Source organism: Diadema setosum, chromosome 7, assembly GCF_964275005.1.
Source record: "Diadema setosum chromosome 7, eeDiaSeto1, whole genome shotgun sequence".
Classification (NCBI taxonomy): domain Eukaryota; kingdom Metazoa; phylum Echinodermata; class Echinoidea; order Diadematoida; family Diadematidae; genus Diadema; species Diadema setosum.
The window spans coordinates 12,756,174-12,828,262 of NC_092691.1; the positions used below are offsets into that span (position 1 = coordinate 12,756,174).

Here is a 72,089-nt window from a genome sequence, read left to right on the forward strand (position 1 = left end):
GTTCGTGCCACACAATCCACAATCAATCAATGGATTGTTTGATTGTTTACTTTTTAGATTTTATTGATAGTCAAGATATTTGCTTTGATCTGGGAGCCATGTGAAATGAGAATGGGGATGGGTAAACATGTTATGGGATAAAGGTTCCTAAGAGAGGGGACATGGACAGTGAAGATGTAGAGGAAGATGGGGGAAAGTGAGGGTTTTGTTTTCGTTGTTTTTATGATACATTTAATTCGATGTTTCGCCTGTTTTCTTTTTTTTTGGGGGGGGGGGGCATTTCCTTCATTCAAGCTTATTACTTGATGTCTGCGTAACCAGGGAAATGAAAAGGCTTGTTATTTAAAAATTTGCTTCAATGAAAAGGGTTATTTACTTTTGTATGATTGTAATGTATTGTAAAATCGATGAATAAAACAAAAATTGACTGAAAAAGCGTATGTATGCATGTGATATCCTTTCCATCCTAAAACAACCGCAGAATTTTTTACCTCCTATCTTAACTATCCATCCCTGGCTCAACTTCATAAGTTGCTTGTTTGTTTTGGATCAAGATTCGTGTGAGTGATTTGAAACAGAATTTGCCATTATCACCAAACTAGCAGACTTGTTGAATGCCAATTGCTCTCCAATTGACGCGATTCATTTTGAACATGCACCTCACTTCCGGCTCATTAAGCCAATCGTGTTCTTTCACTGCCATGCATTTCCCATATAACCACGAAATTGTCGTCACACTTTTATGGGCCCCTTGAGATCTTGCAGATTTTTGGCAAGGCGAAAATGGCTCCATTATTGAGTGCTGTCATTCTATTTTGAAAATACATTATCCTGGATTTACACATGCTTCTAAAAGAGGATATTGCATTCTCATTTTATTTCCTATAGCACCCGACATGTTACTATTGGAAAAGGACTGACACGTCATATTATTCAAATTTTCGAAGTTGTGCATTTTGAAAATCGACTACAGTATTATGTTATGCAGGCCTAAATCTCTCTCTTTTAGCTTGGCTCTATACACTGGAGAGTTTTACTGATATTAATGACGTATATGCCACTGGGTAATTGATAGAAAAGTTATAATATTCTGGGCCACGTTGATATAGTATTAACAGAAATCACTGACAATAACGAAGACGATCAAATGATGTTTTATTACCCAATAATAATATCAAAGGTTAATGGCCTATTTTACATATTGATTCAAATGTTCTCCTTTGACCTCTTTATCCTCCGGTAATTGCCTGCGATAGAACACGAGACAAAAAGGAAAAAGTGGATAAAAAGCAACATTAACTAATAAACGCAATAACTTATATATATATATATATATATATATATATATATATATATATATATAGGCATATACACACGAACTCTATACTGTGTGTATAGTAAAATAACCACGCAAATGTAATATAATCATGATTTATTTATTGTATAGAGCCGCCGGATCTGCCTTTAATGTCTGTAGAAAAAGAAAGTTTCTTAGAGACTGATTTAAACGGACAAGACTTAAATTTCCTCACTAAAGATACTCATAACTGATAGAGGACTTAATCCAAAATGGATTTAAGTCATACTTGTGTACAGCGGTCAATATGCACACGGCATCTAGTCGGTGGTCAGTTTTACGCTAGTTTGGATGTTTCTTTCTTTCGTGTATCCATCACATTCCCTATACACAAAATGACAATTACAGTAACAAACGATGTTTGTGTCGTTAATGTAGTTTGCTCTAATTTTGCAATCCAGTACGTAGCCAGTAACAATAAGCGTGCTCGCGTTTCAGACGCTTGAAAGTAAATAAAATTGGTCGTTATATCACCTCCAGATTGGAATTGCCGAATGGATGTCACACATGCAGTCATTTGTGTTCTTCCTCTCATACTCACAAAACCTTGGCGTAAGTTGTTAGTGTAGCTTCCATTGTTGCCGAATCAAGACACTGCTGCAGTAAAACATTCAAGAAGCACCAAGAAGCACCGCATTTGTTTTCGGAATAGTAAATTATTATGAACTTTGCAACAACCTTGACAACAGTGTTAAAGAAACATGAAAGCTTACTATGTTTGAATATAAATTAAGAAAATATTCGCTTTCAGCATATAATAATGAATAGTTTTTTTATGTAATAATATTCGTGCTTTCGCCTGCCGCGGCAATGGAATTGCGTGTTCTAAAATATGCAAACTGTTCTACATTCTTCTATGCTCCTTTTCCTTCTTCTGTCCTCTACGTTGTTTTGTAATGTTACTGTGTTGTCTTCCTTCTACCATGTCGCGTCCCTTGTCAATGTATTCATCTGTTGTTGTTGTTTTTTTTTTGTTTTTTTTTTACGAGTGTGGGCAACACACATGCATGTGTGTATATGTATTCATCTATTATTGTGAGTTTCTCATTGGGCCGAATGCATAAAACAAGCAATTGCTTGTAAGCAATTGCTTCAAGCAAAAGCACAAGCTCGTCTAGCAAAAGGTCTAGATAAAGCAATATTGTTTAAATCCATATACATAACCTTTTGCTTGTGACAATACCTTTTGCTTGTCCCGCACAAGCAATTGCTTGCGTTTTCAACAAAAGGAACGTCACGCCTGTGCGAACACAAGAACAAAGGTGAGTGTGACAGTATACTGTACTAGTATTTGAAAGGGCGTGTGTGTGCGAAACATTTCCTGACATAGCAATAGAGCTATGAAATGGCACTCATAAATGCGCCCACAGACGCACACACACAGCTATATACACATACGTACTGGTTGATTCCCATCAGAGATAGCCCGGATCTGCCAGATCTCACGTGGAGAGAGGTCTCCTATTGCTCTCCACCGAAGTCAGACATCTACCTGTTTTTCATCATGTTTTGTTTGCTGACCACTCGACATTCCCGTTGTTGAAATGAAAAAGTTTCTAACACTGCCAAAGAGTAATTTCTTGTAGGTTTATACCACTCCTGCACAAGTGTGGTCTTTCTTGTATGAACGTGAAAATGATACTTAAAAGGGAACGTCCAAGTTAAGCAAAAGCTCAAGTTCATTTTACAGAGCTTGGAAAACTCGTAAGCAATTGCTAGCAAGAACAAGCAAAAGGTATGTTTTATGCATACGTTTTTAAGCAAACGCTTGGTCTCTAAGCAATTGCTTGCTGGCAGCAAGCAATTGCTTGTGCTTGCTAGCAAAAGCTTCTGCTCGCAAGCAATTGCTTGTTTTTATGCGTACGGATTCGAGTAAAAGGCCAGCACAAGCAATTGCTAGCGTTTATGCATCCGGCCCATTGTATTTTCTACATTTTAAAATAATTAAGGTTTAAATAACGATTTAATTATCATGTTTTGAGTGATCCATGTTCTACAAGCTGATTTTTTTTTTTTTTTAGTGGACCACTCTTTTTTCCATACCTACTTTATTGTTATCCTCCAAAGCATGCCTATAGGTGTTCTCATTTATACTACATGAATTATGTTATCATATACTATGCCATTCACTTTTCGATTTGTATTTCTGTTTTCCTTGATTCAAATTAACCAACTATGTGATTGTTTTACGCATGCTTTAAATCATTTCATAGCTTGTTTCAAGTTCTTGTTTGATGGAAAAAATGAACTGAACTGAACCAACTATGACATGTTAGTGCGTAAGAACCTGCTGAGATGGTGTGTTCTGTTTTTTTTTTCTTTATTGATAAATAAATAGGACAAAATTACTGTTGAATACGAAAATAATGGCTGACAAGACATCGTCAAACAATATTAAAGATTGTTATTTTCATTTGTTATTGAATGTGTTCACTCAAGCGAATCGGACCCAGCATGTATTTCAATGATTTGAAAGTTCATTTAACAAAACTCCTTGTTGAATACTCCATCTTGTCTGGTATGAGTTTCTGTTTTTGTTTTAATATTAACCTAGTAGATTTGGTTTTGAGTATTACATGGAATGAAGGTGTAATTCGAGTAACGTTTGGTAAGTAAAAACATTTGATAATTTGGAGTTATTGGTCTGTTTTGATAATGTGTTGATTTTTATTTTTGCGATGTATGTGTAAATAGTACGTGAATGCATCGCATGAGGCTCGCATGCTTGAGGATAACTATAAAATCATTACTTTTGTGAGCCCCAGCAGATGTGTTGCTTCCCTATTCAAATCTCAACTGTCAATGTGGTGTTTCCATGTGACTGGATATCACTGTAACTGTGATGTTTTGTTTGGCTGAATAAAGGTAGCAATGATGATAATAATAGTAATGATAATAAAGGTAATATTAACGATCATTGAAAAAAAAGAGAAAAATAATCTAAAATATATATGCTTGAATACTTGTATGTATACTTGCAGCCTGAGGCGCTTTGAGCGCTGACGGGTGCGTGTGTGTTCATATGTGTGTGTGTGTGTGTGTGTGTGTGTGTGTGTGTGTGTGTGTGTGTGTGTGTAAAATGACAAGTCAGCCATTTGGAGTGATTAAAACTTGAGAGTATTTGAAGATTTTCTTCAACAATTGCACACTTGATCTTCCATTCCATTCTTCTTCTTTTTTTACGAATGAAGTTCGTGGCAGACAATTATCAGCATGCATAATGATTGTACTGATAAAACATTTCATGTTCCAGCACATGTATGTATATGTATATGTCTCTTTCTCAAAATAAGATAGATATAGATAGATAGATAGATAGATAGATAGATAGATAGATAGATAGATAGATAACTATACAATATACTGTTGGAGCTTAAGTATTGCAATATTTTATAAGCTGGAAAGTGTTTAGACATACTGTACAGCTAAGTCGCAATGCGACACATACCAGCCTATCATATTGTGTTGTAGGGCCTATGTATACGTATATGTATTTGTATGTATATGTATGTGTATATATATATATATATATATATATATATATATATATATATATATAGGAGGAAACAGAAAAAGCTTTGTAATCATTATTCCTCTTAATGTCCTTCTTTTCTTTTCTTTTCTTTTTTTTTTCTTTCGGGGGGGGGGGGGGGGGTGCACGGGGTGCAAAACTGGCCGGGAATCAAACCCGGATCCTTTGACATGGAACGCCAATGCCTTAACCGCTCGGCCACGGAGACTTAATGCGCGGTTAAGGTAGACCCAAGCTGGATTACCCATGTACGGACCATGTCTTCAACCCTTTTGATTATATCCTTTAGATAAAACCCTATAAATGTATATAGACAAAATCTTGTGATTGTCCGAATGTGTGTGTGTGTGTGTGTGTGTGTGTGTGTGTATGAAGGGTACGTACATATTTATTCCAATGGATATGTTCTATCTTCTTCACATTTTTCCATAGCAAATCGCTCTGTCAATACATTTGAATATTATATCTACCTTGATGACACGATTTTCCATTACATCAATCATGGAACTCATATGGTTGGAACTGCTCTTATTATCACAATTGTTTACTCCTATTCTCCTGGATTAGGTACATTTGTTCAACACTATCAAATATTAAATCATACTGTCAGCGGTTTCCCGGATTTATCGTTTTATATCATGAATCGCTTTCCTGAAAAATAAACGAAGTGGAAACAGGCAAATATTACAACTTATAACCTTATACTATTTTACAGATTATCTTGGCAACAATAGGTCTAAACCTGTCGATGATTAATGGCAGTATGTAATCCCATTGTTCTAAGAATATACCATGGGACCTTGTGCAAAACAGCGAGGAGCAGGGGAAATTGTTAGAAGTAAAAATAGAAATAGGCTAGGTAATGTGTGATTTATTTTCTTCCGCGTGCAACACAGTGGACGGGTTGAAAAAAAAAAATTGTTTCAGGATAAAAAGCACCAGAACCTTAAAAAAACACACTATTCATTTATGATGTTCAAGACACCATCTACTTGGGAGATAAAATTATAAAGTGAGAGAGAAGAATGTTATCAAGCAAACAATAAACAATTTATTCCTGAAAAACAAAACTTTTTTTCACAGGGTATTATGTTGTGATTTAGTTGATTTCTTCAGTGCGGGCTCGGTATGATTAGCTCCGTGAATTGATGAGTTGTGTGTCTGAGAAAGTGGCGGAAATTGATAATCCATCTCCAATGCACCTTCCTCCATGATCCGAAGCCGATCAGCCACTCGTGACGATGAGCAGGCCTATTTTTAATCATTTTTCACCCCTTTGGCACGAGTCATCAATTCGAGTCCTGCTACAGGGTAAAGGAACTGCTAAAGTATCTGAAAGTTTGACTCTAATGTTGCCCTTTTGATCACTACAGCTTCAATGTTGCAAATAGTAACAGCAAAGCATCGTTGTATATCCATGTTACAGAGACCGAAATATATCAGCCGTCCTTGAAATAGTGTATGATAATGTGTGTAACGACAATGCCCACGCAAAATGCTATACAATCGGGATGAATATGTAAAGACGCAATTAGAAAGGAATCACCAATTTGAAAAGACCGAACGTTTATGAAATATGAATTTATTTCTGTACAAATCTTATGAACCTGTTCATATTTTCATCCTATTTATATATATAGTTATATGTACACACACGTCATCATATGCACAACCTGTTCTTCCAAAATAAAACATGCTGTGTTTTTGTATCATCCTCAAGGAAGAAAATAAAAAATACAGCCTTAAATGAGGAACGCTGGTGTGGTAATTTATGTTTTGGCATCTGTTTATTGTATTCTTTACAGTATTCTCATCAATAAAAAGAAAAACTCATTCAAAATACAAAAAGGCAAAATATAAGGGCCAAAAAAAAAAAACAAATGCCTTTCCAATTTAATAGGCCTATATCATGATAAAGGCATCAAAAATAAAAAAGCCTGTTGTTCAAATCCACAAATGTCCGGACAGTAATTGGCTTCCAATAGAGCAAATGGCCATTTTGGAAATCTGTACCACATTATGTTCTTATTCGAAAAAGATTTATTTTTTTTCTCAATATTACAGACATTTCACCTGGAAATAATTGTATGTAATATCTATGCATACATATCATGTTTATACATTCATACATGCGTGTGCGCGTAGTTTAAGTATGTATGCAGGGATACACATGAAAAGTTTTCTTGCAAAACGATCTAACTACATTTTTGTTAAGTTGAAATATTTGTGATTAAAGCTGCTAAAAAAAACAAAGAAATGATTTTAAAAACCCACACAACATTTTAATCATAACTTCGAGAATATTCCTTGAGGTATTATTGAAAAGCTTTGATTTTGCTCTATCTGATGATGGACTTACTTTGAAGTGTTTAAAAAATGGCGCTTCGCTCATTTTGCAATAAAACTCTTCTCATGTATCTATTAATTTCATTTGCAACAGATCCAAACTATGTGGACAGGGTATTTCTTGCTAAAGATCTTATGCACACTATAGACCTGACTCTCCTGATCACTATCATGAACCTATAGCAAAGTAACTTTCTGTGTTTTCGATATCAATTGTAAAATATAGTGGGACGGAGGGCATTTTCAATCTGTCATCACATCAGAATGGGTTGAGTTTGACGGCGAGGTGGAATACGTACATATCATGACCGTTTTTATAATAGGTAGTGAGCTTATAGTTTCCAGTCATCAGTCCCATCACGTACAGATACCTCAAAGAGATGCTTATTGCTATCTTTAGGCTACTAGTCCTCAAAAATTTATATTTCAGCGACAATCAGTAGGTTATCAATAAAACCTGTTTGCTTATTTAACAGTCATAGTCATTGGCTCTGTTCACATACAAGAGCTAATGATAAAGTGTCCAATTAATACTCAGTCTTTGTGACTTGAAGACAATCTAAAACTGCTTGCGCAACTTTATGATTATGTCGAATCTACGCAATATTACACTGGCAACCAAAGACAGTAGGGCTGGCTGATGCGAATAAACACAAAATGTCTAGTTTCTAGGAGGTCGTAAGCTTTAAAGGAACGGTACAAGTCCCCTCGGGGCTATCATTAAAAGTATTCGTCTCAATTTGACAATTCGTATCGTTATCCACACTTTGATTTGGGTGTCAAATGTCAAATTACAGATTGGAACTCGGGTTGACAAGTGCGTCAGTTGAAATCTCATGTCTAAATTTCGTTCCAATATCAGGGATAAGAGTAAAAAAACATAGATGTCCTTGTTATTGCAAAAGTAATTCATCATGTTTGTTTGTCTAACTCCGCCTCCTCCTACGGGCGCACGCCACTAATATGAGTATCAAAGATCCCAAGACAATTATCGCGCCTATTACAACAATAGTCATGAGGGCGCCGAAAGACATTCCAATTCTCTTGCCAAAATTGCGACCCTTAACCTCAGCGATATTATTTCCGATATTTCTACCGTGATATCCAGGACGACCAGCCGCAGGATAAGAGCCATGTCCGCCAGTCCCTCCGTATCCGACTCCAGGCACAATGCCTGGTCCGGTTCGGCCTGGGTAGCGCTTTGGATTGGTCATACTTGGATTTCTAAAGCCCGGACCGCCAGATGGTAAGCCATTGTGAGGATATCCAGGTCGTGATCCTGGGTAGTGACTGTTAGGATAATGGGAGCCAGGTACTCCGCTTCCAGGATATGGTGTTCCTCGTCCGGTCGGATAGCGTCCATTTCCTCCTACAGGGAAGTTGTGTCCGGGGACAGTGTGGCCGGGGATGTTATGTGAACCTGTGTTTGGGTATTGGTGACCAGGAACTCCTACGCCTGGATAATGGCCTGCACCTCCTGCGACAGGAAAATGTTGTCCTGGTTGGCCTCCAGTTGGATAGCGGTGTCCAGGTATTCCAGATCCTGGAAAAGTTTGTCCAGGATATCTGGAGCCTGGGTTGTAACCGGGGTAACGGGAACCGGACCCACCACCTTTGGCTGGATTGACCGGATCAACAACTTGAATGTCCGGAAGGATTCCTACACCAGTTCCAGTTCCTCTACCGCGAGCTCCTACACTAGGACCACCGCTTCCTCCAAAACCACTTCCGGATCTAGGGTTAGCGCCACCTGTCCCAGATCCGCCAAAGCTACCACCTGCTCCTCCACCAACTCCTCCACCGACACCGACACCAAAGCTCCTTCCTGTACCTGCACCTCCGCTTCCGGATCCAGACCCCCCGCTACCTCCTGGTCTTGAGTCGGCCGCTACTGGTTTCTTGCCTCTCAGCGATTCATCTGAGTCAACGTCCGCAGCACAGATATGGTTTGTGAGACTCCCACAGACTGTAGGCAAAAACAAAATGGAAAAGAAAATGAATTATAACTTGGTCATAAATCTAGGTGAAATAAAGTTTGTTTTGCTTTACAGACGTAATAGATCATCTAAGCCAGAGATATTATGCTATATTGACACAATAATTGGCAATTAAGAGTAATATGTTACACTGAAAGAGCTTACCACGTTGATACGCGTTAAGAACGCGTTTCATGAAGGCAACATTAAGTGTAAACTATCAGGTAGGGATATCTGTAATTTTCTGCCAAATCAAAAAAAAAACGAAAACAAAAACAAAAACAAAACACTGAGAGTAATGGCAGTGCAAAGATTACTGTTAAACAATTCTGCTAAACCTTTTAAAAATAGAATCATTTGAGTCGAGACTTGTTTGTCCAGGAAATGAGTTTGACCGCAAATATTGTATCATGGTTGAGCTATACACCATGAGACACAGGAAGCGCTCTAATGCTGTCTCAGCCAGTTTGCGCCCCCTCCTTAGCTCGCGTATAAGAGGAAATAAACTGGGTTAGTGATCTTCCGCCATAAATAAGGGTGAAGGAGACGACACGCCCTACGACTGTTCAAACCAACCACCCTAGTACACGATACTTCTTATACTACTCGAGCGGGTTAAAAAAGAAAGGTTGCTTCGTTTCGATTGCATTTCATTTTGTTCTTACATCAATGTACACAGGATAACTCTCCAAACACTTCAATTATTCTTGGTCTACCCACAATTGATCATGAGGAATCATCTTCTGCTTTTACATTACTTTCTTTTTAATGATGTTTTAGGACATTCCTTGAATGACATTTATGGAGGTAAAGGCAAAAGAGTTCATTCTCATATTCCTTTAATGCCTTGTAAAAAAAAAAAAATGGGTTATAGAGCAAATTTGAAATGTGTAAATGTTCAATCTGTAAAACACGTATTATGTCATTAGAAGGTATGTAAATATGTTCGACTTTTCTCAAGTAAATAAGATAATTGTATCAGTTTATCTCTACCCAGACAAAGATTAATTTCATTTACCGGTCTATCTCTTCATATACTTGAGAATGTAGTTTGAGACACATTTCAGTTTCTTTTTTTCTTTGAGTGTCATTGATATCATGTTTCAATCCCTTCTTATACTGATGTGAACTTTTCGCAACGATCAAAATGCTCAAAGCATTCAGTACTAACTCTGAGCAAACATCGATGAACATGAATGAGAAATTTGAAGTTATATCACTTTTTAGAACAGACGTAGAAATACTAAAGCTACTTTCATCTACATAAAGATATAAGAACTTTTCGGAATTAGACAAAAAAAACAAGGGCAATGCAGTAGACTACAGTTTGTGATAAACGTACTTGGTCCCACGCGGTGATCAGTGATTATTAGTTTTGGCACTTCAGGGTTCTTAGCCGATCAAAAATGACATTATACATGGCAGTTTTGCTTCCTATAGATATCAGGTGCAAGCTTAGGGGGACACCATTTGTTGCAGCTTAACAGGTGTACGTTGGATTCCGCAGTCAGCGTCATCATTCTTGTCTTTTAGATGAACACAAGTATTCTTTAGGATAGGTCGTATTTCACCTATTTGACTTTTCATCTTCTGTACAAGTGGCATTATGTCTTTAACAGCATGGCCAAACATCTGTAGTGTCTGAAGAAAAATATTAGCTATTGGGACTTCAAACATTTGCCAATATTATTGACTTTGACCGCAGGATCAGTGAGTCTGAGGTGTACTTTCAGACTGGGCTGTCCTAGGTTCATGGGTCAAACAAAAATGTGCAGGTCTGTCGTTGGCAATGAGGCAAATGACCTTTCACCCGCTCCGTCCAGTCTGGACCGAACTTTTTCGAGCCAATGATGTCACTCCGATGTCATCAGCAGCTGATAACCAGGAGTACGGGGCGGGTAGGGCTCACAGATTACAGGCGTTCAAACGCCGGTGATGATTCATTCATAGGACAAACCCTTTCAATCCCATTTCCGCGTCTAGCGGAATTTTACGGGGGCGAACCCCCTTCGTTCCGTTTTCTCTTTATAGGCATCTGTCGCATTAAATCGGCATTATGTGAGCTGGGCCCCAACAGCAGTCCTAATCCTTTCCGTATCCTCTGCAATTGCTTGGTCGTCTTATCGAGGGGCCCAGCAAATGTGGCAGTCCCTTTTAAAATCCTCTGGTGAAAGCAACGCAAAAGTACTGAGCAGATGACGACTGTCTCAGAGCGAGAAAAACGCTTTTACGTGCGAATGTGGCGGAGTTGAATATTTGACACTTCCCAGGATGTGTGATCATATTGAAACTTAATTAAAATATTCAGTCTTGGCTAAGACAGTTACTGTCTTCAAGAAACTGTCAAAAATAAGCATAGCAAAACAAAAGGGTGGAAATTCAAGGTATCATGATACGAATAAGATGGTTATTTGAGAAGATCACATTGTATTACGCTGTATTATGCCTGCCGGAATCAAAAGCTTTCAGCAGGTCGTTTCTCCTAGATGGAGAGTTGTAAATCATATCCGAAATGACGAAATATGAAAAAATTAACTCAAGTTTTTATACTGTACTAGACATTATCAAACAAAAAACACATATTCTACTTGTTGCCGCAGTAAATAATTTTACTACCAACACTTCACTCGTTCAAAATTAAGGAAAAACTGAAGAGACGTACAACGTCAACTGCTGCTTGGGGACAATGTTGGAACGATTTGTATGTGGAGAATAGACAGCCTCACAACCTTGCTGTAAATATTATTTCTTACGATTATGATTATGATGAAGTTCAGCTCCGGGTATCATAGGTTTAAGACTCTACTGGGTAGAGTATGTCTTTGTGTCGGGACTACTAGTATTCCAAGAAAATAGTAAGAGAAAACTTCTGCAAAGTATGAAGGCATACAGGATGATCTTATCGGAGATGGTGAAAGATTATCATGATATCGTGGTCCGTTTCTCCCCCTCAGTGATGGTAACCGTTTTAAATATACTGCTAATGAATCTAACAATAGTTTGTACTAAGGGTGGTTAATTTGCAGGTCGGCAAGGTATTTGGTATCATAAATACTTATTCGTGATTTAACAAATAAACCTTAACTTGATTCGCAGTACAGAACTTAGTGCCACAACTCTGTCGTATTTGCAGAATAAAGCCATTGGTAGTGCCACAATTCTGTCGCCTAACAGTTTTGTCGGTTCATCTGTCATATCAGATGACACACGGGGTTTCATTCACATAAAGATACGTTAATGCAAACGTATCAAGTTAATTCGAAAGGATGTCGCTTAATTGGCAACTCAGATTTCATGTCTCTGAGCAGAACAAGCATGAACAAATGAATGAATACAGTCAAAAAGTGTAGGTTATTGTACTCACGGAGTAAGGCAGATGCCATTAGGGCAAAAACATACGGCGTTTCCCTCATACTGGGGTTTTTCCTTGGTTCCAAGTGTTCCAAATTGTACACGGATTCAGTAGATTGCTACTCCTCGCTACTCTGTAAAATCTCCCGTATAAGGAACTATATGTCTTGCGCCTCCTCAAAGTGCCACGAATCGAATAGTGTCGGAGGAATCTAAAGCACGGCAGCGCGTCTTTGCATAAAGCGCAGCCGTGAAGGTGTGTACGCACGCTGGATCTCGCTGTGCTCAACCGACTTGACGCACTGAAAATGGTGAAGACAAGTTTTATTCATGCTCCCTATCTTCACGAGCTACCCTCCGTATGCATGATCATCTGGTCCTGGAAGAGAGTAAGAGAGAGAGAGAGAGAGAGAGAGAGGAATATAGGGAGAGATTGATCATCAGAGTAAATTGGCACTTCCCCAGCTCCTGCGGTTCAGAACTTCCGTTCGATCATCACCCCGATACTATTCTCGATACCCGTGTGGAACCCTCACTATTCGTGGCACAAGGGGCCTCTATTCTCGCTTTGCCATCAGACGACACAGGGACTGTAAATCATGCATGGTATTTAGTAGCAAAGAGGCAGGAGAAACGACGATGTTGCCTTCCGACGTCTGGGCAACAAACAAGCAGCCACAATAAACCTCTTCATGAAACGCAAGATAGCCCCGTATCGAATGTCATAATGCTGAGGCGTCAGTTTAAAGAATATTTGAAAGAAAGCATAGGCCGATAAAATTTCCTCTTACAAGTCTCTTTGTTAGCTGGCTAAACAACAACAACAACAAAGCTTGCCTGTGTTTCACAATTATACGTTCAGGACTTAGAGAGATCTCTCAGGGGAAAGAGTGTGGCAACAAGACTGCAACAACATGGTGCTATTTCATTCTAGAAATTGCATGAAACGGTGAAGTTTGATTCTACGATAAGGTAGTGTGACAAAAACTTAGTTGTTTTGGGTAACAGAGTAACATAGAATCCCATGACGTCATAATTTTAATCTGCCTTTGTTAAACATAAGAACATGACCTTCGGTTTTAGCAGCCATGCTTTGTAGGGATGTTTTCTCATTCTTCAGTGCCAAATTTGTGTCATGCTTGTCAGGTTTCGCATTTCAATCCCTTTGGTGAAAGACAAATTTACGAGGCTATCTTATTCACCGTCTGATCAATGGAATCAATCTTTTTATGAAATGTAAAGGAGTTGTGTTGATATCATTTAAAGTTAGTGGAAATACCGTTTGCGCTAATAACATTATGGCAGTCCAATGAGTCAAAAGAGTCTATATTATGGACCCTATGTCAATCTAGAGGAAAATATATGGGATAACTTCTCGTCCATAAAACTTACTATAGGACTTTCCACGTACGAGTCGAGTATTCTTCGTGTACTCCATTGCTATTTAGTCGTTGATTCAATAGATTAGGTGGAGTAAGCCTGGTGATAGAGAATGACCGTCTTTATCATTTGCAATGGGTTCCGCTAAGTTTGTGTTTCGAAAAAAAAAAATGCTGCCACAAAATTTTGCCAAATGTAATGAGGTATGAAAGACTTTAGAGAAGCGCCACAGATCTTAGAATTACTGGTGTAGAACCACCGACTTTATTGTCGAAACCTGTGTTGATGTGCGATGTAGCAGGTGTTTCACTGAAAATATTTCACTGAATATATATTCAAGTTGATTTATTTCATTTCCAACAAACAAAAATCAGGAATACAATGAAATGTTCGTATATACTGATGTCAGGAAATCAGTACAACCATGCAATGAACATAATAGCGTCTAATAAAGACACAGGTAAATTATCAACAAAAAATGCAAATAAATTTTATACCATTATGGTAAAGGCAGAGACAAAATTGCTGGAAATGGAGGGGACTGTTACGAAGCTGAGCTTGTAGTATGCAATCCCCTCGTGAGAAAAAAAAAATATATATATATGCATATCTCCACAATTCCAAAGATTTCAGCGTGAACTCGAAAGCATAATCAGTGGCATCTATGGGATTTGCTATTTATTCGTTTCCCTGAAACTGATATAATACTCCATTGTACAGACAGTGAAATTACGGGGACAGTTTAAAGTCTTTGTCAAGTGGGATAAAGTCGCGCACCAGTCATCCTGAACCAACCTTTCCGCTTCATTCCCTAGCAACGGCAGCAGTCTTGAGCTCGCATCGTCCTGTTCAGGGCGTGTCCAGGTGCAGGTCACGTTGGTGTACGTGGCCACCCGTGCACATTTGACGCAGGAAGCGTGTAACTTGTGACTACACCGCCAAAGCCCTTTGGCGGGATGGTTTGGGACTGGGCGAGTATAGGAAAACGGATTTACCCAATGATGACCGAAGTGAGAGTTAATTCTGTTTAATCGGTAAATTACCCTCAACATAAGTCGAAGGAATGTGTTCTTTTAATAGATCATGGAATTTTGTAAAAATCCTCTTAGGTTAGATATCTTTAACTTTTTTTTTGTAATGGAGATCAATATGACAGAAACTAATGAATAAAAAAGTCGTTTAGATTATACGAATATCACAATCATATACTGCGATAATCAGCTATAAAAGCAATTGTAATCTCTTTGGAATTATGTAATTCTATATGCTCTCACTAGACATTTGTAGTTCCATTTGCACATCATTCTTTGTGTCTTGGAATGTCTTACTTGTTAGTTGATGTTATATCAAAAGAGCTGTCGCTGTGCATGTAAAAGCGAATGTCAGATGTACTTCAGGCAATATCTCCACAATTCTAACGTGACGATTTCTTTACTCTGTTATTTGACAAAGCGGTTTAAGGCATTGATTCTACCTGACTGAAATGCGCATTTAATCTGGATTCTGTACATGCTTGTAAAAACGTTGTGATCCTTCATTATTAAAGAACTGATTTTCTTGTTGAAGCAAAGTCATTTGCTGGATATTTTCCCCTCTGCGATAAACAACAGCTAGAGAACTAGAATATCAAGTCTACCATATAACCACTTCACTTACGATTAACCACGGAATACTTCTTGCCGAATTATTTCATTATGGTATTCGCGGAAAAGCATTAGAGTGGTTCACAAGTTATTCAACCTACGGATCTCAATATGTGCACGTTAATGGTTTTGACTCCAATAAGAAAACAATGTGGCGTCCCACAAGGAAGCCTGTTAGGCCAGTTGCTTTCTATACTTTACATTTATGATTTTCATACGTCTTCGGACAAATTGTCATTTCTATTATTTGCAGATGACTCTAATAATTGTTATTCTCACCTTGACCCTGATGTTTTGGTAAGAGCAGTAAATGATGAATTAAAGAATGTCATGCAACGGATTTACGAGAATAAATTATCACTGAATATAACAAAGATAAAATGTATGTTTTCAGTAAACTTATGATATAACACACCGGGTACATAAAGTACTCCCTTAGAAGTGGTTTCTTCCATTAAATTTTAAAATGTTTGTTGTTGATAGTAAACTTTCATGGAAATGTCACATCAATAATAATTGTAAAATTATTCCACATAATAAGTGTAATGAATAGGTAAAGATATTGGCTTCCTTCATGTGCATTAACCCATAAAGCCCAAGTAATCTTAACCCTTCCCAGGCCAAGGTGGGGGGGGGGGGGCATTGTGCCCCCCCCCCCCCCCATGTAACTTTGTTATTATTTGACGTATTCTCGTCACATTTGGCATATGGGTAGAGCAACTGAACTCTACATGACTGTAGAGTATTTTGATTCAACTAATTATTGATCTACATGACTGTACATTTGACTTTTCTCAAGATCACCCATGGAGGGCATTATTTACCAAAATATAAAGAAATACATAGGAAATATGCTAAAAACATATTTTCTGTGTAATTTGTTTTATCCCCAATGTCTTATTATAGACCAATCATTTTCATATTTGCCACAAATGATAAGCAAGTCGAATCTCATTATTTGTTATGCTTGAAATTTCTCAACGTCACAACATGTGAACGCTATTCATGACAATGTAAAGAAATACATTATGAGACCTGTGATGTATTATTTGGGATAGGTACATGTATAGTTATCAATTTTTATATTTCCATAATATTAGAATTTTTTAGTTTGCAGATTGATAAAATGTTGAACAAGTGGTATTACAGGCATAACTTGGGTGAACGATCCAAAATGACGCAAAAAAAAAGTAATAATAAGGGCAATTATTGGAAAATACTGTTTTTTCAGTTATCTCTATTATTTCAAATTGTCTATTGTTTTGTGCCTTTGTCACATAAAAACAAAGGAAATGACATTTCAGGGCCACAACTAGTTCACATTTTGCCTCTTCAGCAAATTTCAGCCAAGAAACGCCCATGTCATACACTGTAATATTGTTAACTGAAATTGGAACAGAAAAAAGAAGCATAATCTGGGTGACATGGTTGTCAGTTTATGGTTGCCATGGCAACGAGCAACATCAAATATAGCTAAATAATGTTTGCAATAAGATTTAAGGAAAAGTCACCAAATTTGGTTGAAATTGGATTAAGGGCGAAGGAGTGGCAAATGAAAGTGTGGTAGGAGAAACAATGCCCCCCCCCCCTCTTAGTCTTTATAAGGTTAATATTGTTATATTCAAATTTGATATTACCGTATCTGAATTACGGAATATTAGCCTGGGATACTGTAATACTTATCAGACATTATTGAATAAAATTTTACTATTGCAAAAAAAAAGACCCTCAGAATTGTTTTTAATCCTCACTCACAAGTGCACACCGATGGCTTGTTTTCCGATCACAAAATCTTGAAAATAAAAGATTTGTATTTATTTCAGTTTGGTCAGTTTATGTTTAATTACAGAAGTAATCATCTCCCAAAACTATTTCAAGATTTGTTTCACAGAAACATTCATATCCATAAATACCCCACGCGACAATCGAATTAATTCCACCTTCCCTCATTCAGAACAGTGCATACGCAAGATGCATTCGTATATACACGTATACTGGACCAAAACTTTGGAACAACCTTGGTCACAGTATAAAAGAATCTAGTAAACATACAACGTTTAAATATAAATCAAGAAAAATTGTTTTGTACAGTTATTGTGTTGTCTTCCTTCTACCATTGTCGCGTCCCTTTTCAATGTACTCATCTGTTTTTGTTTTTGTTCTTTGTTTTCTCTTTACGAGTGGGGGCAATGCACGCGGATTGTGTGTATGTATCCACTATTGTGAGTTTTGTATGTTTTGTGTTGTTTTTCACCATTCTTCTCTTGCGTACACACGGCTCGTCGAATAGTGCCTGTAACTTGAACATTGCTAGATTTGCCTGAAATTGTATTTTCTGCACTTTAAGATAAATACGGATTGAATAACGATGATGTATATGTATATATCATGTTTTGAGTGATCCATGTAGGCATGTTACAAGCTTATAGCTTTTAGTGGACCACTCTTTTTCCATACCTACTTTATTGATATTCCTCAAAGCATGCCTAGGTGTTCTCAGTTATACTATTTATATTATTTCTTATTATATACCATGCGATTCACTTTTAATTTTGCATTTCTTTTTCCTTCATTGAAATTAATCAAACTAAAACATGCGATTGTTTTGAGCATGCTTTATATTATATTATACTATGTTTAATTTTTTGCCTGATGGAAAATAAACCGAAGAGTACTGAACGCTTATTCACAAGTTCAGTATCGTCACCGCAAATAACTTCATGATAATTTGCAGAGCATTCACGTTCTGCCAATTTCCTCCGCGGCAAATAACATTTGCTCTGTAGCGGCGAGCTATTGCTACACGGAAATCATGTCTCTCAATGGGACGATTAAAGACCAAAATGGACGAACGAAGGAGTGGATAAAGAAGGAGGAACAGTTTGCGGCGGTTCTATAAGCTATCTTTGTAGCCAAGGTTGCTGTCTAGTCCCTTTCCCTGCTCTAAACTCCAAATTACAGTTTTCCCCTGCCTCAATCCCAGCTTCCTCTCTGAGGTCATCACTAGACAGCTATTCGCCCCAATCATGAACGTTATCAACCTGTTTATGCATCTTAATACACTAACATGCATGCAGTGCGACGTACCTTTTCTTCATTGCTTTACTTCATGTGTGTGGGATCAGAGGATCCGATCTGATGATTGTGTGCCTTGGTGTTGGTGTTGTTGCTGTTGTTGTTGTTGTTGTTGTTGTTGTTGTTGTTGTTGTTGTTGTTGTTGTTGTTGTTGTTGTTGTTGTTGTTTAACATAACTTACGCTATTCGTCTACTTTGAATAATTCATCATCTATCATTATTCTATCGTTACCTGCTACTGCCGTTAGGTCTGGAAGGACGTTTCAAGGGGTCATCCCTATATTATAGATTTTCAGTGAACTTCTTAATCTGTGGTTTGTTGAATTGGATTGAATTGAATTTATTTGATTTGATATAGTATTCTGATTGAAAATACCAGCCAGAGGCTGAAATGCATTCGGTTTACAATAAAAACATACACTCTTAAAATAGTTGGGCAAAAAAAAAAATGCCCAACTTTTAACCAACACTGGGCAACATACTGTCCACACAACTATTGGTTAAAATCTGCCCAACTGATGTTTGGTAATGAGTTTGCTATGTGGTTGGGCAAATTAAATTGCCCATCAGCTGTTGACCAATCAGACTTTACCCAACTTTGCAATTTCCCAACCGTTGGTTATATTTTGAGTGGGGTAATCTTGCCCAACCAATTTTACCCAATTAGATATTGTTAACAAAATTAATTTTGTGTTGAACTATTTGATGTATGGGTGTTTACCAGAACATGTGTATGTCAAGACATTGTTCATATCAAACCTATCATAATCTTACAGCTAGTCGTAAAGCCTATACCTATAAGTACATCTAGGCTTAGCCTACATCCTAGACCTAGTTAGTACCAGGGATATTTCATTCAAATATATAGGGCCATTTAGTTGTAATGCTTTAAGACATAGTTACCATGTAGATTACAGTTTTATTATGAATATATGAAAATACCTCGTCAAAGGTTCAAGTTGAAATTGAGAATAATATTCAATAAATTTCTAATACATTTCAGACATTTCAGAGTTATTGAAATAAAAAAAAACATTAAATTTAACAATATTTTATCTTTTTCACGAAGAGAATCTGAACAGCTTATGAATATTCATGAGCAAAAAATAAAAACAGTAGAAACCAATAGAAACCAACTGGTATCAACTGGTATCAAAATTCCAATGTTTTAGTTACTGGGTTTTAATCTGAAATGAAGTGGTAAGCAAATCCAGTCAGGCATATGGGTTTCAAATTGTGTCATCTAACTATTTGCACACAATCTGACACACACACGCACGTACACACACACAAACACACACACCGTCACATACATACACACATGCACGCGTACACGCACAGACCACCTCCCTGCACAGACTTTTTTGCTTGTCCATGAAAATTTACCAACTTAGAAAGGAACTTAACAAAATTACCCAAGTACTGGTAAGAAATACCCAGGCTTAATGTGCAAAATGATATTGGCAAATTATAAGAGGCGAATTTCTACCCAAGTATCAGTTGCCCAACAAAAATTACCCAACGTGCAAAGGGAATGCGTCACTTACACAACAGCGGGACAAAAGTACCCAACTCTCCATTACCAATACTGTTGGTAAATATTCGCCCAATATCTAAGTAAAAATAATTGCCCAATGTTGGGTTAATCACCTAGAAGCTCAATTGGGCGATAATTGCCCAGAATGATGATTTTTTTTTTTTTACCAACCAACAATTACCCAACTAAATTTACCCAATATTTTAAGAGTGTAGTTGCAGTTTATAGTTGAATGTCTCCTAGGGCAGTTACAACATTCAACAACTGACTCGTGACTGATAACAATGTTGAAAATGCACACTTCTTGGAAGCTGGTTTTTTGTAATGCTTTCTTCATATCAGATGGCAAGAAGTGAAATGAAAAATAATGAAGCAGGATTGAAAAAAAAAATCCTGATAAAATATAGTAAGAAGTGAAACAGAGCATAAGAATATAAAGAAAATACATTGTAGTCTGGTGTTTCTTAAGCTTTTCAGGAAGTAGCTAGAGCAATTTCAGGCATACAAACCTGCTTATAACGCGTCGCAATAGGTAAATAGAAATAAAATGAAATCACGTACAAAAAGTTATACAAATTCAAAGAAAATTACTGGTTGGCACAAATTAAATGCTGTGTTTATGCTAGAATCTTGGAAATTACAAAATGCAAGAAATCTGCTCATTCCACAATGGGAAATACAATAAGAGGACAGAGAAATTTCATACTATGTTGTTCGTCTGTGCATAACAGACAACATATGATTTTACCTTTTATTTGATAGATTGTCGTTACTATCATTTTTTTAAAGCAGTTCATTCAAATGACACGGAAAAGCGTTAGAGTCATTTTGTATTGGAATGAAATTTATTCCGGCTAAATATCAATACAACGGTCACCTAGGAATACAGTAACACCTTTAAATCTGTGCATTGTCTATAAATAGGACATAGTTTGCTTTTGCTTGCTAAGTCCATTCAGTGACGTCACAACTATCAGACGTGTTCGGCGACTTCCGGGAAGTTTTATTCTTGCTTTATGTTGCACAATTTTTTTCCCATGAGGTCGAAAATTGCTCTATAAACTCTATTTGCAATTTATGAAACATCATTCATGTTTTTATATCTTTGAATGTACAAGTTGTTGTTTTTTTCTTCCAAAAGTTTAACATTTAAGTTTAAATATGCAACGTCATATCAAACCTAATTTCGTACTGTAATGGGGGTGACTAAATTTATCAAGAGCAGCAGGTGAGTGGAATATTGAACTAGCGGGCGACAGTGTATCTTTATAGGGAATGATTCTTTTTTATATCTCAAGCCTGGAGAGATAAGTCATGCTGTAATCAAAGGTAAGGAAATACACTGAAGGGAAGATTATAACAGGAAGGGCGTGTCTCGACTAGAATACTTCCTTAATTGATGTTATCATCTCAGCAGGTGGTCAATGCTAAGGAATTATCACTGAAGTCCCCTGGTGAAAACTCTGTCATGATCAACTACAGGCCGTCATTTAGGAAGCAATGAAAAAGACTCTAGAAACAACATTTTTCATGTTCCACTTAGCTTTTGAAAATAATGACGATATCTAAACCTAAAGTTTACTACAAATTTTACAAGTCATACACCTTTAATTGATTTTCTATACAGGGGCGTCATAAACTCAGCAGGAAAATGTAAATCTATCATAAACATAATATACCGGAAAGGTCATGGATTTTCATCTGTGTATCCAATAAACCAAGAAAGAAATGAACAGAAAGTACTAACTGTTACAAAAAAACATTTCCCCACTTTTGATCCGTAATAGTTCAAAAATTATTCATCAGATAACACTGACATTGATATGAGAATAGCTGAATAATGTACAATTTTGTTGGAGGCAATTTGAAAATGACAGCATAATTCAGTTTCATTAAATTAAACATTAATTTTTCAGTTAGGTTTCAGATTTTGCTCTTTTTTCAACCCTCTGTACAAAATTTTGCACAGAAGTCAATTGATGTGTATGGGAGTGTGTAGTTGACACCCAGCCAATGGTCCTGGACAATTACCAGGATTTGAATGCTTATTATTATTCATCAGGAATTCCACTATTACAGCTAGTCTTTATTCATTCTGAAATGTGGTGTATGCAAACACATGGAAACATGTGCTTACTTTTTTGATGTGCATGTATTTCACCCTTTGCTAGGAATTCAGACTAGCAGTGCCCAGGGCAATCCATCATGAATAATTAATAAAGCATTCATGTGTCTTGGAGCAGAGCTCTGAAAAGGTGGTATCCATGTCCATTGTTCAGGGTCATTGTAAGTACACACTCGCATACACATCATTAGTTCCTGTGTGAAGTTCAGATTTTGTACAGAGGGTTAAAATTTGACAAAAATCTGGAACCTACCTTTGAAATTAATCATGAATTCCATGAAACTGATAGAGGTTTTCATATTCAAATCACGTCCAACTAAATTGTACATTATTCAGCTATTATTCATATCAATGACAGTTTTATTTGATACATAGTTTTCGAGCTATTAAGCATCAAAAGTGGGAAATTTTTTTGTAACACCTAGTATTTGTAAATGTTTTTAATAGTGTTATCCATTCTCTCTATCTTCAGGTTAAAATACCAAACTCACATTTTTTTTTCGTCCAAAAAACAGCCTGTAATCTAGTGTCCTAGGTCTGGCGAACTATCTCTTTCAAACAGCAGCAGCTCGTGCCAAGCGTCCGTATCCCTTGCGACTTCGATTTTCCACGAGATTGTTAATTTGACTGGCCTTCGGAAGTTTAGGGGGAATTGAGCGCCAACGATACGTGCCTATTTTTGACAAGTGCACAAATTACCTCTATGAGGTGACCGGGCGTTCGTTTCTAACATTGTCTCTATACGCTGCAAAAATAGGGCAGTTGATAATGTCGGGCAAAGACATCTGCGTTATCAAGTTAGCATCAGATACGTGCATGTGCCAAATGTAGGCATCAAGCTTCAGAGGTAGAATTTTGACCAGAAGCGCAAGTGTCATTTGGATCCTGTAGAAAGGGCACGTGATTCTTTTACATCAGAGCGGGTTAAAACCAATTAGGTATGATCTGTCAATTAGCTGTAATCGTTTGTAGCTACTTTTTATTGGTGTTGTTTTCTTCAATTGCCATTTTGCCTTTAGTCAAATTATTATAATTATGATGTAATGTCCTCAGAGACATCAAATCTTTAAGGCCATTCGCAATCATCTTTGCAGAATCATCATACTTTGATATGAGTTATACTCTTCTATTTCATACGCATGCTGATGCGTACTTTAGCAATGACTTTATAGAAAGATTCATCTGAACGAAATAATGAATGAACATTTAAGTAGACTCATCCAACAGTTTTTAACTGTTATCATATTTTCATTTTTAGTGATGACGGTTCATACGTTAATATTCAAGCTGGATAACCACACAAGAAATTGTAAAGGACGTGTCTACAGTCCCGTACAGATGAAAAAGATGTATGTTTACATCTTACATACGTTCTGTTTGTAGGTTGCACGTATTATGTGCATGTCTAATATGCCTCTAATTGCAATTTTCATGCTTACCTCCCTTGTGTCGGTGTAGGTCTTAAAACAAGAAAGATAACTGAATGAAGTAATCTATCCTCATTTATCAATGCTGTGTTCTTCGGTTGTACACAGACAATAATATGCATGTATATCACTCTCGCTTAGTTCTGCGTCTCCTGCCCATGTTACAGTGCGCGTGTAATGTTTGACGAAGTGTAGCCGTTATGGGCTCTCTACACAAGATTATGCAAAGATGTAATTGGAGAAGGTGATATTTTCATCTGAAATATTTATGAACAGTGCATATAACGTTATATTGTGACTATGATTTAATATGTCAGAACTTGTTAATGATTATATGCAAATGATGTGAAATAAACCCTATTTGACCGTGAAGACAAAGACACATCTAGGAGTGGTTATTTCTATGTAGGTCCCTATACACGTGGACAATGCTGCACCTTTTTGATTATGATTATTATTGAATTTCAGAGCTGATAAATTTATGGATTAAGCAAGACACATGATCAATTATTCCAAAATGCGAAATAGGAACTGGCATCTGAACAGGTTGTTTAAAATCTTTACAACGTTAACACTATGCCTAATATAGTTATTTTGAGGTGATTTTTTTTTTTGATTTGCTTTAATTTTTGGATTTTGCGTTGTCATTTTACATAAATAAAAATGTAGTTTATCGTATGATGGCAAGAAACATAGTCTTTCTGAAGACACCAAAAGACGCGAACACATTGACCGCAGATACAAAAGCGCTACGCCTATTTTTTTTTTCTAACAATGCAATGAGCATCTATGAGGTTTCGTACGTCTAATACAGGTATTTTGCATCTCACGGTTGTCAGGTTTAGTCTTTTCTCCAATTCATAAATTGTTTTTCACGTTTTCTTTTCTCACGCAGTTGCAGTGCCTATATTATTCTCTATTCAATGATGTCTCTATGACGGCTTTGTCGGTGCTTTTTTTTTTCTCTCTTTTCTCTTATTTTTCTCTGTTGTGTGTTGGTGTGGTGCAAACACGCTTGTCCAGAGGTCTACACTTGCGAGGGTGGAGTGTGAGTGTGTGTGTGTGTGTGTGTGTGTGTGTGTGTGTGTGTGTGTCACGTAGCCTACTTCTTTTTGTAATGTAATTCGTGGAAAACTGCAAAGATTAGATCAAATCTAAAAAAAAACGTAAAAAAAGGATATCAAAGGATGTTCGTCCTTCAACTATCTTTTTTTAATGATTACGGGAATTTTAGGGTTGCTGAAATGAAGCGATATTTTTTGCCTACTTTGTGTGTGTGTGTGTGTGTGTGTGTGTGTGTGCGTGTGTCTGTGTTGTGTTATGTGGATGTGTTTTGTGTGAGCTACTGTATGTATTTAACAGGTTTTTTTCTCAATGTAATCATACGAATTAAAAGAAATAACGAACCATTTCATTTTCGGAATAACAGACCTTCGGAATAACGAACTGTAACCGGTGCAGTCATAAGAACAGATTATCGATGATCATGGTCTTGCTGTTTCAAGTAACTGGGCCAGTGGCCTGAACCCAACTTACCGGTCTGATGTTAACACCGTATCATCTATCAGTGTCTCCAGTCCTCGACCCTATTGACACCAGACAAAGGGAAGAGCTTGTCTCCGCTACGTTATTTTTAAATGTCATGCAATGTCGGAAGGATATTTATTCTCCTAGACGGTTCTTCCATCTTGTCCTACTTATGATGACAAAAGGTTATGAACTTTGACATTATGGGTAGAAACTTTGTCAAGTATTATTACCTGTGTCCATTTTTCCATTGCATTGCAGGAACAGCAATGTGCGAAGAAAAACAAATAAACAAACATGTGTCTTGCGTCATTTCTTTGCATGATTTACCTTTGAATCTCTCTGAGGATATAAAAAAAAATTGTAAACAGGAGGAATGAGAATATTTGAGGATGAACTACTAGATTTGAAGCAGAGTTCCCTACAATTTGGCCGAAAAATAGCTTTCCCCCCCCCCCCCTTGTCATCTCAACAACAAAGAATAAATAGAAATTTGTCGAAAGATAATAGGGAAGTCAATATATACGAAAGTATTTCATGGAACACTTCCAGGGGTGTCAAGTGTATCTTTACATTATTTATAAAGATCCTTTTATCACTTCGTATGTTTCTGTTATGTGAACTTCACTGACGATTTAATTTTAGGAATTTAAAAAAGATCTGCATGAGATCATTCGTCAAATCGACGAAGAAGTTTTTCCTATCAAATCGTAACTTCACTTTTTGCAATGGATAAGGGAAGCCATTAGCAATTCATGGCAGATGAAGGACTGAATTTAGAAGACAAAAATGAAGACGGAGACATGGGCTCGATTTGCAGTAATCAGCACGTTTCCTGGCGGATGGGATCGTCCAGAAATAGCCCGGGGAAGAGAGAGCTCCCAAGCGGTTGACCCGCGTGACAACGCTCCAGTCATGTCGGTGTTGTGATTGAAAACCAAGGGGCAAGTCATGCGGGCGAGACCCAGCCGAGGTGACGCAACTGACACACATCCTTACATGTGTTAAGCTGCATAGTTGCATACTAGACGAAGTTAGACTAAGCTGCATACTAGACGAAGCTCAACAAAAAGGGAAAGCTTATCGTTGAGCGATAGCGGTAATGCAATTCTAAACCCTGCGCTCTGGCGACATTTCGTTAAGAAATATACAGTTATCTCGTACAACGTGATCTGAAATAGCACATGAGATGCTGACAAAAAGTTCATGTGAACGCCAGTCATTTTGATATTCTTAGTAGATAAGTAATTTGGGACCGTCAGAAATCGTTACCGCCACCTTATGAGTCACTCAAAACGACCTAAGCAAACTATAATTCGGCTTATGACATTGAATATATTCATTAGAACGCATGTTAAACTTGTCCTCAAAACCTGGTGATAGCTCAGGCTACCAAACACGGTAGGCATATTTGACAAATACCGAAATACTTGGGCACCTACCCTACAAGTCCTTACGGAATAACGGTCATGTGTGCTGTCGTGTTATTCGAGTTAATCAGCTGCATATATATGCATGCATGATGTGTGCATTATTTGTGTGTGTCGTTCTGTCTGTTTCTGTCTTTGTGTATTTAAAATCATTATGTAAATATGCATATGCCTACACTTGTAGATGTATTTGATGTATACACACTTTACTTTGACACAAAACTTAAATGAATACCAGAGCATACATCAAATATATTATAATATATACAAAGGCAGAAGACATGAAAGTTATTGTCAGTAACAGATAATGCTTTCTTTGATCTTTTTTTTCTCAAATTGGGCTGTTGTCAAGAAATTGCTTTCATCTTTGCACTCTTTTGTCATGATCCGATAGTGTTTGTATGTGTATCCGTAAGATTATATATTTTTATGATAAACTTGTTACTGTCTTTGCATGCGAATTAGACATTAATAGTAGTAGTAGTAGTAATAATAATAATAATAATAAGATCATTATTGTCATTATCATTTTATTATTATCATAATTAGCACATGTTTAATTCGCACACACAGAGACAGTGTACAAGTATCATGTCATATACAATTTTAAGGATAGATTTACAGACGCTATCGGATATCAGTGGACATGATATGTCCACTGATATCCGATTGCACATGTCAGTGCAAATGTCATATTGTACTCTATACTTTTGTCGGAAATGAAATGGAATGAAAATGAAATGAAATGATATGAATAATAAGTGTAAATGTCTGTGTGCTTGAATTAAACATGTAAAGATATCTCATATAAGGATTTTGTGTATCTTATTGCAAATCTGAAGAAAAACCCTTTAAGAATACTACCACTGACTATGTGTGCTGACAGGTAGTAGAAGAGTTCTTGCCATCATCCAGAGTGTATTGAGGAGTGCTTAAGGTGCAGTTGCTTTTCAAATCAGATGAATTGATATGATCTTTGTGTAAGTATGATGAGTAAGAAAGAAAAAAAAAGCAGACAAGATCGAGGACAAACTTGACAGGCACATGACAGATGGAAACAAGTGGATTGTCGATCTAGGCCATGTCCCTACGAACAAGAGGGTTTGCTGGGGAAATTATTTTACTGCCTCGTACATCAGTTGAAAAGGCTGCACATTACATTGAGTCTAGTTCCTCTTTACAGAAAAAAATACATATATTCGATATTATCATCATTTAACATTATCCGTAGATTGACAATTTCGCTACATTCTTGGCAACCAATGCGAAACGAATAAAGTCTGGAACGTGACCATTCTGATTTTCAGAACTAGGGAACGTAAATTATTTGAAGCTGGATAGCGGAGACATTAAAGTCAGAGGGAGAAAGTATTGCTATATGATTCAAATGAATGCGGCGTTTTACAATTGATTTTGCAATGAGCTAAGCCGTTTTATATACATTTTGACTGAAATCCATATCGTCCATTTTCTTGCACGTGTGCAATCTCAATGGTTTGACAGACCCAGGGTAAAGCTCGTAAAAACTACAGTTTTATTTATATAGGTGTTTTTGTTTCCTGTAGTATCTGTATGAATCATGACATAAAGTAACCTCTTGACTCGTGATCAGTGATATCCATTTACCACTCCGAACCTCTTTTGTAACAGCTATATAACTGTATAATTGTACTTTTTTTCTCTATGTTTCGGTCATTGTTGTACCCGTGCTCCCCATCTTAATCTTTAACTCGATTTTAATTGGGACCTACGCTCAACAAGCTCGCTTTTAAGTAGATTCTTTCATATTTCTTTAGCATTCATTCACAGATTCCAAAGCTCATAGATCGACCACTATGGCCCGAATTCACGAAGGTGGTACAAACAAAACCATGGTCTAAACCATGGACAAAAACCATGGAACGCCTAGTGTCAAACAGAATATTTCGTTACGAAATTGGTCATTTCGTCGACAAAATGACTGTTTCGTTAACGAAATTGTCATTTCGTGGACGAAATGTTCATTTAGTTACAAAATGTTGTCATTTCTTTACAAAATAATCATTTCATCGACGAAATGACTGATTTCGTAGCGACACTTGGCATTCCTTGGTTTTTGTCCATGGTTTAAACCATGGTTTCATTTGTACCACCTTCGTGAATTCGGGCCTATATGTTTTATATATTTGCAATATTTTATGTATGTCTCCAGCTTCATATCATGTACTTCATTTAATTTTGTTATATTTGCTGTATTTTTTTTCATCGAGAAATATAAAAATAAATTGAAATTGAAATTGAAATTGAAATTGAAATTGAAATTGAAATTGAAACATCATGACTTATATATTATATAAAACACTGCTGCTTGATGTCTGAAGGTATGTCATTTCGTTTCCGTTTTATTTTCCTCACTTCCACAAATTTCAAAATTCAGTCATGTAGGCTAAAGCACAGGCATGGATTTGGTTTAGAATAAGACCATAATTCACTTCTTAAATTAGGATGAATATGGGAAGAACAATGATCGTGTCTGCACCAACGCTTGGCCAGTCGCTAAATTGGCAATGCCGAGCCCAGTATGGGAATACCTCCTACTGAGGTATAGTCTCAGCGGGGGCTCGGTCGTGGCACCCCTGAGCCTCGCAACATTTGGCACACCCAAGGCGTCATAGGTTCCATTTATTTTCCTGCAGGCGGTGAATTTGATCGCACAGACTTTATAACATGATATGCATGCATGTTGAACGTTGTTCGAGATCTTTTCGAGATGTTCTATGAGTCACGAGTTCAAAGGGAAAGTAAGAAGAATCAGCCAACCTCATTTGATATCAATTGATATTGTCACTTGCTTATCTGTTAATAGTGTCAATTGATGGTATAAAGTACAATATTTCTTTGTCATGCCATTTTAGATTTTTATGTTTTGTTTTCATCGCAGTGAACGTCTATATCGCTCAAAATATGGGTTCAATTAGACCCTTTTGTTTAACTTTAGAACAGGCATAGAAAGGACCAGTCTTGACGAGCATCACAATTCTGTGTATAAGTGTTATACAAATCGTGAATATTGTCCAGAACGTGGATTTAAACCATTCTGTACCTCGGTGAGAAAATACTTTGCCATGCTTTACTATTTAGTGATCCAGGTGATCTAGTAGGCCATATTTATTCTTTGAAAGCTTCACTAAAGCGGTATTTGATACAATCATAATTATTCTCCCCACTCATTAAGATAGCAAATACTTATGGTGAATGATTGTTATTTTTTCAATCTCTATTTTCTTCCTTCAACTGCATCTTGCACTCACACTTGCAACTGCACTGTACTCACCTGATCATTTTCCTCCAAGAGAGTTGTGTCGTTGGATAGTTCTTTTATGAGGCCCCCATCCATTTCAAGCTTAATTACTTACGATGGCGGTCTCCTGCATTCAATTATCTCTGTTATTTACTAAAAGATACTGTATATTATACTTTATGTTTTTGTGTATATATACTGCTCAATGCAATCACTCATGAGTATCTATTAGTGTACTTTAATCGATTTATTTCACTGCACTTGCTATTCTTTGTCTTTGTATTTTTGAAATTTGTATCTGATTGAATGCGGAAATAAATCATATCAAATCAAAAAATCTCACTTTGTGCAGACCTTTAGCGAAGGCAGACAGACCTCTCCCTTCCTTTCTCCTTTTTCTATCCTATCTCTATGCAAATCATCCCCCTCCTCTTTTCCTTGAAGTTATGTATTATGTACGAGGGCTGCATGCAAATCAAGCCATGCTTAAGCTGTAGCCCTTCTGTATTATCCATTACATATCTGATATGTTTTTTATACATTGTACAGGCAAAGAAGAAACCGCATTGCTGTATATTCTAAAGGCAGTGAAGGAACTTACTTTGTTAACAATTAATGTTTATGTATATATATAATGGCACCAACAATGCATATAATACATGTGTATGTATCTGCATGAGCAATGATATAATGCAGGAACCAATAAATCAAATCAAATCAAATCAAAGAGACTGAATTTTCTTTATAACAAAACGATAATAACTTTGAAGGGGTATACGCACAATATAAGGGATGGGATGAAGGCAGCAATATAGAACACATCAATGAGGTTTGAGAAAAATCGGACAATCTTATTTAAAGCCATGAAATTTGCAAGTTTCGGTGCCGCCATCGATGGATGAGAAGAATACAACAGTACGTAACGTCAGTGCAAGACGATATCAAAGAAAATATGAAGACAATTCCACAAAATATATTTTTAACACGCGCAAACAGAAAAAACTGACCAGAAATGAATATTATTTATTATAGTGGAAAATTGAGCAAAGGAAATTGGATTCCATCGGGATCCCGTTTTCTTTGCTCAATTTTCCACTAATTAAATAATTTTTATATAAAGAGTACACATTCCGTTGACTTGTTACTGAAATGTATTTTGTTAAAGGTAGTAATTCTCCTGCTTTCTGAAAGAGATAAGTCGAGTGCTCTTTCATTAATATGTAACATGATTGCAACACATAATTAAATCTTATATCGACAGGAATTAAAACCCCGACGTCTCAACAATAGCCAAGGTAAAATTTCGAGTTCCCACGCATATTGTGTGTATGATATACTTTAGGTATGAAAGTGTAATATATAAAGCCAGCTAGCTGTACATTCGTGCTTACGAGAGGTGACTTCCACTAATCTATCATTTTAGCAGACATTTCTACAGTAGTAATGAAAGAATCAGTCAGTAATCGTAGCAGAGGACCCGCGGGATATAATTCTGAATCAGCACGTCCTCTAAGAGTAGCTATCTATTGTATGAAAAGAATTCAACTTGAGTCTACGATTTAGAGGCTGAAGTAGAAGGCATTACTGACGACGCCCAAAGACAGCAACTCCCTGATCCGCCACACCCCCGTATAGTGATCAGGCAGTACACCGATGATGTACATGCTAGCACTGTGTGTATGTTACCATGAAGTCGTAGAACAGTCAGAAAAATTACGTGCCATAATGATGAATGGAAGCTATATTCAACAAAACACGAGAACCTCATCAGAATATTTCTGTCTAAACTTGTTGTGGAAGTCGCTATCATTATGCAGCGTCCTGTTCGGGGATTCGATGAAGGCTCTCTCTGAGGCCAAGGCCATGCCTTGACTTTCGCCCTCGTGACTGCATGTCCAACAGCAATATCAGCTGACAAAAGTCGCAGTTTATGTCCATGAACACTTACTTAAAGACACGATGATAAAACATCACGTATAATGACGTATTTGTATAAATAGAAATGGAGGGAACAACAGCATGCGTCAGAAGGACGAGTGAATTCACCGCTGACGTCGTCAGATCAAACTGAGTATACGTATGTACTTGACTTTTTATCCAGAAAATGTCAAACTGGTCCCTTTTAATCCATCGTCTCGTCACATCGAAGTATTGAGATAAACATCGCTTAGACCTGGTTGGCCAGAAAATACAACACAAGCTATACATGAGGACTAGATCGACCGTGAGTAGATTCAAGGCCGATAAAACGGGGAATTATATACACGTACAGGGAAAAACATCCCAAAACCATTAAACTACCAAAACACCTGTAAAGAAAATTACTGATAACGTTTCTGACGTACATTTTCAGATTGAATGGAAATGCCTTGAAATTAAACAATAACAACAAACAAAACCTATCGTTTTATTTGCATGTAGTGCGCCAACTGCTGCGATGAGATTGAGAAAGCCGCGGCAATTTCTAGTAGCTCCCTTCTAACGATAAAAAAAGTTCACTTCATCAAAATCAGTCAACACGTTGCGAAGTTCAGCGGAAATCATTCAAACAGGATGTTCCTTCCAAAACACATTCTATAATTAGAAATTCTCTCAAACTATATTTGGATGATTGATGATGGCCAGTGGAAACTAGTTTTGATCTCAATTCCTCGGGAAAGTTTCAACTTACAGAGCAAAGCGCTGTTGACGTCACTGGGATGGTCAGAACTCTCAGCGGTAACGATCTAAGACTGACCTTAAAGCAAAACTGCTTTCTCATGAAATTCGACGCATGCAAAATCTCTTCATTAATTATAATTATCAAATTGATTAAATGAGCAGATAATGGACTGTTATCGTTGTGTGTGTGTTTGCGTGTGTGTGTGTGTGTGTGAGTGTGTGTGTGTGTGTGTGTGTGTGTGTGTGTGTGTGTGTGGGTGTGTGTGTGTGTGTGTGTGATTCTTGCTCAACACTAATCGTAGTATATCCGATATGATTTATTTCAATGTTTTATTCGTAGGCCTCTGAATTATAGTTCTTGTTTCAAATGACACATGTTTAGATACACACTTTCCATAAATTCTTTAAGTGATTACTAAGGATTATGACCTATCGACTCATTTGGTTTCCCAAAATGTCACCGGTAAAATCCACACCTGTTGATCGTAGGCCACTGTTACGTAACATGAGGAAATCATCTTTATATATTTGTCAAGGGACATTGTTTCACTAACAGGGTCTATGCTGGGAGGTGATACATGACATACGCGTATCTCCAGGGCCTGTTCCTAAAAGGAAAGGGAGAGAGAAAAGTGTCTAATTATAACTGGCCGTTTGCGGCGCACATGGTACGCTGCCAAGATAAAATTTGTCAAGCCCGTTTCTATTATATAGTGCGAGAGTGACAGCATACTTTTTGAAGAACCGTGTCTTCAAATGATTACACCGCTGTTCACCTCATAGAGTAAGTATTCGTCAGATGTATACAGGCAAAGCATCGAACAAGCATCTTGAATGGAGGAGATATGCTAATAGCTACAATAACTCTCTTTCGAATGAGACGGAGAATCCGAAAATCTCAATGACCACATCAGAGGCATATGATCGATTAATAATTATTTCTGTTTGATCTGTTTGGACCCGCGTGCAGCCACTTCCTGGCAGACGAACAGAAAATGAGTCTAAATTGGTGTTTATCGTAATAGGATATCATGCCGATATGGATTGCTTTCTGTTTCTGACTTTTACCCGCATTTTGTACGAAATGTGTTTTCATGTGTGTTTATGTGTGTATGCGTGTGTGTGTGTGTGTGTGTGTGTGTGTGTGTGTGTGCGTGTGTGTGTGTGTGTGTGTGTGTGTGTGTGTGTGTGTGTGTGTGTGGCTGGGGGGGGGTGGGGGCTACTGTTCGCCGATGTGTGAGTGAGGGGGGGGGGGTGTCAATGGTCAGTGGAAACCCCTCCACTATACCACTTATTTGACGGAAAGAATCCCCGGCGGAGGAGTCATGCGTTTTGTTTACAGTAATATTCTTTTCTCTTTATTTTTGTTTTGCTTCCTTGTTTATTTGTTTGTTTGTTTGTTAGTTTTCATTGCTTATTTGGAGAGTCTGCAGATCCCCCACCCCGTTCGCGTTTTTTTTCCCCGTATCCTACCGAGAAACTATGTCATGAATGTTCATTAGGCAGGGCAGCAAAATCTCCGATTTTCTTGAAGTACGCCTAGTTCTGCGCCGCATCGTATTGTTTGTGTGTTCACACAGAGATGTTGTGTTTTGTTGTGTATGTGTGTGTGTGTGTGTGTAGGTATGCGCGTGTACGTCTGTACTGTATATAGCTGTCTGCTCGCAGGCGGTTGCGTGCACAAACCACGATCTGAACTTAAAGAAATAGAAATAAAAAGTCCCAGGCAAATGCTACTCTAGAAACTCGAAACTTTAAGCACCGAACACCGAACACCGAACACCCGAACACCCGAACACCCGAACACCCGAACACCCGAACACCCGAACACCCGAACACCCGAACACCCGAACACCCGAACACCCGAACACCCGAACACCCGAACACCCGAACACCCGAACACCCGAACACCCGAACACCCGAACACCCGAACACCCGAACACTCGAACACCCGAACACCCGAATACCCGAATACCCGAACACCCGAACATCCGAATATCCGAACACCCAACACCCGAACACCCAACACCCGAACACCCACTCAAAATGTACCTCCTTGGTAGAACTGATGATAGTGAACAAGAAACATGAACAAAATATATCCGAATTATAAGATCATCTGGGCCCCGTTTTTTTTAAACGAGGGTTATCATTGATTTGGGAAATCAGTAATAGATTCGAGGTCTTCTGAAAAAAGCTGATACAGTTCACACAAAACAAAACAGACGTATCAATTTAAACACAAAGCACTCGCACAGGCACAGCTTGCCAACGTTGCCAGAGTTGGCATAATCATGCTTTCTGGCATTATTTTAGACGTTTGAGCATCTAAATTATGCTATACACATAATTTGGCTGTCTTCAGCATAATTCTAGCATTATTTCTACAGAAAAGAAAATCTCCAGACGTCTTTCGTACTGTGGTACCTCTTTTTGGTTGGTTTGTTAGTTTGTGTGTAGATTTTTAGATGAAATTGAACATAAAAAGTTGTGAAGACGTGTTTTTGTCGTATTTGCTTTGTTTTGATTGAGAGCCACAGTTCAGTTGGGAGCATGGAAGTCGAGGAATTTTTATTTTTGCTTGTCAGATAATTGGGCACCATAATTCGTAAAATGTGAATTTTGTTTTTGTTTTTGGTTTTTGCTTGTCAGCTTATCTGGCACCACAAATTGTAGCAAGAAATGGGAGGACGATTGTGCACCACAATGCGATTGGGCACCACAATTCAATTTTCTTCGTAGTTTTTTGCTTCTTGTCAGCCGATCGGGCACCATAATTTGCAGCAAAACGAAATGTGAGGACTTTTCCTTTCTTTTTTTTTTCTTTTTTGCTTGTCAGCTGATGAGGCACCACAAGTGGTTGACTTGATGTGACATAATTTCATGGCAATTTAGCATAATTTTAGGCCGCTTCAAGCACAATCCCCTGTTTTTAGCTGGTCACACTGCAGCTTGCATACACAATGCAGAGCAGCGTGTACGTGTGGAGTGTCTGTGTGGCGCTGACAAACACCAGAAATTTGCGTTGAAATTTACGTTGTGACATGCACTGCTGCTGTTTTATGCACTCGGATTCAACGTGATTCACCACATCAGGCCATCTGTCGGTCTAAGATTTGATAGTTCATTTTTACATATAGATAAATTGCTTGTTGTTCCAAAAACTAGGAAATCTTCATGGGGGAGAGTCGTTACTTTGCAAGTGTTGGACCTTGCCTTTATTGGAATTAGTTGCCTCAGGATAGCCGTTCTATTTCAAATTCTGACTGTTTCAAACCTGTCCTCAAGATTTATTTTGTTTAAAACTGCTTTCCAGTAGGTCTGTATATTTACATTATGTAATTTCTTTTTTTTTTTCATTGTTGTTGTTCAACGTACTTACTTCCATGTACATCTAACTGTAATGATGTTTGTATTTCATATGGTAATTCATTCTTTCTCACAGCAATAGTCTGTGGAATTGACGCATTAAGCACTCTGTATTATTGTTGCTAACAACAAGTGAGAGATTAGCCTCCATTATGTATTCAATAATGTTGCCTTGACTGTACCTATATGGTATTCAAAGTTCTGCCGTAGTGCTTCCCTTTTGACATCCTTGTCTAAATAAATAGCAAATGTCATGAAACCGTGGATGGAGACAGATACAGTACACAGATGAGTTGTGCTCGCGTACACACACACACACACACGCACACACACACGCACACACACACACGCACACAAACACACACTCACACATGTCTATGTCTCTGCACGCAAGGAGGTACGTACTTCTTTGGTACACGATACTGTAGAAGTTGCAGGCGCGCTGAGTTATGCATATACGAGAGAATCGGGACTTCCCACTACAGCCTGCGTAATGAATATCCATGAGATAATCTCTCGCTTGCCCCCCCCCCCCCTCCCCCCCCCCCCAAAAAAAAAAAAAAAAAAAGACGCACTCCTGCCCCGGCCCTTGTATACATTTCTTTATTTGATATTCCCTGCGCATACGGCGTGTGGAGAACAGACTGGCTGCAAAATCTTTCTCTTCAGTGAAACTACCTTGCAATGACATTTGTAACAAAGAAGCTTTTCAGAATTTGAAATATGCAATACTGTTCTTCCATGATCTGTAATTTGAGACTGACAAGAAGAAACACAAAGTAAGGAAATAAGTGAGCAAGAAGGAAGTAAGCAAGAAGAAACACTCCCTTTTCTCCTCGCTGGTAAATACACACATCGTAAACCATGCAGCGCTTCAGTTTAATACAATAAATTTATGTACCAGTATTTGGGTGAATAACAAGAGAGGGCGTCTTTCAATGTCATCTTTCTGCAGACGTTGATGATCGGGGATAGGAACTACAATCGGATTCCTATCGCTAAAATATTGGGGAATAAACGCGCTCTTTGAAATTTCAGTAAAGAGCAGGAATCATTGTCATTACTGGTAATGCTACTTTCGTCAAAACAAATATATGCTTTTCTTTTCTTTTTTTACTGAGTAAATGTTAATGTTAAATCAGGAAATAAATACGAGGCGACTAAAAACAAATGATTGTCCAAGGTCCCCCCCCCCCCATGCTCCCCTCGTTGTCCCTGGACCCCGTCCATACATCACTATGAAATTGTTGGAATTCAAGCTATATAATATGTACAGTAGCGCTCGGAGCTGAAGCAAAATCGAGTAAGTTTTAAAGAAAATGAAAAAAAAAATCATATAAAGACCTTCGAAAAGATCCTATAAGCCTTCGAGGTTCGTGTTTTCTTGACTTGTTCAAAAGTGATTGATTTCTTCCTTTGCAGCAAATTTGAATTGACTGATATCCTTCATCCTTACATTCTTGGCATATCACTTATAGACAGTTACGATAAAAATTACCATCTTTTCAATTTATTGAATAATTTTTTGAAAGAAAATAATAATGTTTGTCCATGTTTGTCATTTCTAAATCGAAGAAAGACACATATCCACAGGCCAATTCCCTTTCGACATCTGTGAAGAATAAACTGCAGGGACAAAGACATAGAATACAAAAAGAAACAGGTGATCTCTGCTATGTTTGCACTGAGTGTTTGTTTGTACATGCATGCGCATGCGTTAATCTGACTGCTCTGACCACCGACGAGTTAGCAGACCATAATATGGCCAGTGCAATGTTTGCAATTATTGCAAGCTCTAATAAAAGCATCAGGAGCAATTGATCGATTATTTCCCGATTTCCGCTAGAGGAACTCAAATCACCGGTAACTGAAAATAATTGCAAATTTTCCTCAGATGTGATTTGAATAACGATGTCTTTACCATTGCATAATGATGCAAGAACGCTGTCCTTTTGTCGGAGCATCATAATTTATGAGACTTTATGGAGTAATGTGGATATGAATATATAGAACATACATTCCTCCGTCCCTTTCTTCTTTCATATTCTCTTCCTCATTTCGAAACACGCAAAGAACTTTTACAAAGAACCTGTGGAATTTGATTTCCTTATTTGAGCATATCCAAATTGTATTACTAGTAGATTATAAGCTTTCAAAATAAATACACTATTCCACTTTTATTGCTTAAACCTATACGACTAAATAGAGATATCGCCGTGGTGGAAACATACACATAGAAAAACGCGCGCGCACACGCACACACACACTCTCTCTCTCTCTCTCTCTCTCTCTCTCTCTCTCTCTATGTATGTATGTATGTATATATATATATATATATATATATATATATATATATATATATATATATATATATATATATATATATGTATATGTAAGCAAATTTTTAAAGGTAACGTAACGACTCTCACATCATGACTTTAACTTAATCCATACAATAATCATGGCTCATGGCTATATTAAAAGAATTATGAATTCCTATAGGTAGCACTTAAAGTTACATAAAGAATATCCAAAACAGAATCATATCAGTCCGTGATCACAAGGGTTTTTATCAGAAAGGCGAGTTTAGGTAAATTTAATAAACGATAATGCATAATTCTCAATACACAGTGTATAATATAATTCTCAATAGGCATATTCCATGTGAAATTAGCTTTCTTTGGACCAACACCAAACTTATCAAGTATAATACCTCGGTTGTGCGTGTGTGTGTGCTTTTTGAAGGTTCTGATTTCTATACATTTTTGTAACATTTATCTTTTACGGATATGGTGGGTAGCTTAACTGGAACTGAGTAAGTGGAAACCCATGATTCGTCCAAGCTCCCCCCCCCCCCCGCATTTGCCGAAAGAGGGCGTTGATAGTGTCTCGTCTCGTCGCTTTGACTTGAACCTCACAATTTCTTCCAAACCTGAAGGATGCGTTGCGCGCGTGCCGACTTTCAAGTACCTTTTCTTCATGGTAACAACAGTCATACTATCATCAGCATATTTCCATAAGAAGGAAAATAAGAAGAAGTATCTTTTTTTATGGGGTTTGTTGTCTTTTAGGTTTACTCTGGCTTTACTAGGTTATGGGACGAATGGTAGGATTCCAATCAACGCGGCGCGATACGCGATGCTACCCACTCTTATGTTCACAAGCTTGTCAGATATACACGGTTGCGTCGCCAAGCTGAGCTGAAGCTACTTTAACGCTGGTTATGAATACGGATTTTTTTAATCTCGTTTTGTTTGCTTACTGCCAATCAGACTTTTTTATTAGTGTCTTTCTTTTTCTATGTAGGTCCTATGTATGTATGATATGTACGTATGTATGGATTTTTTTCTTCTTCAGTTTTTTTTTTTTTCTTTCTTTTTTCCTTTCCCAATTATTTTGATTTCATATCAATTGATATTGGTTCGTTTAATTTTGTTTTATATCGCTGTTTTTTTGTATTTTCTGAGGGTCCCATATCGTAAAAGCTTTGCTACTTAGTGGGACCCTCCATTTCCATCCCCATCCTTAGTTAACTTGTATTACATGCTTTATGTATATTAAGAAAGATATAATAGTGTGGGGTTTTTTTTTCATCTGTTACTCATTTACTCATGTACTTTATAAAATCACATTCTGCAATTATTACAAATATCCTGTGCATATACATTGTATATAATTTCTTTGTTTATTTAATGGAAATGAAAATGAATTTGAATCTTAAATCTTGAAATATTAATTATATACTAAAAAAGACAAAGGGACGCGTGTAATTTCTGTGGACAGTAAACATGTGCGACATTGCTGACATACTTATTAAACATTTTGAGTATAATGATTTAAAAAACTCCATGGGTTTCTGTTCAGACAATTTGAATGTTGTTATTATCATATAGTTTTAATCATGATAGGTAATAGTTTTCACAATAATCACAGGAACTTGACTATACCCTTAGTCCTAAGCAAGACAGTAAAAAAGAAAAGAGACGAAGGTAGATATTGTTACCACATAAATAAGTATTCCCTTCATGTTCTAGGTTTCATTCAAGAAACAAATAGGCTTAAAAAACACTCTCTATTGCATAATCTGAATTCCAATTTACAGATCCATGGAAAGCCAGCGACTAGGGTAAAGCAGAAAATGAGAGAAACTTGACTTTTGTACTGTGTTGTAGTCAGTGGCGTACCGTGGGTCAAGACATTGGGGGGGGGGCACCTCATGGCAGCAACATCAGAATTGCATAACGTAACAATTAAATGCGAGCGAGCGGAGCGAGCGAGCTTGAAAATTTTGACATTTTGCAGTCCCCAAACTGCCGTTTGTAGCTATATATAATGATATATGTATGTATATATATACAAATATATACACGTATATATATTTGCTTTAGAAATTAAGGGGGTTGCACCGGGCGCAACTGCTGGCAGTTGCTGGCAGTAACATTACGAGAATGGCATAACGATTAAATGCGAGCGAGCGAAGCGAGCGAGCTTGAAAATTTTGACATTTTACAGTCCCCAAACTGCCGTTTGTAGCTATATTTTTTCTCTTTGGAAATTCAGAGGGGGGGGGGGCGCACCGGGTGCAACTGCTGGCAATTACTGGCAGTAATATAAGGAGAATGGCATATCACGGTTAAATGCGAGCGAGCGAAGCGAGCGAGCTTGAAAATTTTGACATTTTGCAGTCCCCAAACTGCCGTTTGTAGCTATATATAATAATATATGTATGTATATATATACAAATATATACACGTATATATATTTGCTTTAGAAATTAAGGGGGTTGCACCGGGCGCAACTGCTGGCAGTTGCTGGCAGTAACATTACGAGAATGGCATAACGATTAAATGCGAGCGAGCGAAGCGAGCGAGCTTGAAAATTTTGACATTTTACAGTCCCCAAACTGCCGTTTGTAGCTATATTTTTTCTCTTTGGAAATTCAGAGGGGGGGGGGGCGCACCGGGTGCAACTGCTGGCAATTACTGGCAGTAATATAAGGAGAATGGCATATAACGGTTAAATGCGAGCGAGCGAAGCGAGCGAGCTTGAAAATTTTGACATTTTATGTTCCCAAAACTGCCGTTTTTTTAGGTCTATTTTTTTGCTTTGGAAATTAAGGGGAGGGGGCGCATCGGGCGCAACTGCTGGCAATTACTGACAGCAACATCAGGAGAATTGCATAACGATTAAATGCGAGCGAGCGAAGCGAGCGAGCTTGAAAATTTTGACATTTTACAGTCCAAAAACTGTCGTTTGTAGCTACATATATATTTTTTCACTTTGGAGGGAGGGGGCGCCCGGTGCTTTTGCGCCCCCTGGATCCGCCACTGGTAGTCAAGGGTGTCGGTTTATGTTCATGATTGGGGGAGGTATGACCAGCGAGGGGGCGTCGAAGTGACCAAGCGGGAGAAGGATGTCCAAAATCTGCACTTTATATAGAGCATCCCCTAATTTGTTTGTGTTTGTGAGTGTGTGTGTTTCATATAGATGGAAAAGTTAGGAAATAGCCAAGGTCAAGTCTTATTATTGGCAATGCAAGGCATTTTAATATAGACTAGTATGTAAAGCAACACTGCAAAATCAATGATCAAGCTTTGATAGCAAATGTGTACAACCTATCAAACATCACATTGCGCAACATTGCAGCGACTCTTTTTGCCATTCCGATGTTCTGAGCACACTGCGCACATCCTGCTTGTATTCAAAATGCCAACCAGGAATCACACTGAATCACAATCTTTTGTCGTCTCCGGGCTTTTTGAACAATGTTTCACTATAATACCTCTTTAATTATATGGTTAAAAGAAATCTTAGAAAAATATATTTTTTCTTGATCATCCTTTCATGTCGATTTCAAAAGTAGTTTACTAACCCTTGAATTACCATTTTGGTAGGGTTTTTTTTTTCTTTTTTTTTCTTTTTTTTTTAACCAGCGGATTGGGGGGGGGGCACGTGCCCCCCCCCCATGCCCCCCGTAGTTACGCCACTGGTTGTAGTTTCATATGGTTGTACTTCAGTGAGCTTGTAAAATGTTGCATATCCACAGATGTGTTGATTTTTCCTCGCATCGATATTTAACTCTGCTCCCCACCCTCTTCCAACCATGCGTTTGTAATATTCTTAATATCATGCACTGGTATGGTTTCCTTTATTGTTATGTCTTGTTTAGGTTGGTCCTGTACTACATTTTTCTATTTTTTCATCCTTTTTTTTTTTTTTTTTTTAGTTTTTTAGAGGGTGGTCTTCATTGCAGTTTATTTTGGAAATATCATTCAAAAGGTTGTTGTACGACAGTTGTTTGATGGTAGTCCCATAATGGATACACAAATTATTTCAACAGTGCTTTCTAATACACTTATTTATAGTGCCATTTGGGGACAGACATGATAAAGTTACTTTTTCAACACGACATCGATAACACTGCATGCGACTTTATGCGTATCTGTTATAAGTAAATAATAAGAAAAAGATTCTTGATCGAAAAACACAAAATAAAGTAGCATACATTTAACATTTGTCAGAGAGGTAGAGAGAGGTAGAGAGAGAGAGAGGAAGAGAATGGATAAATCAATTGACACGCTTTAATTTTGAGATATTTTGTTAAATACCGTTGACTATTATTTGATGTAGTTCGTTTTATCATGCTATGAAACTTGCACCTTAATCATTACCAATGACGTCCCTTACAGTGTCGTCACATTGCTTATTTAATGGAAATGAAAATAAAGTTGAATTGAATTGAATTGAATTAAATTGAATTGAAGTAAATTGAATTACAAAAAAAAAATAAACTCATGTTTTCGTAACACACATATTTTAGACTTAAACATGTAGGTGAGAGTGTCCATTACCTCACTCTGTAACAATTAAGTTATGTGCACTTGTCTTCTTCTTTACGTTTTCACACACAGTTTATTACGTGTCATTTTTTTCTTTAATCACTGTATTTGAATTATCCTCTCTTGTTCGATTCTCATCTTAATAGCCTTAACACACATTCTTAGCCAATGCTAGTCATCTTCCGTACAATCTTTTCGTGCCTTCAATACTCCATCTCCCGATCTCCCTTTCTCTCACCCCCCCCCCCCCTCTCTCTCTCACACTTCTCTTCTATTTTCTGCACTCTAACCTGTTTTTGCCGTCTTGTCTTTTGCCTGGTCTGGTTGGGTGTTTTTTTAATGATGCAGTTTGTCTGTTTCACTACGAGGGCACAATAGGAGTTTTCATGTATTTTAAAAATAAGGTTTGATAAATGTATGTGGTACGACACGTGTATGAATTGATGAAATTCTTGAGTAGAATTGTTGTTGTTGTTGTTTTTGGCAACTGATTGACAAATATGTCGATTTTACGAATTTATGGAATTTGTAATTTGTCAATCGGTTATGTCCATGAATGTCTTCTAGTGTGCTATGTGCTATACAGCAAAGTTTCTATCTAATATGCCATGACACTTATGTCTAAAACCGGAATTCTAAAGAAAGGTGAAAGAGGGAGGAAGACAGGAGGGGATGGGGAGAAAAAGATGAGAAAATTAGAAAAGGGGACATGAAAAGGAGCAAGCCCTGGGTTCGTAAACTTTTTTTTTTAATTTCATAATTGCAAACTTTGTCAAAGTTTTTCTGACGACCACTCCCTATCCGAAACCATGCGCTGTCCGCATTACGCACTTCTCACGGTGCTTCGATCTCGGCCTATGTTGGGGCCTCCTGCTGTATCGTAATTGGAGTTTCCTGCTGACATTTAGTGTCCCAGCACGGGTTCTATTTTAGATTCTCAGCTGAAATGGTTGCATTGATACAGGATGGCGTGTCAAAGGATTCGCCCTGACGTCACGAGGAAACTGGATTATCATTAGTTTAGTCGTTAAGGTACGTAAATCGATCGTAACGCCACACAGCCATTTTTGCGATCTTTGTCACTCCCTGCTGGAATTCTTTCCTATTTTTTTATAGGGGTTTATATAGGTCATAGTATTTTTTGGTTTATAAAACACAATACCTGACCTTTTATATTTATGACCGTAAAAGAGAAAAGAGAGGAAAAGGAAAGATATAGGTCTTATACAATTAGGGAAGATATGACATTGTGAAGTTTGCTAAATTCTGCAAGATAGTTTTCATACAGTTGATATGAATATGCAAATACGTGAGCTGATGATATCATAATCTCATAACTTTTCATTAATCATGTACAAAAAAAAATGACGAAAATTCACATTTTCTGTTATTTAAGATTAAAACATTATTTTTTTTCCTTGTTGAATGACTATAAAATAATGATCAGTCAGATATGTCAGAATTTGAGACCTGGGCATAATTGCGTTTATAATGAAAAACTGGAAATGTCTCAAATTAATGCACAAATTGTATGCCAATTTGAGAGGGATTGACATCATCACTTCACTGTTTGCATACTTATATTGACCGTTCAAGAACTGTCTCGATAAAAGTTTGCAAAACTTTAGTACCTTCCTTAATAGGTTTCATCCCATTTTGATTAGATGTTCCTTTTTTGTTCTAATAAAATCTTATTCTTTCTTTTAAGACTAACTTTCAACTCCACTGGAATCCGTTTTGTGGATAAGCAAATTATATATATTTATATATATATGAAGAGTTTGTTTGCAAAAACCGATAAGTCCATTTTTGAAGATTTTGAAGTACGGTCTCTGTCATAAAGTACAAAATAATACCTTTTATATGATATATTGGTCACTACATATAAAGGTACATTTTTGAAGTTATGGTCAAAAGAAGCAAAAATTTTCTTATTATTCTCTTTATTTTTCTTGACCTTTAATCGCAAATATCTCCACTTGGCAAATATGGACTTATCGGTTTTTGCGAACAAACTCTTCATATATATATATATATATATATTATATATATATATATATAAGTATATATATATATATATATATATATATATATATATGTATGTATATATACATATATATATATATATATATAGAGAGAGAGAGAGAGAGAGAGAGAGAGAGAGAGGAAAAAAAAGATGAAAAAGTAGAGTGGTAATGCATTTTGACAGTCCAACAGTGCTATTTATTCAGACCAAATTTTCGACGATACATTCGTCTTCCTCGGGGTCGACAATGACAATGATTCGTCTTCCTCGGGGTCGACAATGACAATGACAATTGTCATTGTCGACCCCGAGGAAGACGAATGTATCGTCGAAAATTTGGTCTGAATAAATAGCACTGTTGGACTGTCAAAATGCATTACCACTCTACTTTTTCATCTTTTCTACACTGGTACCAACACGCGGACTACAAGTATCATATATATATATATATATATATATATATATATATATACTCCCTCTTTCCCCTGATCTGTTAGTCTGTCTCTACTCTCTCTCTCTCTCTCTCCCTCTCTCTCTCTCTCTCTCTCTCTCTGGTATAAAGACACGAACACACAGGGGAACGATTTCTTTCCTCTTTCACATTGCTACTCCTGTTCTATGTTATCGTGATCACCTCTCGCTTTTTCCATCCCTTTCTCGATGAGAATATCATCTATACTTTTCATTCAGTAGGCTTATTTTGTATTCGAGGAAATATAGATACCTCCTTGATGTAACCAAGTACACTAGATTTCATTGTTTTCTGTCTAGCACCACATTAACGTATCTAATATCTTATGTCATAATACAGATCATAGAGCAGTTGTTTTCAGCTTGATTTCTCTTCAAATACATGCAGTAATCATTACAGGGTAATCGGGCTTCTCAAATCAATCTGAAATAAAAATCTTGTATCTTTCTTCTTTTACTTGTAGTTAAAGTTTCTGAGGGAAAAAATGCGAACGAAGCCAAAGATTACAATTAATGTGCCAGTCGCATGCTTCTCATATTTCATCATGTTCAGAATGAATATGATATCGAGGTTGATATCAAAATATTGAAACATGGTTGCAATACATTTTTTCAATTGTTTTCTCATTTTCTATATGGATTTTCATGCAGAAAAAAAATAGCAAAGAAATGAAAATGGTGGCAAAAACCAGGTGGCAAACAAGAACAATTGACTATACGACAAACGTTTTGTGAACTGTGACACTTCCAATTCAAATGAAGAAAGTATTTGTGAAACATGACATGAGATATCTCCTGTTGCCCTGTTGCATAAAACCCTTACCGCTGGACTTACCGCTCCTTTCTAGCGGTAAGTCTTCAAATTAGTGGTAAAGCTTATAATCCTCGATGCTGATTGGCTGTGACGCCTAATTTTGACGGTAGTTACCATTGAAATTCAACGGTAAGTTTTATGCAACGGGCCACTGATCTTCATCTATATGATTTTTTACAGATTGAAACAAAGTCATACGTCTCCATATTTCAACAAAAGTCAGTACATTTATTGCTTCATAATAAATTTCCTTTTCATCGTGGACATACTCACTCTTGTTCCAAATCCATTTCAGAACAGAATCAAAAGACGCAGTATTTACATCGCTAGACTGAATTCATCATGGACATCATGAACTTCCAGCTTCAGAGTTTAATGCGAGTCAACCCATTTTTTATATAACAATTTGAACCACACTCGATAAATTTCAAATATTTAAGACTTATATGTCGGTAACAAAAATCATATAAATATATACCAAATATAAACATCACGTTTCCCAATGCAACGTCAACAAGCAGAATTCAAGAGAGGGTGACTTTCATTACATAACATCAACGGGTTTATCAGACCTCTTCGATTCCCGTGAGTAGGAAACAGCAAATGGTATTTGGGAAGTAAAAAGTCTTTACCATCTGTCATTATTATCATCACCCTTGTCGTTATCGCTAATCATTTCTATAAGAGCAGTTGTCAGTCTAACCAGACGATGAGAATTATGATGATAATCTGGTGGACAATTATCAAAATCGAAATTCCCATTTCGATATCTAATATCAAAACCATCTCAATTTAAACGGGAACACCATAAATATGTAAATATGTATGACACGCTTTGCCGAGGTGTATTTTTGTTTTACTCACGGCGTATTGCAAGTAACTCTTGGCTCTCAAAAAAGCGTTCTCTTACACCAACGAATTTGAGCAATCAATGTTTTCCAGGCTTATCTTCTGGTGAAGATGGAAGTTAATGTAAGTATTTATAGGTTTATTTGTTAGATTTTTGTGACAACTGCTGAGATTAAAAAGGCCACAATAGGCATAACAAAATATAAACAACCAGTAAAAATGATAATCATTGTATGATTGTTCGTCTGTTCACCATTCGCGAGGAGTGTGACCAATGGAAGGATGGCCATGATAAGACGAAACTTAGAAACACTTCAGGAGGTCCTGAAAATTGTCTGAAATAAGTCTGTACTATGCTCAAAAGTTTATACGGTAGCAGCACCACCGCTTGCGGCGGCACCAGCACCGCTACCACCTCCAATCAGGCCTGCCTTGAACGCAACTCCTAGTCCGACGGCTCCTACTCCCACCACACCTGCGGTACCGAGTCCTGCGGCGAGTCCTGCTACCTTCTGCTTGGACATGGTCTGTGGTGCGGGCGCAACTGCAGCATTGCCGGTGTCTGCTGCAGAGATTGGCATGATGCCGTCTCCCCTGGATTCCTGGATTGGTTCCGGAGTACGGGGCGTGGATGCCATAATGGTGGTATCCATCATGAGAGGAGGATCAGTAGTAAAGGGAGCGAAAGTAGGGATGGAACCCATACTGCCGCCAATGCTGCCCATGCCGCCAATGCTGCCCATGCTGCCTCCAGCCTCCTCGTTGCTCTCTTCTGTCTCACCACCAGCACCTCCCATTGCAGCGCCTCCTACCATGGCAACCTCCTCGCTATTGTCAGGGTCACCTCCGGCGGTCTGAGCCCCACCCACAGCCGGATCCATCACTGCAGCTCCACCGGCTTCTGCACTGGAGTCCCCTCCGGCCGCGGCTTCTGCTCCCGCCTGCTGCTGAGGGTTGCCCATGTTCATTGCAGTGTTACCTGGGATTGAGGAAAAGATGGACTGCGATGACTCGACTTCTTCTGGTTCTTCCACCTCCGCTGCTTCGGGTTCCTCCACTTCCGCTGCTTCAGATTCCTCAACCTCCGACTCGGACTCTTCCATCTCAGGGGCTTCCTGCATTTCTGGTTCCTCGGGCTCTTCTGGTTCCTCGATTTCTTCGGGGTCTTCTGGCTCCTCGATCTCCTCCGGGTCTACATTGTCCCCGCGAATCTGGCCCATGAACGGGTAGTTGTTCAGCTGTGCCCCCGCAGCTGCCTCTTCTTCCTCGGAATCCTCATCAGCATGGACAGTCACGCAGAATGCTGTGGAGTCAAGAAGGAGTAGACTTCATGATGTCACTCTTGTAAATGCATCGATGTTTTGTCTGTAGAATAATTGATCTTATTAATTTTGCCTAATTTGAATGTTCTATTAAAAACACAGCAATGAAGCAACTGAAAAAGAAGATTGTATATCCACAGAACAATACGATATGAATCATGCGACTTGTATTCAGTCATTTTTCCTCAGTGTGCTTTATTTTCTTACAATAATGTTCTGACACTTTATTTTCAGGAAAAAAGAAATCAGTGTGTAAAAAGATTTACGTTCCATTCGTCTTCAGTGAAATTTCCGACCAACGATAACGTGGTCGATTTTTTTTTTTTTTTCTGCCTGCCATCACAAGCAGGTTCTGTCTTCTCAATTTAAGTATAGCCAAGTGTATTAGCTTATCTCCAAGTCGGCCCTCTTTCCGGAACGTAATGCCAGTCCTTTCCTATAAATCAATTACTGACCAAGTCCGTCCCATCACTGATTAATCTTAAGTCACATCGACAGAGATGACGAGAGCAAATTTAAAAGTAAGGAGCTGAGGCAAGATTGCCTTGAAACGTGATTATTAATTGAGAGGAACAACATTTGAATTAGCTATATGCTACGTATTATCGTGGATAACACCTACACTACAGTTACCAGACATCCTCAATCTAAATTCTTCTTTTTGCTACTGAAAAAAAAGTACTGAAAGCGGGAAATTTAGATATCATGGAAAATTATTGTGGAGAATGAATGAACAGTTTCATTTTCATTAGCTAATAAAAAAAAAAAAGCTCACAGACAAATAACGATAAGGAAACGTGATGCACTTCTTGACCCAATATTGCAGACGAGGATATTAACCCCATTTAGAACGAGACGAGTTTATGAGTTTGATATCCCAGGCCTAAGCTGGCTCCAACCCAGGAAACTCTACTCTGGGTTTAAACGTATACGTAAGAAGCACGCGTCTGCTAAACTACTTTTGCCAAAGTCGCTCGTTCATAGATCTCGTATCGAACGCCTGTGTTGATCGGTCCATGATACAGTGAGTTGTACTTTTGCCAGAACACGACGTCATGATATGACTCATCTTTTTTATTTAAACTTTTGTTCGATGGACGTGAAAGGCCAAGTAAGCTCATGATTACCGATATTTCGTATGTGGAAGTAAGCCTCAATGTTCACTTAATGGCCAAAGCACTGTGATGCATTCAAATTAAAATCTTATTCTCAAGCATGAAAATTCAGATGTATGACCGAGTATTTAGGGATTAGATGGTGACAAAATAAGACAGCTCATAGGTTTTAGGAAGTCGAAAGCCTTTTTAACACGTGAAATAATTGTCTCTCCATTTTACAGGATCTTTTCAGTTGTTCTCGGCGTTGATAATGCATTCAAAAGGGAAAATAGAATTACATCGCATGGTTGTTTGCCGTTTTTCGAAGATAAGACATGTCTATGGCATTGCTAAGTTCATTTGTTTAGGCTTTGCTTGAGCATCTCAAGACAAGACCTCATTTCGTATTCCAGTCTCTTGACCACTACTTCTGTGATTATAATGTGCAAATATTTCTGCGCACGTCACATCATCTTGAAAGAACGGGATGCCTGTAAACAACAAAGATTTAAATACACAAATGGCAGCCTCATGGTCTTCATGGAGTTGGTGCCAGGCACAAGCAGTTCGATTAAGTATTAAAGTGTCTGGCGTTCCTTTGTTTGACTTTTTGCTGCCGGCACATGATGTACCGCTTAACGTGAGTCAGTCTGCGGTACCTAATTCTGACTTCCTCAGTGCCACCACTGCTCGCGATTGGATGAAAGATGTTTAAATATAGGTGCATCAACATGTGATGCTAATTAAACCATCCATAAGGGACTACTGTAATCAGATTAATTTTGTAGTGTAGAGTCATTACTCATCCTATAGTTCTACCTCCGGACTTGAATCTTGTTAGGAGCGTCTAACACTTTCCAGTGCTAAATTTATTCAAAATTAGCCACTATCATCAAAACTTGCAATGTCAATCCTTTCTTTTATTGCTGTGTCAACAATTTTTTTTATGCCAAATTGACTGAAGTCATGATGGCTGCATAAAGTTAAGTTCCATGTGGGAATATTAAGTAAAAACATTGTCATACAAAACCAACTAAGTTCTAAGTGAACAATGTTCAAAGTAGAAAAATAGTACTTTTAAAACAAGTTAACATATCGTATAAAATGAGTATCATCTGAAAAGAATGATTTATAAGATGTGGAGGAATACAGTCTCAACGCTTAGCCTCAATCAACGTAATCAACGTAAATGAGCCTATCAAACATCTTATATATCATGCCCGGGAAAGAACGATTGCAAAGATAGTCGACAACATTTTGCGGCGGTAGAGGCAGACACCGTACTGCTGCTCTATAGGACAGGTAGGAGGGGAAGAGGTAGACAGGTGGTAGAAGAGAAAGGCGAATAAAATTAAGTATAGTAGTCACAGTGTTTTACTTATATCTGTCGTACTAATGGCAGCCGTTACTATGTAGCAGACGTAGAGATATCATTGACAGCAGAGTGATAGACATGTGGAACAATGTAGTGGTAGTAATTGTTAAGGTAGAAGAAATAGTGAGAACGATTGTCTATCAACTTTGCTTTCAAACTATTGCATCAACAGTGGAGGACATAAGAATCAGTTGTTAAGGAAATACTAGTCAGAATCTGATAAGCCCGTCGAATCTAATCCGGTATCAGGTGTGCTATCAGGTGTGATTGGTATTTTTTAGATTGTTAAAAGACGTTTAAAGGTTATATAAAGAAAGAAAGCAGTGGCAATCATGGAAATACATGTACTGCAAGAATAGAAACATATTGATATGATGGAATAATATTATGAAGTAGAATGCAAGTATTATCAGACAAAGGGACAATGTTCAGGTTCCAGTGGGTGCGTGCCCAATCCCCACCCCTCTCCTGAGCACATTCAAAGACAGTCTCTGAAGGAAGCAAAGTTTGAACGGTAAAATGTAATGAGTAGCAGCAATGGGAAGTAAACTATGTAACACAGTGCACCAATCTCTCCATCCGCGTCTATAATTGTTGGAAACTGAATCACCAGAAGACTGAGGTAAAATCTCTTTTGCCAAAATAGGTTTTACCTTTGGCTAATACGTTCGCGCCTCAGCATGAGTAGATTTGCCAAAAACCATAATTAACTGCTCTTTTTTATCATTATGTATTGTCAGCACAAGAACAAAGTGCAATACCAGGATGGCTCGCTTTATGGTCGCAATCGCCGACATCGTGATTTAGAAAAACTAATGCATTATCTATCTTTCCTGATGTTTCAGCGTCTTTTATTGGCATCCTCTATTCGTTCATTTGGCCAAAATGACAAGGTAAGTGTCATTCCAACTTTTACAAGTATGTCTGTTCCATTTCCTTGCGAACATAAATATTTCGTTGTATATTAACTCTCAATAACGCGGAAAAAAAATCGATAAACCCATTGCCTTGTCAAAATCATTACAATGTATTAAGAGATTAAAATCTACCTTTGATTTAATTAGGCAATGAATAAGGTGTGGCCGATTTGTTCTCGGAAAGTCTCCGATCGACGCTTGAAGATTCTTATGCTTTTATTTCTATGTGTCAGTCCTTAGTGTGGTTAATGATTGTTACGATAATGATAGTAATCAGAATACTACTCCTACTACTACCATCATCATCACCACCACCACTATTGCTAGAACTACCATCGCTACTACTGATAATAATACTATTATGATAACAATAATAGCATTGATGATAATTACAATAATGCTACTAGTGATGTCACACGTTTATATTGTCCTTCATATTATACTTCCTGAGATGAAGCTCTGCAAAGACATGGTAAGAACGAATCATTGACAATGTATGTAAGTTCTGTTAGGATTCATCGCTAAGTCTAGTGTCCTGAAGCAGAAATGATATAAAAACATTTAATTTTACAATGTTTTTACTTTGTTTTTCTAAGTTTTTATTCCGTTTTGAATCAGCTTTTTTTCACAGAAGCTTTTAAGTTTCCCACGTATTCTCTTTTATTCTGAAGGACAAATGCACAACATTCAAATATCATGCCTGCTCTGTAACAAAAGACCTTGACTGAAGGTTACCGCAGACGAAATCAAAGGAATAAAAAAAAAGCAATAAGATAGAGGGAAAATCTTCATTTACTTACCGATAACGAAAAGGAGAAAGAGTGTTCGTAACCTTGCCATGGTAAAAGTTTCACCACTTTGCGTGTTTAAAGTAGCAATCAGATATCGATACTTGGTTCAGCCACGAGGGTAAGCCCGTATGTGGGTTGACTGTTCCTGAAGAGACTGACAGCTTTGCCGGGGAAGACACGTTTTTAAAGACTGCTGGATGCGTCACGGCTATGAGAGTTTGGCGTTGCGGACTTGTGCCGTTGCTAAGTCTTGCGTAGCAGCCTGAAGAGCGGGAAGTTTTGTGCGTGGGGGGAGGGACACTTATTAGGGATGACGAGGGAGGTAGGGTGGATCAAAAAAGTGCATAGTCGCGGGAGGGGCTCGATGAGGAATCAGTGTCTTAATTATGTATGAGTGGGGCTTTGATATCAGGAGGAGGTGGAAAAAAAAACGTAAGGAAGTGGGTCATTACAGTGAGTGACGATTCGAACCAAGCGGTGCCATACGGTGCGCGGTCTCGTGCGTTGATGGATGATGACGTAATGACCGAAAAATATTTCTTCATTTCCCTTTACCTCCTCATTGCTTTAGGAAATACATGACAAAGACCTTAGGTGTTGCTCTTACTCGATTGACGCTTGTTATATGACGGTCAAAAAGTCCACGTTTAAGTTCATGTTATTCATTAGGCTTGCAAGTATAGATATTTCATTGTCGCCATAGCCGTGGAGATGTTACTCATTTTAAGGAAACAATTCATACATACTGTGAGGTCATTTCTCAGAGGTTCACTCAAATTCGCCTACATGACTGCTGTAAGCGATGAAAATTAAGCTGTTCGATGAAATGAACATTAATTTTTACACGGAACAGAATTATGCAGAGTCGATTATGATCAAACTGCATTCCAAACTGAAAGGAATCAATTTGATATTCATGATTTTTTTTAATCATCTGTTTTCAGCATGTTTAGACAGAAAGTAAAAATGTTTAGTACTTACCATTTGTTGATTGGTGTAATGCTTCAGAACCAGAAAGCATAATAATCGCTGATGATTGTAAAAGTCAAATGTTTACAAGTTCTTTATATGTTTGCTTTTGTTTGTCCGTTTGTTTGATTGTTTGTTTGTTTCTCCTTCCTCCCAATGCTGATACGCTCTGAATGCTCACCCTTCCCACCAGAAAAATACCAGTTCTACTCTGTCGCAATATTTTCGGACCTAAAAATTCGTCACCATGTTTTGGCCAACTACCAGGCGCTTAATCTAACTTATGTAAGATTTAGGGCTTGGATTTGGCTCCTAATGTTTATGCGCGATGTATGGCAGTGTTCCCAAATTTCCCTGGTGCGCCCAAAAATGGGTCTCACCTTCTATAAATACCAAAATGTCCTTCACAGTTGTTAATTCCTACAGTTAAAGAAGCAAGTTTGCCCGTGTCATGCCACTTTTATGATACATTTAGCTAGACTAGCCAAACGCTGTATGAGTTCACGCGACAAGTATGATTTACATAGACATCACGCCGCAGGGACGTCTAGGAGGGAAGTTGCACCTGATAACACGAAGACCAATTTTTAAAATCCAAAGGGAGAGGTGTTGATTAGCTTGTGATAATACAGCGCAAATGAGTTAAGGATACTGTGCTGTAGCACAAGTGTATCTCATGTGGTCTCAAACATTCTATGCGATAATTATTTCAATAATAATTGACGAAATTCGTAACTGATAGATGGTTAGTCATGGTAGTGACGAAACATTATTATGAGTACAGTCAACTGAGAATGACGGGAGTACTTTTTGCCATACATGTAGTACAATATTGCTCATTTCACGCTTAATAATCAAAACTCCTAATTCCGTGCATTCTTGACAGGGGAAAAACTTGAGTCGAACAACCACGATTCCGTAGGGAAGCACAATATTTTTGAATCATTGTCCTATTTTACACTGCATTTGGTATTTCAACTACCAGTTGTGTCGTCTGTCGTTCCTCCGATTACAGTAAAAATAAGATAATTTCTTTAGTCATATATAAAATTCACATCCAGTGAATATCCAGATTCATCTCATTTGCTTTACCTCTCTCTGAAATGTCCATTTAACATTTATTCACAAATAATCCCAAATTATTTATGGAAATCTTCCAAGTCTTTTTAGTATTCCTGCTCGTTCATGATAATTTGGGAGAAAAAAAGTATTAGGGCTTATTCATCAATAAGAAGTTGTATTTTTCATATCTGTAGTTATCGAAATAATTTAGTGCGATTCATTTATTTTTGCATGACTTTGTCTGATTACAGCTAATTTTTATGTTGTATCATTAAGTGACAGTACAATACGAGTCGAGTATGTCCTATCAACTTACAGAAACCAGAGACTGATGCTGTCATATTGCCTCGTTTCATTGCATACCTTTGGTCACCTCTTCTTCTTTACAAGGTCGAACAAACTATCACTTTCACCAATTTACAGAATTTTATCATCTAGCTATGTTACATCTTCTCGATGTGATTTTTTTTTTTCGAAAGGAAGGGCAAGGGAAATGTCAGTTGGTTTGACATAGCATATTGTGGTTGGCACATAACACATCAATCGATTTTTTTTAATCACCAAGAACCGCACATGAGCGATTGTGGTTTGGTTTGTGATGATGATTTTATCAAAGTCTATTTCTGTTTGTTTGCTTGGGAGCTTTGCTCATGTATTGCAGGTAGGTTAAGAAGTGTTATATATCATGATCACAGTATGTTCTAACCTCATCTAAAATTAAGTGGTTGTAATGCTCATGAAAGGGAGTTATAGCTTCTGATTCATCGTTTACTAAACCTGAAAAGTTATAGAGGGTGGGCTTATAATTGATGATGATTATTGTGTATATGCCTGTATGAACTGTATTAAACTGCACATTACTTGAATATGAGACCATTCTGAAGCAAATAATTTTCACACAACAATAGATACATAATGTACTCTTAAATGAATCCCACAAGGATCGGAACAATCATCCCCCAGCATTCCCACTGATTCCCACTGATCAGTTACTAGCCATCCCCTTTAAGATTACAAGTTCAATATTTTCCGTAATAAGTAAGCAGATGAGCAAATTATACACCTTTGCCACACAAGACCATTCCAAATTACGGTCAGATTTTCTCTTCTCATTCTCTCAGTGTCTATCGGGCTGATGGTTTTTGCTATAAACTTTTACACGGCGAGTAGAAATCAAAATCTAATGTTCACAGCCCACGCTGATAGAGCAAGAAATTAACAAACACACGCGCAACCAACACTGTCACGATCACTAACAATTTTTCAGTGTGTCATGACCTCATCAATATTAATATCATGGGCTTATAAAGATGATGATAACAGTGATAAGTAATGGTGATAAGAGGATGATTGCAATTGCATATTCATGTTAAGTTTCAGTCTGTTTTATTTTTCATCTTGCACAAATGAAATCATCATACAGTCCGACCTCGATTATCCGCTCCCCTATTTTAATCCGGACTTCTCTATTATCCGAATACCTCCGAGCAGTGAAGACGAAAACAAACAAACAAACACAAAAATGATTTAAAACACAATGAAAACAACTACAAATTTCACGCAAATTACCTATTATACCCTACAGAAAGCGTATTAATTTGACCTTAAAATGTTTCGATATCATGACTACGCCAAATCGCTTATACGGACGGGCGGCGATCCCAAGACGGATAATATAGGTCGGACTTTAAGAAAATTTACAATGTTCACAAGACATATTATAAACAATCTAAAAAGTAATTACATTATACATATATAGGCAGTCTCTTAACTAAAGTTTTTGAGGGAGTCAAAATTTGAAAAAGGGATCTTTCTCAGGAAGTGAAGAGACCAAACGGGATAGGGGCTAGGAGGGGCCTGGTAGCTAGTACGCACAATTTTTTTTTTTTCCAAGGAAGGGGGGGGGGGGGGTAGGGGCAAAAAGATATTCAATCTCTTGGATGAGGAGAGGGAGAGAAAATAGCACAGGGGGAGGATATGATCCTCCTCTCCGGCGAGGGAACTTTTTGCAAATTCAAGAATAGAAATTCAAATGCACCCTCTTGGTACCATTGTAATAAAAATTTTCAATCAAAAAAAAAAAAAAAAAAAAGAAGTTGCATCCATACGTTTATTGTTTAATTGAACTGTAAAAAAAAATCAACAAATAAAGAGTCATCCTAAACAACCTAAAACTAGCTTTGTAGTTTTACCATTATTTTCTTTTTATTTACTGATCAAATTATGTCAGGTCTGTTGCAGCTACACTGATTTTGCCTTCTTTTTATTTCTTTTATACACTGCCATATAAATGTCCATATACTCTATTCGTACAAACATAAATCGTCAGTATCAAGCTTTCACGGTTCAAGTTAGTATGGAATCAGGAATATTGAAGTATGTATCAATTCAATTCAATTCAATTCAATTCAATTCAATTTATTTCCATCCATAGATGAATACAAATGCATGTATGTATGCGTATGAACGATGTTTCAATTCAATTTGTCAGTTCAATTTTTCATGTATTTTCATCTAACAAAGAGTGAAACAAAATACAAAGCATGTCTTATACAATCATATTGTTAGATCAATCGAAAAAAAAAACAACAACGCAATGCTGATAGCAAAGTATATAAAGAATATAATATGTACAAATAAGTAGAATAACCAAAAAACAACATTGCATACTCTGAAAGGTAGACAGAAAAGTAAAAATGGAAATGAGTGGTCCACTAAAAAGCAGGGCTTGTAATACGTGGATCACTCAAAACGTAATATGTATCTAAAAACAATCATTATAGGCAGTAATTATTTCAAAGTAAAAAAAAAAAATAGACTAATCTAACAATGTTACGACCTGTAGGCAATGTGGGATAAGACGTGTGTTACCCAACCGAAGAACTGTTATAAAAAAGCAAAAAACAAAACAAAACAAAACACACAAACATAATTACAGATACATACACACACAGTCCACCGTGAACACACATGCGCACGCTTTTGCCGCCCACGCACGTAAAAACCACAAACAAAAACAAACAAAAGAAACAAGATAAAAACAGATGAATACATACACAGAAGACGCAGCATCGTACAAGGAAGAGATCACAATGACATTGCAAAACAACGAAGTTCAAGAAGAGAGAGGACAGAATAAATCGAAAGGAGCAAAGAAGAATGCGCTATGAAAATGGTTTATTTTTTATCATTATTATCTGCACAATAAAACACGCATCTCCATCGTCATGGCAGGTGCAAGCACGAATATTATTACATCAAAAATATCTATTGTTATCCGCCGAAAGCAAAAAAAAAAAATAATAATAATAATAATGATAATAAAAAATTACAAATTTCAAATTGAATTAAATTAAATTAAATTAAAGACAAATGGTATAGTTTTGGTTGAGATGGGACTTCAAGTTTCCATTATTTTGTGAGATAATGGAAAACCTACGAAATATGAAAGAGCATACAATTCTTAGAGGAATCCAAATTTTATTAGATTAAAAAAAAAATGTTTCGATATAGCTGCAATATCCAAACACAAAGAGGTATAGTAACTAATGAAAGGTGGGCCCCACCTTTATCAGGGCCACTTTGTTTTACTCTGTTATTATTATATCAGTCATTTCAAAACTCATTTTCATCAAAACAGCTCTGAATTCCTCTAAGAATTGTATGCTTTCATATTGCGTACGTGGATTCTAATCATCACACACACACACACACACACACACACAGAGAAAAAAAAATAGAATCCGAATTCCCATCTCAATCAAATCTACATCATCCGGCCATTGAAGTTGTCGTCAAAGTTATTCAAAAGTTTGGGTCCAGTATAAAAGAATGACTTTAAGCATGTACTGATTTGTATAAGAGAAGATGAAATTCGTTGAATTGTCGAGTGGGATACTTTATGCACGTGACTATATCAATGAAATAAATCGTGAAATATCTTGGAAAGATGATTACTGTTATATGGTGTCATGACTCAGTAAAGTGGCTAATCTGCAATGACCTCGTTACCGCTCATCAGTTGTTTTAGGTTTGTATCAACAATACATTAGAGAAAAGTGCGATAAGACATCAGGTTGGTGCTCACTAAGATCCTAGCTTTCGTTCACTGTAATTTTCCCTTCCCCCTTGACCTGTCTATGACGTCAATCGCCTTGCGGTGACGATACTCTTTCCCCATAAATCCGATGAACAACAGAAGTGTGATCTTGACTTAGAAAAAAAACAAAAAACAAAAATAATGAATGATAAAAAATTGAACATGTCCTTTTTCGGTCTTCACAGGGGTATAGTGTTACAGAATCAGAACCTTACAAGCGACGTAGAATAACAAGGATTTTCATATCCAAGGACACTGTCTGGGGCGTTGGATGTTATCTCGTCGCGAATTTTAAGGTATTTGTTATTCATGTTCCGGGCTTCTTATTCACCTCTCCATAGCTGGCCACAACTATGTTGATGATATCAGATCGGTGATTAAAAAAAAACCAGCCTGATTTATCCGTGAATTTTTGCCTCCAAAGTTCCTTTCTGTGCAAGGTTATCTGTGTCAAGTGCAAAGACCTTACATTGTTCAGTTGAGGAACAAACGACTGAAAAAACAAACAAGCGAAGACGATATAGATTGTACAAAAATTAAGCATATCAACCAGCTGTCAACCAAAAAAGAAAAGGAAGGGGACGGGGACGGGACGGGACCGGATTGGGGAATATTAAAAAAAAAAAAAAAAAAAAAAAAAAGACGCAATGTGTCAGAGCACTGTGGTGTATAAAAGATAATTTATTTATTTATTTATTTATTTATTCAAAATTTCATGCGTGTTCACAAAATAGGAATGGATACAAATGTATGCAAGTACATCTCATATAGCCAAGACAGAATATATACAATAAGTATACATTGATAAGAAGTAGTTACAGGATAGTATACAACTCCACTAAGAGAGCTACATTATTCAAGGTAACGAGCACGCAAAGGAATTGCAACATAAGCTTAAAGCTTGAAAATCGTTGCAACCCACGTGAACACAATCCATATGCTTGCAAATAGTTTTAATGATACTTGATAGGAGTTGGGGGTGGTATTTTACAAAGAGAGCATGGGAACATGAGGGGGAAAGAAGAAATGCATGTGTGGTGCCTATTTGTCCTGTCGGACATTGACAAGAGAGAGCAAGAAAAAGTTTAAAGTGTCAAGTCATTATAAGCAAATCAAACTGATTAAATTGATTAAATTTCTCATAAATCCCATTCAAAAATGTCGATTTCAGGAGAAATATATGATCACAGCCAGTTTAATAGTTAATAGTATCCAGGAGTTCAGCGTGAGGCTGATAATACTCTCGACATTCAAACGGAGGTCCGAGTTCGGGTCTTGCCAAATGCTTACGTCCTAGGACAAAATGTTGGGTACAGCTCGTTATTCCAAAAGTTCGTTATTCCGAAAGTTCAGTTATTCCGAAGGTTCGTTATTCCGAAGGTGCGTTAATCCGAAAATGAAATAAGGTTCGTCATTCCGAGATGAAAAAAAGGTTCATAAGTTTGAAAATGAATTAAGGTTCGTCATTCCGAGACTGACAAAAAGGTTCATTAGTCCGAAAATAAAAAGGGGGGTTCGTTAGTCCGAAAATGAAATAATGTTCATTATTCCGAAGGTGCGATAGTCTGAAAATAAAAAAGGGTTCGTTGTTCCGAAGATTCGTTAGTCCGAGAATGACAAAAGGTTCGTTATTCCGAAAACGTATTATCTTTTTTAACAAATACGACGTTGAAGTTGAAAAAAAATAATCTAAACATTACCCCAAAATTGGGAGATATAGTCTCAGCGGAGGATGATACATTGATTGTTGTTTTTGTCGTTGAAAAGCTTGTGTTGCATCAGCAAGTGAAGTAGATCAAGAATCATTATCTCATGAAAAAAGATGTCTTGACCCAAGGCCCACCATTGTACAAATGTAGCTTCTTTTCCATCCTCTTATAACATATTGCGCGAAAACGAAGCGAGTAGGAAAAATACGTGTTATATTTAAAAAAAAAGAATTGAAAAATACAACGCAATATTTTATTAAGAAACCACTTTTGTAAATTCTTCCTCCCCCCTCCAAAAAAAAAAAAAAAAAAAACACACCCCACCAGTACGCCAGAGGCGCCCCCCCCCCCCCCCCTCTTCACTACGCCCTCCCATTGTTTCGGAAAAACGAACCTTTTTTAGGACAATCAAACCTTCAGAATAACGAGCCCTATTTCATTTTCAGATTATCGCACCTTCGGAATAAAGAAACTTATTTCATTTTTGGAAAATGAACCGTATTTCTTTTTCGGATAACCGAACCTTCGCAATAACGAACCTTATTTTCTTTTCGGATTAACGAACCTTTTTTTTTTTTTTTTCATTTTCGGACTAACGAACATCCTGGCATAGGCAACCTTCGAAATAACGAATATCACCCGAAATATTTTAGCCATGATGTCCCTGATGATGCCATGATGCAGACCTACGAGATATCAAAGTTAAAAACAAGGAATCTAAGAGGTCCTGAAATGACATCGTTTTCAAAATGTAATTATATGGAGTAAAGGGACCTTTTGTTTAAATCTAGAACCACAATCGAGAAAGAGGAACACCTGATGTTCCCTAATGTGGGGAGTAGTTGCTAATGCAGATGAGCGACCTGGATCAAATGATTAGTTTTGGCGAGCGTCTTAATATTGAAAAAAGGGGGGTTGTAAACTTATTTACTGTGATCGCTTTGAATAACGCGTGAAGGAAATATATTTCATAGTTCATGTGAGAAACTTTCATTTTGTAGGAAAATATTTAAGCAAAAACGAGAAATCATTGTTCATTATTAGTTGCAACATGGAGGGAGGGGAGAAAGTGACCTACCTGTAACAGCGCAACTCCCCTCCAAAGGGAAGAGGAAAGAGGCACGTGAGGGGGAGGGGAAACAAACCTGCTTTGTGACATCAGTCAAAATACATGTACTCGCAATCGTCAGCAGCGAGAGGAAGCCGTTGCCATAGCGACAGGAGCAGAGAGGAAGTTGTCTATTACCTGAGTGCTCAAAGTCTCCGGGAACTGTCGAGGCAGCGTGACGTTCGTCCAATGCGACCTCTACAGTCGACAGTGTGCTCTTATCAGTCCCCGTGGCACAGAGAGGCGACATCCTTAGCATGAGGTGACCGACTGCTATTCCATCACGACCGAGAGAGATGTATTCTCGAAGGGAAATCTTCAAAACTTTGTAGCAAGCCACATAGCGTTAAGATAACGTGGTGCTATGTACAGCTGTCTTAGAGTGTGAATAAAAGGATAAAGTAGTCAAGTGCTAACTGAAAAAAAAAATGAACGAAATGCTAGTCACCACAAACTTTGAGTAAATTTGATTTTAAACTAAAAGTCCATGAAGATATCGTATTTGATTTACATCTCATTAATAAACTGATTGATAAATCGATCACCTTGTGAATTAGACAGATAAAAGCGTTTCAGTGTCTAAAAGCTGTAATAAAATAAGAAACGTTGACAATTTTTCAGAAACATTCACGACGAGTGAATTACATTCTACATATTTCAACCGAACAATTCATCATACTTTCGTTTAGAATGACTGCAAAGTGGAATGCAGTAAGAAGTCTACTCTACTATTTTTTGAACATGTTGAAATGATTTATGAAAAGTAAAGTTTATATTGTCATTATTTCGAGAAAAAAATCAAGAGGGAATTAGTCATGTATTTGAGCCTTTTAAATTTCTAATGTTCTATTCATTTTTTTTTTTCAGTTCTCTTCTTTTTCCTCCTTGCAATAAAAGTGGACGTGGCTCTAGAGAATCATTGAAGTCTTGAATTTGGAATGTATATAGATGCATAAAAACAAATCGTAATAACATTTTTAAAGGTTCAAATTGAAAATGAAAATTGTCATATGTGACTAGGGTATGTCTACTTCTTAGGAACACACTGCAGCCATTGTCAGAAAAGTGATGTGAACAGTTTAATGGAAAGGAAATGATTGTGCATTATTGCAACGGCTTAAGAAGATGCTTCGCACTTCCCCTCTATCAGACCAGGGGCTAATCTAGAGGGAGCCCTTTATTACTGCCAGCCAGAGCTCTGGGTACCGAAACCGGATCAGAGTAGTTTCATTCAGGATTCCATGTTGATGACCGCGAGTTTCTGGAAAGGATGTTCTGTGGTCCACCTGAAAGATTTTGCGGGTAACAGTATGGCGCCCAAATGGCTTCAGGAGATCTTGCTATCCTTATCCTTTATTCTTTGCACAGTTGAACGCATATGCTTATGATGTACAGTAATTCCTGATTTATTCTGTGTTATGTTTTGTTGGGAAAAAAAAAAGAATGAAAATAATTGAATTGAATTGAATTGAATTGACTTGAATTGACTTGACTTAAATTGAATTGAATTGAATTGAATGGAACTGAATTGAATTGAATTCACCGTACATGTCTCGCAGACTACTCAATACAATCTATTGCCCGATTTTATTCAAGCAAAATTTGCGTGTTAGTTTACTATATACGGTTGAATTAGACGTGTAAGCCTCTTTCTGCTCTGCTTAATAGCAAGAGGTCAATACCCCATGTATATCAACCTGTGATATAGATAATACATGGTTTTGTTTTTTCGTACTAACAAAGCTATTGACTGTACATGTCTTGCAGACTACTCAATACCATGTATTGCCCGTTTTGTTCAAGCAAAATTTGCGTGTTAGTTTACTATATACGGTTGAATTAGACGTGTAAGCCTATTTTAGCTCTGCTTAATAGCAAGAGGTCAATACCCCATGTGTATCAACCTATGATATAAATAATACATGGTTTTGTTTTTTCGTACTAACAAAGCAATTGACTGCACATGTCTTGCAGACTACTCAATACGATCTATTACCCGATTTTGTTCAAGCAAAATTTGTCTGTTAGTTTACATTATACAGATGAATTAGACGTGTAAGCCTATTTTTGCTCTGCTTAATAGGAAGAGGTCAATACCCCATGTGTATCAACCTATGATATAGATAATACATGCTTTCTTTGAATGTATGACATATCTTGCAGGCTACTGAACGCAGCCTATTTGCCCAATTTTCGTTCAAGTAAAATTTGTGCCTTAGTTTATAGACAATATACGGTCGAATTAGACGTGTAAGTCTATTTCTGCTCCGCTTTTATATAGCAAGAGGTCAACAACCTTTGTAACAACGTTATGTCATTAGATAATGCACGGTTTCGTTGAATGTGCCTTGCAGGCTAGCAATACAGCCTACTCGCCAAATTCTGTTCCAGCCAAATATGCGTAAGCCTATGTATAATATACGTTTGAGATAGTCGGACATCATGTTTTAAGTAGTATTGTTTGTTGAGTCACAAAATAATATTCACGCTTCACTAAAGCGATGTGACTTTCTGACTACGTTGTAGCTGTTTTGTATATTGATATCAACTTATCACTTTTTATTCGAAAGTAATAACTTTGTGAATATAATCAATTTTTCTGAGTCAGTTTTTTCTCCCTTTTACGCTTTATACGTACTTTTTTTGTGTGTGTGTGTGTGTCTGTGTATGAGTTTCCCCCTCGTATTTTCTCATGGTTATCAACTTTCCTTGTGTTTTATGCAAATGTGCTGTCAAAGCAGGTCAAAAAGGTCTCTTGTGCATATCTTGTAATCAATGGGTATACATGTCACGTGTGCTAGTGTGCCACTACATTTATACAATGATGCTTCTCATCATTTCACTGGATGGGAATGCCCACAGCGTATCATGAAACTTTTACCATTCTATGAATCAGATATCGAAAATCATAGTGAACAAAATGATGAAATTAATGTTAATGTAGAAGGACAAACTGATGCTCAATCCCTACCCAATTCAGTCGAAACTATGGTGTATAACAAGCTCTCGGTTAAAGGGATGGTACAGTATTGGTAGAGATGAGAATTGGGCTTTTAACTTTTTGCGAGATACCAATTAAGTACTTATGAAATAGTACAGAGCATACCGTTTTAAGAGGAATTCAAAGTTTATTTGATAAAGATCGGGTGTGGAATGACTGAAACATCCAAAAACAAAGTGAAACAAAGTGATTGTAATAAAGTGTGGGTCCCACATTTTGTTAGAATCGCTCTTTTTTGGATATCTCAGCCATTTCAAAACCAATTTTCATCAAATAAACGTTGAATTCCTCATAGAATTACATGCTCTTTCATATTTCATAGGAGGTTTCTCATTATCTCACAAAAAAAAATGTTAGAAACCTGAAATTAGGTCTCAACCAAAACTGTACGATTCCGTTAAAGGTTTGAAATTTGTTCAATTGAATATTGTTAGCCTGACAAAACACATTGATGAGTATATAACGACATACATGTTCTCGTCTCTCAATGAGACAAGACTTGATAATTCAATTTATGATAGTGAAATTGAGATTCCTCGTTATAACATTGTTCGTAAAGATCGCAACAGGTCTGGTGGTGGTGTAACATTTTATGTGCATAACAGTTTAGAATTTGATCTTTTGAATGACTCTCCTATTTCTGATTTGGAAGCCATTCCTATTCTTTTACGCATCAAAAATTCCAAACCTATATTACTAACAAATTGGTGTCGACCTCCGAACTCTAAGTGTTATCTTTTAGATCAATATGAACAATTCTTAGAATTCACCGAAAGCATCGATTGTCATCTGATTGTTATGGGAGATATAAATCTCGACATTAGTAAGGAGGTAGATGACTATGTTGTGAAACGGTACAAACAGATTAATAGCATTTATTCTTTGTATTTCGTCAATTATCGTGAATGTACAAGAATAACAAACAGAACAGCTTCTTTAATAGATCATTATGTTAACAAATAGCATTGAGATGATCAAATCGCATGGTGTTACACACAGTGGAGTAAGTGATCACTCAATGAGCTACCTAATCTGGAAAGGTCATTTAGGCTCATTCAGGTGTGAAATATGCTACATATAGAAAAAACCAAAGATGTAAATAAAGATATATTCAAGGCTGATCTCTCAAAACAGAACTGGGTAGAAGTTGAAGAGGAGGATTGTATTGATAAATGTACTGGAAAATTTGAAAAATTATTATTTGAAGTTGTTGATAAGCATATGCCCGTAAAAACTAAGAGAGTTCGGAAAACTCAATCACAGTGGTTAAATTAAACAATTTTTAAATTAATGAAGGAAGGAGATTTATTAAAAAGGAAAGCTATAAAAACTAAAGATGGGAGTATTTGGAAAGAATATCGTGAATCAAAAAAATAAAGTAACATCTTTTATTATGAAGTCTAAACGCAAATGTTTTATTGAACAATTAACTAAAGATCAAAATCATAATATTTCATGGAAAACATTATCATCGGTATTACTCAAAAAATATTCTTCCTCTCAGCCTCCACCCAGCCAGTGTCAAAGCATGGCAAACGAATTTAATCACCATTTTGCCAATGTTGCAACCAGTTTGATTTCTGAATCAGCTGGTACTGTAGTAGAACCTGTAGACAGAATCTGTACATGCTGCCACGTGCGAACCATGTGTGCATTATCCATTAACGTTTTCTACTGTAAGTGAAAGTGAAGTTTTAAAGGAAATACAGGAATGAGAAAATAAGAAGTCAGTCGGATTAGATGGAATATCAGTAAAGATTATAAAAATGTCAAAGGATGTAATTGTTCGACCAATAACTTTTTTTTATTAATAAATCTATAACCGAAGGAAAAGTTCCAAATAAATGGAAGATAGCAAAAATCATTCCACTACGTAAAAAGGGTGATAGATTGATTCCAAATAATTACAGACCAATTTCTATTTTTATTGTGTTTATCAGAAATTATTTAAAAGATTATACAAAAACAATTACTTCACCATTTAAGTAGAAATGATATACTTCAAATGGAACAATCCGGATTTCGGCCAAAACATTCAACCGCCACGGCACTGATTAAAATAACCGATGAATGGTTGAAGTCTTTGGATAACGGATTATACACTGGTGCAGTCTTGTAGATTTGCAAAAAGCTTTTGATATGATCAACCCTAAATGCCTGCTGCCTAAACTTTTCACAATAGGTATTAACGGTCCCACTCTTAAATGGTTTGAAAATTATTTATCTGACAGAAAATAGTAACTAGTGTAGGTAATTGTACCTCCGAAGAACTGGATATCAAGCTCGGTGTGCCACAGGGATCGATATTGGGTCCATCGTTGTTTATTATATTTATCAACGACTTACCTACCATATTTAATTCATGTAATGTGCATTTATATGCGGATGACACCGTTATTCATTTTTCTCATAAAGACCCACAAAAAGCACTAATAATTCTGAATGAGGAATTATTTGTTTTAGAAAGTTGGATGTGTAAGAACAAATTGAAAATTAATTATGATAAAATTGTGAGTATGTTAATTGGTAATAGATATATGTTGAAAAGATATAACAGTTTGGATTTGAGTATAAAATGATATGAAATTAATCAGGTTAAAAATTTGAAATACCCAGGATTGTACATCGATGACGAACTCAGATGGGACGTTCATGTAAATTATCTGTGTGAAAAAGTAGGCCGCATAATTTCTTTACTTCGTCGTTTGACATATTTCATAAACAGAAATTCTTTGAAATTGATATATCGCGATGTTATTCTTCCTCATTTAGATTATGCAAATGTTATTTGGGAGTCCTCTTGTGAAAAACATATAGATCAACTGCAAAAACTGCAAAATAGAGCAGGAAGAATTATTCTGAAGATTAATCCTAAATCACATTTTTCTGTCAGGACAATGCATGATATATTACAGTGGGAAACGTTAAAATCCCGTCAAAAATTTCACATCGGAGTAATGATTTTCAAGATTTTGAATAATTTAACACCTACCTATTTACACGAAAGTCTATTCCACAAACCCTACCAATTTCGGCACAGTAGCCTCAGCCTTCCAAAACCTCGGACAAACTTTTGCAAACGTACATTTTTCTACAGGGGAGCCAAACTATATAACAGCCTTCCGCATGCTGTCCGTGACTGCAAGTCACTGAAGGATTTTAAACGGTCCCTTTTTGAATCGGTTTAATCTCATCTGTGTTAACTTATCTAGATATATATTTTTTTCTGATACACAAGAAATGTATCTACACTTTTCAAGAAAGCGTATTTTGCCTTGAGATTTTGTATAATATTGCATTATAAATTAATATTTCATGAGATTATTATAATTTTATATTCATATAATATGTAATATTCTATTCTTTTTTTTTCCATACCTCTTTATAACTGGTCCCCATGGAAGACCAGCGGCACCAGAAAAGTGCAGCTGATTATGGGCTATCCAGCCGTTATCTTTCTATAATCCTACATTCTATTCTTTTCGTATATCGATGATGTGTCACACTATTAATTTGCTATGTATGTATGTTTCACTTTATGCATGATGTATCATTTTCCTTGGACCTTATATATTGTCTTTTATATCTGTATGCATGTTTATGACGGAAATAAAACAAACAAACAAACTAAGACTACTACTTTTCTGTGTGTCCACGTCGCCTGTACACCCGTCGCATTAGTGCATTTCTCCACTGAGCCTACACCCAGAAATACATAGAAGGGGAAAATGGGGGGGGGGGAGCGGACCGGGGGCTGCGGGTTTGCAGCCCTCCTCCCCCCCCCCCCTACTATATTGAAGGTAATTTCATTGGCTATCAGCCTGGTAGGTCAATAAAAAGCATGAGTGAACACCTTAGTTTTTCTCTTTCAAGGCACAAAAGTAAAAATTGCAAAAATGAGCAAGTTGTCATTCATGCGTAAGTGCTCTTCCATATAACAGTAAGAACAAAAGACAAATCTAACACAATAAGATACATGAATTAAGATGCAAAAATAAACCTTGGATCTCTGTAATACCTTTGAAGCTAAAATATCAATAAAGGCCAAAGATAGGGAGAAAAATGAAGAATCTTGGGTCAATTCCGAATTCAAATGAAATAAGAGAAGAAGCAATACTTAATAAAGGTTGACATTTCTTTTTGTTTTCAAATTAGGAAAATTGTAAATGATATTTCTTTCTTAATTCTACCTCATGAATCCTTGATTTACTAAATAAAAACAGTGAAATAAAGAAATTCAGTATATTTAATCATCTTTATGCCATCACTCCCTATGTTTAAGCTGACAGAAAATTCTCATTTCCCCCTTTAGTTTCCCACTTTGTTTTTGCTTGAAGTTATAAAGAAAAAAAAAGAGAACAAAAACTTGTTTTTGCTATTTCATTCATGTCTCCATTGTGTAAAACTGTTTTGTTTTGTCTTTTTGTCATTGTTGTCATGAAGGGCATTGCTAAATGAAAGACAACATGTCAAATTTTGCAATTTCTACTTTTGTGCCTTGGAGGGCAAAATGTATCTGTTCACTCATGCGTAAAGCCTCCCTTTGTATTAACCTACCAGCTTGATAGCCAATTAAATTACCTTTAACATGATAAATAATACATTGATTTTCATCGAAATCTTCTATGAAAAATATGAACTCGGAAAAGTGTTTACTTTATTTCTTTGCTGAGTGTACATTTATTTGCATTAACGAAGCTTCGTGATAACTTTTTTTTTAATTTTCGGAATTACATAATTTCTGAATAAGAAACTGTAGCCATCCTGTGTGCCCTTTTTCTTGTTTTTTTTTTTTCTTGCATGAACTAGGGCAAATCATATATATTTATGGCATAGGGTTAGGATAATTATTTTATCATACGTATGCATTTATTGCTTATTATCATTGCTTTTTCAAAGTTCAATCTTAATGCGTTAATTTCTCATCGTTTTACGAGAAATGACCCCGTGCAGTTGACTCACCATCTGTTTAGCATGTTTTTCGTTGTCGGTTAATTGCACGAGATGATTATTTTGATAATACATATTTGCTGAAATTGCTCTCATGTTTACACCACGTCAGACGGAAATATTTTATCAAACACCTGCTGGCAAGCCTAAGAAAAAGCTTGCATGTACATGCACTGCGGCGAACAGATAAGGCTAAATTTTACAGAGTACATGTACTATGAATAACTCTGTCTGTTTATAGTGCAGAGGTAATGCCGATTGATATTTGAGTGTTTAAATATAACTCATTACTCAGTTTAGATAGGATATGATAGAATATTAAAGTCATAAAGTAATTTCTCTTGTGTAATTAGATCGGATCACATTCAAAATACCTTCAGCAAGATGCTCATTGTTGATTACAAACAATTTACAGTGGATTGTATGGTGTGTTATTTTTCTCTCTAAAAACAATGCGCTCTGCCAATCACTAACAATCACTGCTGACATGAAATCTTTCACATTTTTTTTCCATTTGGGTTTTTCTTTGGTTTTAAGAAGAGCTTACATTCAGTGAATCAACTTCACTTTTTTTTTCCAACGATGATGAAGTGTTGTCATTGCGGACGTTTGTAAAGTCCATATGGAAAGACTCTACTTCTCAGAACATGCTTTCCCATGGTCCTAACCAAATTGCCGTTTTATGTTGGTTATACCCGTACTGTTACGAACATGTGACAAGGGTAGGCATATATTGTCATCAACGTGGTTGAGAGGAGTCTTCTGCCATTTCAGGTTTTCTTTTTTGTGTGTGTGAATCAACTGACTCATCCCTCCTCCAGATATGACTCAGTAATAATGGTAAAGACCGTTTAGTTGATACTTTGCGAAATGACGGCAACCAGCCAAAATAAAATACAACAGTTCTTCAGAATCCCTCAAATAAAAGGAAATATCGCTCTCAATGATTTCAAGACTATTTGATATTTCAACTGTTTCACTTAATGTTAAAAAAGTATAAAGAATGAAATTCGTCAATATAATTCTGATCAGTGTAAAATATATGACTGATAATTTGAGAAGACTGTGAAAAGCTTATAGGTTCTACATTCCTTTTGAACTTATATGGGATAAGGTGAGATAAGACTGCCTAAAATCCATTGTGTCGGTTATCACGAGTTTTGTGGTTATTTTTTTTTTTTTAAGTTTTGTTTTACCAAATGTGGTAACGAGTCTGGAATATTCGAGGTATTTAAGCTGCGTCAAACGTGATACGCATTACAACTCATGATTAGGATTCACCAGAGGTGACTGGATTTAGTGAAGGAAAAAAAAACAACAAAAAAAAAACCAACAAAAATGTCTTGTTTAGCGAATTAACGTGACCGTCACGACACGACTGTCACGTGGAAATTTGTGTATAATTTGATTAGCGTCCTTTCCCTCCCTTGCAACTCCGTCCACCCGGAATCTTGCAGGCAGCGCTATAGGCAGATCAGCCGAGACTGCGCCGATAAACTCACCGGCGCAAAGTAGCAGAGAACGACGCACATCCGTTTTCAACTACTGAATCACACACTGGAGACTGGTTCCCTTCACACACATAAGACAATGCACTGAACGAATGAGGACAGATGCCCGCCTCTCCGATGTGGCAAGGAAGGGAGATTTGTTACCAAGTTTGTGCATCATCAGACCACCTCTGATTCATAAAAGCTAAGTGAAAGCTGTGTAAAGAGCGGATATTGTATCATGTTAGCAGGGTCAGTTTACATAGGATGTCCTGTTTGTTTGTCTGCTTTGGTGTTTCATCATGAAGTAAATGCTGCTGTTTCATACGTTACATTATTCAAGTTACCAAGCAGCAGCATCAATAAATTAAACTCTTCTCGCATTTCCTCGCATTATGTTCTGTGGTTTATGTGTCCTATGAACACCATGCATAAACGCACAAACACACACACACACACACACACACACACACACATATATATATATATATATATATATATATATATATATATATAATATAGCAATAATAAATGTCACAAATAAGAGGAATGCATTAAATGCAATTGCCTTGATTTTAATTAAAATCAAGGCAATTGGCATTATATGCATTCCTCTATATTGTGACATTATTATTGCTATTTCTAGTACTGCCAATACGCGGAGATGAGTGTGTGTGTGTATGTGTGTGTGGGAGAGAGAGAGAGAGGGAGGGAGGAGGCATATAATAGAAATATGTAACTTCTTTCAATTAAAAGTAGTTTCCCCGTCGCATGTAAACAAGCCTCTACAGTATGACATTGAGGTACCATCCAAAATGAAATTTAGCAAAACAAGACCAAAATACGCGTATGGCAAATGCCTGTCGGGGGCGACATGTTGACATCTTACATACAGCCGTGTTGATCACGTGACCAAATTTCTTTAAAACCTATTTTGTGCACAAATGGCAAAATGGCATTTTAGATCTTAATAGATACTATCATAATTGTTATAATGTATCTGTGGATGAATATTGATCACTATGCATCTTCATGATTGCCAAATTAGTTGTTTTGCATTAAAGTCATAACTGGAATGTTTAGGAGATGTAATTGTCAATGTTTCTTGTAGAGACTTATTTTGGGAGGCGGGGGTGTCATGCAGCTAAAAACGCAGAGTAGAGGCGGCTCACTGATGGTGGAGT

At 37.0% G+C, this 72,089-nt stretch overlaps 1 protein-coding gene across 1 annotated transcript; it reads right to left on the reverse strand.

The window, feature by feature from the left end:
- Window positions 1-8,161: 8,161 nt before the first annotated feature.
- On the reverse strand, window positions 8,162-30,027 carry LOC140231062 (uncharacterized). Its single transcript, XM_072311215.1, has 3 exons — window positions 30,020-30,027; window positions 29,284-29,375; window positions 8,162-9,201 (listed from the first exon to the last, which is right to left on the reverse strand). Exons 1-3 carry the CDS (start codon window positions 30,025-30,027, stop codon window positions 8,162-8,164), a joined length of 1,140 nt encoding a protein of 379 aa, XP_072167316.1.
- Between the last annotated feature and the right edge of the window lie 42,062 nt (window positions 30,028-72,089).

Coding starts and splice junctions, on each gene's coding strand:
- LOC140231062 (XM_072311215.1), bottom strand. Junction 9,202..29,283: donor CCCGCTGAGACTATACCTCA/GTAGGAGGTATT, acceptor TTTTGCCTACAG/TCTGTGGGAGTCTCACAAAC.